The 71,857-nt window shown below is 39.9% G+C and overlaps 4 protein-coding genes and 1 long non-coding RNA gene across 13 annotated transcripts in view; 3 read left to right on the forward strand and 2 right to left on the reverse strand.

Moving 5' to 3' along the window:
* The window catches only part of LOC131309414 (uncharacterized), a 563-nt gene extending 407 nt beyond the window's left edge, over positions 1–156 (forward strand). The window contains exon 2 of the mRNA XM_058336055.1: positions 1–156. Coding sequence (XP_058192038.1) covers positions 1–156 — 156 coding nt within the window.
* A 24,150-nt stretch (positions 157–24,306) lies between these two features.
* On the forward strand, positions 24,307–27,636 carry LOC131311976 (uncharacterized). The gene is made up of 3 exons (XR_009195671.1): positions 24,307–24,449; positions 25,087–25,217; positions 27,527–27,636. It is a non-coding gene; the product is annotated as an uncharacterized LOC131311976 (long non-coding RNA).
* Positions 27,637–30,923: 3,287 nt separating this feature from the next.
* LOC131311975 (uncharacterized) lies at positions 30,924–39,311 on the forward strand. Of its 2 annotated transcripts, XM_058339648.1 has the most exons (3): positions 33,429–33,673; positions 34,929–36,017; positions 38,289–39,311. In XM_058339648.1, exons 2-3 carry the CDS (start codon positions 35,689–35,691, stop codon positions 39,130–39,132), a joined length of 1,173 nt encoding a protein of 390 aa, XP_058195631.1. In that variant the 5' UTR covers positions 33,429–33,673; positions 34,929–35,688; the 3' UTR covers positions 39,133–39,311. The 2 variants fall into 2 exon arrangements, with proteins under 2 accessions (XP_058195632.1, XP_058195631.1); XM_058339649.1 differs by lacking the exons at positions 33,429–33,673; positions 34,929–36,017 and adding an exon at positions 30,924–31,293.
* Positions 39,312–41,080: 1,769 nt separating this feature from the next.
* On the reverse strand, positions 41,081–44,034 carry LOC131309415 (FBD-associated F-box protein At4g13985-like). Its single transcript, XM_058336056.1, has 4 exons — positions 43,538–44,034; positions 43,327–43,394; positions 41,753–41,861; positions 41,081–41,197 (listed from the first exon to the last, which is right to left on the reverse strand). The coding sequence occupies exons 1-4, from the start codon at positions 43,982–43,984 to the stop codon at positions 41,081–41,083; spliced, it is 741 nt and encodes a 246-aa protein (XP_058192039.1). The 5' UTR covers positions 43,985–44,034.
* A 4,893-nt stretch (positions 44,035–48,927) lies between these two features.
* On the reverse strand, positions 48,928–53,273 carry LOC131311980 (protein SEH1-like). 8 transcript variants are annotated; one of them, XR_009195673.1, is made up of 5 exons: positions 52,943–53,267; positions 52,762–52,819; positions 49,768–49,862; positions 49,259–49,321; positions 48,928–49,066 (listed from the first exon to the last, which is right to left on the reverse strand). XR_009195673.1 is itself a non-coding variant. In XM_058339658.1 (5 exons), the coding sequence occupies exons 1-4, from the start codon at positions 52,946–52,948 to the stop codon at positions 49,266–49,268; spliced, it is 243 nt and encodes an 80-aa protein (XP_058195641.1). In that variant the 5' UTR covers positions 52,949–53,273; the 3' UTR covers positions 48,928–49,114; positions 49,259–49,265. The 8 variants fall into 8 exon arrangements, 6 of the variants coding, with proteins under 6 accessions (XP_058195641.1, XP_058195640.1, XP_058195639.1 ...); XM_058339658.1 differs by having other exon boundaries at positions 48,928–49,114; positions 49,768–49,890; positions 52,943–53,273; XM_058339657.1 differs by having other exon boundaries at positions 49,768–49,890; positions 52,943–53,264.
* Between the last annotated feature and the right edge of the window lie 18,584 nt (positions 53,274–71,857).

Raw genomic sequence — 71,857 nt, forward strand, 5'->3', positions numbered from 1 at the left:
ACTGAAGACCAGAGGGAAGTGGTTTTGGTGGGCAGGAGGAAAGCAGTGTGGGATGAGAACAGGGTTGGTCATGGGGTGGTATATTTTTTTGCTGGAGTGGAAGAAGTGAATATTGGTTTGAGTTCACTCATTGTTTATAGAATGAAGTGGGAGTAGGAGAGAGGAGGGTGGGCAATGGGGGTAATGAGGAAAGTAAGGGTGAAGAGAACATAGAAGTTTGGGGGGATTGGTGGGGTGTGGAGTAAATGCCATCTGAAAATGTTCTTGGTGAATATTTTGAATTTTCTGTTGCAAATCTCTGATAAGAAGTTTTAAAGTTGATAACTTCTTATGAACAACATTTTTCAAATTTTGCTCGGAGTTAGCAATTCTTTGAAGAATTTTGTTTTGAACTAGAGAATTTGCTGATTGCCAATTTATTGCTACTTCCGCTGCTGACACTATTTTGGTGCTACCATCAGGGAGAATGGTAGTGGCGTCTATAATTTTATGATGGTCGATCGTTTTTTCTTGAGAATTATGAAACTCTAAAGGAGAAATTTGCTTCAGTCCAGAAAGAGAATGAGGTGAACATAAAACATTCATTGGGTTGAGCAGAAGGACCATTATTAGATGGAGGTTGAGGTGGAGATTTACAAGGAATGAGAGGTAAAGGAGAACATAGTGGACATGGATCTTCAAAGTCATTGTCATCTTCTAAAAGACTGTTTTCTAGACACTCATCACAGTAACAGGTATCAGTATCAAAATAACAATGACTTATTTCTGAATTTTTGAAATAGAAGACGGAAGGCCGCTGAATTGAAAATATTTAATTAGGGGGCCAAGTCTAGAACCATTTACAAACATGTCAATTCTTGAGGGAAAAAATGCCAGGATGGGTGGAAAATGAGGCGGAGGCTTCTTTTGGAAAAGAAATCTCCACTGTACCATAAGGTTTTGGGATGAAAGTTGAATTTGATGATTGAACATGTATGGGATTTTGTTGGTTTTTCTCATAAGCTGTGATCCAAGATTCTGGAAGAAGCTTGAGAAGCTCAGAACGGAAAATTTGACGTGGAACATGGACACAGGAAGCTTGGTGAGGTGCGTTGGCAGTTAGAAAAATGGTTTCATCTGTGGAGGAAGGTAATGACATGTCTAAGGCCATCCACAGTGGTATAACCAAAAGACAATTGTTGTTAAAGTTAACAATATTTGTGCAAAAAATTGCTCACAATGGTATAGTCAAACTTAGCAACATCCTTAAAAATAATCAAATTTTGGGTTTTGGATAACTAAAATTATCAATATTTTTCAATAATCAAAATTTGTGAATCCCACACTACATAAGTTAACTAGTTTCAAAATTTATATATACACGTATTTCAACTACCATTTTATTCTTCTCTTCTTCACTTGCTCTATATCTTCTTCACTTCAACTACAAACTGTTTCTCTTTCTTTTCTTTCAAAAGTGAAGCTCATATTTTTCGATCATTTATAATTTAACTCATCGTTGCTGGATTAAGGTATTTTACTCTTCTTTTACATTTCTATTTTAGGCTGCATTCTAATGAATTTAACTTAAACTTAACTTAAATCTGAAAATTGTCTTTATTTGAATTTTTTTTCGCATTTTTTAGTTTTGCGCCAAACTTTTATAGGTTATTGATTCGTCTTAACGAGAGGAATCGGAAAAATTATTATTATTTTTTTACTTTTACCCAAGTATTTTGATAAATAATCACTTTTTAGTAAAAAAAAATTGATTTTTTCGACTAAAAAGTGGTTATTCATTTTTTTGTTCCTCCCCCTATGGTTGAGTAAACAAAGAACCTTGCAAAAAAAAAAAAAAAAAAAGAGGAAGAACCTTGCATTATTTTTCAAATTTAAGAACACATCTGTTTTTTTTTTTTTGAAAAATTATGAGAGTGGTGGATTTGTGATATAGGCTATATGAATAGGAAGAAAAAAAAATCAGTGTTGTTTTGATAGATAACTCTAGGAAGAACACCATATATTCGATATATTTTTGCAAAAAAAAAAAAACGTAATGGAGGGAAGTGAATGACAGGAAACAAAAGGGGAGAGAGATTGTGTGAAATTGTAGCAGATCTCTTATTTTGGTTATGGGTTAGAAGTGACCATTGTGAATCTCAACATTGTTAAGCTTAACAATCTCTTAAGTGAATAATCAAAAGCTGATGTGTCAACTTTTGGTTATCCATTTTTGATTATACCACTGTGGATGGCCTAAGGCATGGTTTTGAAGGCGATATGCCATTTGATAGTGGAGGGTTGTTGCAAATGTGGTAGAAATTTGAGAAGTATCACCAATTTGAACTTACACTTTCAAGACTGATAGCAAATCAGGATCTACTAGTGGCATGTTGAAATTGAGGTAAAATGTAAAGACCATAGTTCCAGCATTTAAGGTAATTTGGACTGTAGCAATACACGCATGCTGGTACTGTATAAACTTGGTGTCTACCAGATCAAGTCTGGGGTGGGCATGCGTGCCCTTAGAATTTTCGGATTCCAAAACGCAAGGGGCCCGGGTCGAGGGAGCGCGAGAGGGGAAGCAAGCGCTCGCAAAATACAGAGTCGCCACTCGGGTTTGAAGGTCCGACACCCGAGGAACCGTATTTTGAAGCACTTGCCGCGCTGTTTGATTTGAAAAAGTTAAGGAACCAGTCTGTCATAACCATATCTGGGTTCGGGAGCCAGGTTACGAGAGGGGAAGGGTTTTATGGCCCCCCCTCTCGCCCAATCCGGAGATCGGTCTCTACTTAGGCATTTGCGAAAGATGTTTGTTTGCGATTTTTTATGATTAATCAATTCTTTAGCCAATTAAGGTGGGGGAACAGTTAATCGGAGATTAAAACTGTAACATGTTTGCAGGATGTGATAGATAGCATGGATGAACAGTTAGTATAGGATAAGAACAGACTGCTGTGAGAGTTTAAACAAACTGGGAGGCCCCTGTTTTGGAGTGACGTGCGTAGGAAGAAACTAGTATGCACTGAACAAGTCACTGCATGCTGTTTATTCCTATGCGCACAACTCCAAGACACGCGCGCATCGGTGAGTTCAAACCCACAGCTCTTATTCTCAAACCATCTGGGCTCTGGAAGGACCAGTGCACACCCAGGACAAGCCACACAGTTTATAGGCAGCATAATATACAGTTTAAAGGTTGTAAAGCCCTACAAATTAATAAAACACCCCATAAACAGTGTGGAGACAAAATAATGGCCTAAAACTAAGCTACCCGTGCAAGGCCACTCACTGGTCAGAGGCATACTATCGCGCGACGGAGCCAGTCTGGCGCGCGAAGATGCGCCCTGGCGCTCTGTCGCGCGACGGAGTGAGTCTGGCGCGCGATGGTGCGCCCTGGCGCACTGTCGCGCGATGGAGCCAGTCTGGCGTGCGATGGTGCGCCCTGGCGGGGACCAGTGTTTGGTTTACACATTTCTGGGTTCTGGGACAGGTCCAGAATGATCTCAGAGGTACTCCAAAACAGAAGACATGCAAATTGAACTACGGCTAGCAATTTCTAACAAAGGAAAGCAGTAAACTGGTTATTAACATGCTCAACAGAGTGATCTATACACAAAATAAAGCACAAAACAGTAGGACACCAATCCCCACGTGGTCCATCGCGTGCAGCACTAGAGTGTCGCACGAGAGAGTGGGACCATCGCGCGCTGGTTCCTACCATGACGGTTTTTGAAACCTTGCCAGCTTTAGGACCAGGACTGGTATTGATTGCCAGCCTTGGCCCTGCCAGCCCCCCTTAGGGATCAGAACAGAAAATAGAACAAAGGTAAGCTATACCTTTGGTTTTTGAGTTTGAAAGGTGTTGAGCTTTGATGCGTTTGAGGCTTGATTGAGGTGTTTAAGTATTTTGAGGAATGTGAATTTGGAAGAAAAGCACTAGAGCTTGTGCTTAACCTTTCATTTTTTGGAACCCTTTGAATGAAAGACCCATGGGGGTATAGATAGGGGGAGAGGGTGAATCCGGTTGGAAACAGAGGAGTTCAGGCAGTCCACGAAGTCTGGCTGAAGTTGCATTGGTGGCCAACTATCCTCCTTCAGAAAGGTTGGTGGTAGGTTGGACCGTCGCGCGACAGAGTGAGTCTGTCGCGCGATGGTGCGCCCTGGCGCACAATCGTGCAATGGAGTGAGTCTGGCACGCGATGGTGTGCCCTGGCGCATAATCGCGCGATGGAGTGAGTCGGGCGCGCGATGGTGCGCCCTGGCGCGGGATGGTTGCGCCCTGGCGCGCATCAGTAGGGTTTTTGGTTTTTGAAGTGGCTTAGGCTAGGTTAGGTTCAAGGGTTTTGCAAACACTCAAAACTTAAACACGCTATCATTCCCAGGGTGTTCTTGATCCATTTCATCATCGAGGAATCAAAAACCGTAAGTAAACTAATCTGGAAGCCCAGATTGGGGTGTCTATAGTAGCCCCTCTTTGACGGCACTTGAAGCACCATCGACTTGGTACAAGTAATGTCAAAGATTTCTAGACACCCCTCAAGGCGATCCAGAGCAAAGCATACCAGCAAAGTAGACAAGTAAAGTTAAGGAACCTGATCGGTGAAATGGACTGGCCGTCCATTGCCGGGGATGGAAGTAGAAGTGGACGAGCGAATCGCCGCTTGTTGATCGAATTTGAACAGGACGGGCTGTCGTTGCAGATTTGGACGGGACATGCCGTCGTTGCTGGGGATCAAACTATCCTCGGCACAAAGTATCCCAACAAACGCGGGTAGGTCGTGTCAGGCAGGTTGAATTCCATCTGTAGGGAATCAGAGCCAAACTTCTTATCAAAGACCATCCGAGACAGAGCAATAAGCCTGCTGGAAGATGCACTTGCGGCTAGACTGAGGGTGATTATCGTTCGGGACAGGCCAAGACGGACTCTCCTGGGGAACAATCAGTTGCGGATAAACGGACCATCGAATGATGTTCTGGTCGTTGTTTGTGGATTTGATAGGACCGGCTATCGTGAATGCGGACGGAGAGATCAATGTGCCGAATGATCAAACTGTTGGGGGATTTGACAGGAAGGATCATCAGTATAAATGATCGAACCGTTGAAGTCTAGATGGGAGGATCATCAGTATAAATGATCAAACCGTTGCAGGATGGAAGGATCATCAGTATAAATGATCGAACCGTTGAAGTCTGGATGGGTGGATCATCAGTATAAATGATCGAACCGTTGCAGATAGGATGGAAGGATCATCAGTATAAATGATCGAACCGTTGAAGTCTGGATGGGAGGATCATCAGTATAAATGATCAAACCGTTGCAGACATGGCAAGAGATGGGCTGATCAGTGTGCAGAATGATCAAGCCGTTGATTTGGTGGAGATAGACGATATGGCTGACCGTAATGGATGAAATGGCTGACCATCGTTGAATGACTGATATGGCTGACCGTCATGGATGATATGGCTGACCATCGTTGAATGACTGATATGGCTGACGGTCATTGATGATATGGCTGACCATCGTTGAATGACTGATATGGCTGACGGTCATGGATGATATGGCTGACCATCGTTGAATGACTGATATGGCTGACCGTCATGGATGATATGGGTGACCATCGTTGAATGACTGATATGGCTGACCGTCATTGATGATATGGCTGACCATCAGGTTGATTGGGTTGGACGATTTGGCTGACCGTTGTTGATGATATGGCTGACCATCAGGTTGATTGGGTGGGACGATATGGCTGACCGTCGTTGATGATATGGCTGACCATCAGGTTGATTGGGTGGGACGATATGGCTGACCGTTGTTGATGATATGGCTGACCATCAGGTTGATTGGGTGGGACGATATGGCTGACCGTCGGGTAGATTGGGTTGGACGATATGGCTGACCGTCGTTGATTTGAAAGGGCAGATCAGTGTGCAGAATGATCTAGCCGTTGAGATTTTGGACAGGACCGGCTGTCGTTGATTTGAGACGGACAGATCAGTGTGCAGAATAATCAAGCCGTTGAGAAATGGACAGGACCAACTGTCATTGATTTGAGACGGGCAGATCAGTGTGCAGAATGATCATGCCGTTGTGAAATGGACAGGACCGGCTGTCGTTGATTTGAGACGGACAGATCAGTGTGCAGAATGATCAAGCCGTTGAGAATTGGTTTGATTTTTGATCCCCCAAAGTGCATTCCCAGTGCCAGCAGAGTAGGATAGCGAGGTTGTGTGCTTGACGGTTGCGATGGCAAATGAGATAAGGAAAATGGCGTGTGGCATTCCTCCATACTTGCACTATCCCACAGAAGCAATTCCAGCATAGAATTTTCCTGCTTTAAACTTTTGATACACACAATATGCGATGATATGTATACAATATGAATGCACAAATTGAAAATGCAGACACAAGCTAAGGGCGGCTCCTAGGAGGACAACAATGCCTAAGGACTACCACTGAGCTCCAGTACTTTACTGTCTTTTGCTTTTGAGATGCGCATCCAGATAGATAAACGTTGAGTGGGGTAGCGTGCCCAGTTGACATGGTAACAGCATTGGGCCTGCGTGCCCTTTCTTCGATGCTTGGGCAGATAAGCCCCAGAGATATGCTTTGCTTGGCCTTGGGCCGACATGCCCTTGATGCTTCAAGAGATTCCGCTGCTTGTGGATTACTGATACTAGGGTAGCAATGTAACAATTGCGTTTTTCAGTTTATTGACATTCTTTTACAAGTGTTGAAGAGAATGCAAAAACTAACCACTAATAGCTAATTTGCATTGACAAGTGATTTGAATCGACACACAGACGTGCGCACATAAACAGACTCGCCTAGCTCGAATGAAAAGGGAAAAAGAGCCCCAGGGTATAATACAAACCCTTAGACACACGGAACATAATGAAATTTTTGGGTATTAATGAGCCAAAAACTCACAACATTCTTTAGACAGGTGAAACTGAAACTTGTGAAAGACGCAAAAGGCACAAAGACCTGTACAAACATAACCGAGAAAAGCATCTCGAAACGACAGTTGATTGAAAAGCTGAAAAAATGTCGCAAAAACGGACATAAGACGCAGATAATGACTCGTATAGGCCCGGACTGAAACCGACACCCCCGTGCAGTCACATTAAGTCCATATGACTTGCATGGTATGACAAGACTTGGCAAAAGCCCCTGGAATGACATTCGAGGGTAGTAGCTAACTGCTACTGTCTGTTGCAAGAAGGGTGCGCAGGTTTGAGACCAACGCGCATCACTTCAAACAAACGCGCTGCAGTTGCTTATACCAGACTTCGTTGAACTTAGAATAAATTGTGAGCCGGTTAAGGCCTCTAGCATTTCGTTCTGTTTTTGATGCTTCAAATATTTTAAGACTTATGCTCAGCCTGTAAATTGAAGAAGCAGTTTGTAATAAAATTGAAAGACAAAGGTTTTCCCCCTTCTGATTCCTCCAATGCAGCTTGATCTAATCTTCGATCCTCTTCGACCTTTGATGTGTACCAAAATGTCAACCATGGATCCAATTGATAGAATGTGACCGAGTCTCAATGAGAAACTACCTACGTATCCCAAGCTAGGGAATCAGGTCAGAACGTAGTTCAGGCCAAGGGTTAACTCTCGAGTATTTACCTCTTCTTTTGCGCTCTAACTTTTGCCTAGTACCGCCCATTCGGGTCTTCGGTCTAGCGAGCTTTTGAATATTGCCTATTCATTTTTGCCTAAACCACCTTCAAAGGTTTTGGTCTAGCAGGCTGCTCTAACTTTTGCTTGGAACTGCCCACCCTTGGGGTTTTCAGCCCAACGAGCTTCTCTCAGGGAAAAGTTACTTTTGAATTGATCCAGGTTGACCAAGGTATTGAATTTGTTGCCATCGAGGTCAAAGACCTTTGGCTGCAGCCCCAGATAATATGGCTTTGATGACGTAGAGTCAAAAGTGCTTCGGTTGACATGCCTTGCTCCAGGCCATTTTGTGCACTTTCTCACTTGTACTTGGCGGAACGCCACTGTTGTTGCCTTTGATCATGATGTGAGGCCCAGAGCCTTCTAAGCTTCTGCTTTTTGGATTGGCACCCGGTAGCAGGGGATTTGATGCTTTTTTATCTCAGGACCAATGCAAGGCATGTCTTAATGAGACAACGCCAAGACATCGATGCTTGTCTGACCGAGCGCAATGCTCCTTTGGGGGCAGTGCTTGGACCAACTTTGAACCTTTCGGGAGGTTATATTTGTCTTTCAAGTTTATTTGAAACTACTTCTCCTTTTAATAGGCTGAGCACGCCTTTCGTCTTCCCTTTCGACGAGGGAACACATTTCCTTGGGGATGATCCCATCGAAATCTATCTCTTCGTCGTCAGAGTTGACACAGTTTATTCAAAAACCAGCGAAGTAGTTAGAAGCAAGATAATGCATATCATAAAAACCCTCGGGGTTTGCCAAGTACAGCAGACCCGAAACTTGAAACAAATGCTACGATGTGGAGGGCCAAGAGGCACAACCTCTGACTCAGAGCTAGACTAGACAAATGCAAAAGACTCCGTGTCAGACTCAGACAAAACGCCAATGCAAACTAGACGTGGTTTTGAAAATGCAATTGTTAAAAAGCTACCTTTAGCTTCCACAAAAAGAGGTAGGATCCAGCGGGTATCAGGCCCAAGCAACAGCACTTCGGCCTCCTCAGCTTCTTCGACCAAACCTACTCGGTGCTCCTTTGATCAATGGACCTTAGCCAGTCGGTCCTCTCATTTGCAAGCCCCTCATCACTATCAGTCCAGATGTTGGGAGAGAAGGTCCCAATTGCACAAACTACAGCCATCATGTTAATCCCCGGTTCAAACGGGATGGATACGATTGGTTTGGGTTGGCTTTCTGGGACGATATAGTGGCTAGGGTTGAATATGGTGGAGCTCAGGTTGATTTGAGTGGAGATGATAGATATCTGGCCAACTAGAGGGTCAGAGTTGTATTGAGGCAAGGAGTTGGAAATGACGTTGGGCTTTGGTGGAACTTGAACCGTGCCGTTGTCAATGAGATCTTGAATCTCATGTCGAAAACGAAAGCATGCATCAGTGGGATGGCCAGGCATTTGGTGGAAGGCACAGAAGAGGTGAGGTTTGTAACCAGAAGGTAGGACTTTTGGCGGGGAAGTTGGGGTCAAGGGTTTGAGATGCCCCGATTTAATGAGCTTTTCCATCACTGCGGATAGAGGTGCCTCGAAGACAGAGAAATTCCGAGGCTGGGTTCGGGCCCGGTAGCTTTGGGCGTTTTGAACCTGATTGACATCGACAGCGCGATTGGAGTAAAAAGCCGAAGCATCACTCCCACTTGTAGCTGTATTAGAGTAGTTGCTATCACTAAACAGTGTGCTATTGTTTCTAGAATAGGTCCGCGGCTTCGCTTTCTGTGAGGAGGACTCTCCCCTAGGCAGAATTCCACTCTGCAATGCATCCTCAATGGCTAGGCCTGACTCGAAGAAAGTCTCAAAGTTTGCAGATGCTTGGACCAACACGAGGTGCTTGGCGAAGTCAGATTGAAGATTGCGGGAGATGATACGAAGTTGATCCCCCTCGCTCGGGCGATTAGTCATCAATGCGGCTTTGGCTCTCCACCTCTTAACAAAATCCGCAAAGGACTCATTTGCTTCCATTTTTGTAGATTCCAACTCACGAGTAGTCATCTTGAGTTGAGAGTTGTAGCTGTACTGCGAGACAAAGGCAGCCCCTATTTCTTCCCAAGTTCTTCTTTTGGAGATGTCAAACGACAGAAACCAATGGAAGGCAGGCCCATAGAGAGTCTGTGGGAAAAGCTGAGACATGGCCTCACTTTCCACACCCAACAGCTTCATGGCAGCATGGTAGCCAAAGAGATAAGTCTTGGGATCACCGCTCCCATCGAACTTAACCAAGTCAGGCATCTTGAATTTGTCAGGAAGCCTAGCATTAGGGTACAGGCAGAGACGATCCAGGTCAATTCTTCCTGCGCTGATCTTCTTAGATTTTGAAATAGCTTCTTCCAACTTAGCCATCTTGGCCACAAGAGCAGCTATGTCAGGGTCTTGAACAGGCCTAACAACAGCGGGATTTGGAGCAAGCACACGAGCCTCTTTAGAAGTGGGCTGAACGAAAAACCGGCCTTCACGGTTTGGATCCTCAATAAAGACGGGTTCTGCATGAACATCCTTATCGTCCTCGCCTTCCCCTTCGGCCACTGGTGGAAGACGAGTGTTGATAAGGTCATTTAGGCGAGTGATGTTAGCATCTGTCTGAGTAGCCCTCTGTTGCATAGCAGTGATACTATTCTGGAGGTTCATGAGCATGGTTTCCAGAGTGAGCGGTTGATCTGTCATCGCAGGTTTTTCAATGGAGCTTGATGAAAAAGCCGAAGATGGGGAAGCCGGCGGTGTGGCTTTTTGCAAAATCGATGGCGAACCCGACTGTAGGGCGGCCAACAGTGAACCTGGAGAAGCCTCCGTCATGACTGACTGGGAATCTAGCCTAACAAGTCTTTTGAACCGGATGCTGAAGACGTTCCCAAGTAGGTTTGGCTCTTCCTTTCGGTACTCTCTTGTTTGGTGCAATGGTTCCAAACTAGACAGTAAAGTAATTGAAAGCTCAGTGACGTTCTTGCAGCCGCAGTTAATTGCAAAAAGAAATGCAATATACACGTCATCGTCGTCGGTGTCCTCCTAGACTCTACAACTACAGACAAGTCTGTCTCATGATGTTTGGACGCTGCCAAAATCCTCGGAAATCTTTTCAAGGGTGTATCCTTTGAATAGATCGACTAACACTAAGAGATGTCAAAACAGACTAAGCCTTTGTCTATTTCGTTCTTGAAGTTTCAACTTGGAATTCGGAACAACTCGGTATTGATGACAGGGCACCTTAACTTTGAACACCGCGGTGTATAGTGACTTCGCACTTCAACCTGGGTAGTGCCAGTGACACGGCATCCATACTTTGTGGTTCCTTATTTTCAGTTGAAACTTCAATCGGGCATGAGCCAAGGACTTAAAAATGTTTGATTTTCCAAAGTCTTGTTGATCCAAGGATTTCGAAAATTGACAACATGCACCATCAAGATGCATGACTCTTCATCGGGTCTAGCAGCGTCCTAATAGGCATGAGGCAGACTAGAAAGAGAGACAACCTAGAAGCCGCCCTAAACATGCTCCTACGCATAACGGTATGTATGTACAAAAACAGAGACGAGTTTGCTTCACGAATTTCAGACGTTGCCAGAATCCTCAGAATTCTTTTTGGCGATGTGTCCCTGAGTAGATCGACAGATCCTAAAAGATGTCAAAATAGACTAAATCTTCGACTAGTCCTATTTAAAGGTTCAACTTTGAATTTGGAACAACTCGGTAGTGATGACATGGCACCTTAACCTTGAACTCGACGGTGTATAGTGACTTCGCACTTCAACCTGGGTAGTATCAGTGACATGGCATCACTACTTTTATTGTTCCATATTTTCGGTTGAATCTTCAATCGGGCATGAGCCAAGAATGTAGTAAATTTTGATTTCTCAAAGTCTCATTGAACTAAAGACTTTGCGATTGATAACGAACATTCAACAGAATGAACGACTCCTCATCGGATCCAACAACGTCTTAGACAGCGCATGACAAACTTGAAAGACAAGACAACCTTAAGCATGCTCCTATGGATGTACAGTACATGCGATAGGGAAAGCAGTAACACGTAGACAGTATATGGGGTTAGATGCAAATAGATCTTACCCTGTAGGTACCTGTCCTATTTTGGAGAGTTCTAATGCTTTGTATATGCAAAGGCTGGTTTTGGCTTGTAACGGATTCCTCGAATTAGGGCCAAAGATATACCTCCCATTGCCCGCGTAATCGCAGAGCAACAGTCGAACGGTAGAATGACCCATCATCGTCGGAGGTTGTTGGTCATTCGGGGACCCCGGGCTCCGGTAAACCGTGCCGAATTGTCAAAACGATCCAACGGGGCTTATCCCACATCGATGCAAATGAGAATGCTAAAAATTGATTAATGGAACAGAATCACAAATTCACAAATACTTTTTCAAATTTGGCTCTCTTTATTGATCCATACTTAGAGAAAACTACACGAGAGAACAATCGGAAAAAGTCCCAGATCGGATGGCCGGACACGAGGTCCTGTTAAATCACCAATCCTTTCTTTAGCAGCGCGAAGCTCACTATTTTGATAGACTTTTGTGGGATCGTTCTCGAGCGTATTAAAATCTAAGTATAGACCAATATTGATTCGTATTCCCCAGCAGAGTCGCCACTGTGGGCATGCGTGCCTTTGGAATTTCCGGATTCCAAAACGCAAGGGGCCCGGGTCGAGGGAGCGCGAGCGGGGAAGCAAGCGCTCGCAAAATACAGAGTCGCCACTCGGGTTTGAAGGTCCGATACCCAAGGAACCATATTTCGAAGCACTTGCCGCGCTGTTTGATTTGAAAAAGTTAAGGAACCAGTCCGTCATAACCATATCTGGGTTCGGGAGCCAGGTTACGAGGGGGGAAGGGTTTTATGGCTCCCCTCTCGCCCAATCCGGAGATCGATCTCTACCTAGGCATTTGCGAAAGATGTTTGTTTGCGATTCTTTTTGATTAATCAATTCTTTAGCCAATTAGGGCGGGGGAACAGTTAATCGGGGATTAAAACTGTAACATGTTTGCAGGATGTGATAGATAGCATGGATGAGCAGTTAGTATAGGATGAGAACAGACTGTTGTGGGAGTTTAAACAAACTGGGAGGCCCCTGTTTTGGAGTGACGTGCGTAGGAAGAAACTAGTATGAACTGAACAAGTCACTGCATGTTGTTTATTCCTATGCGCACAACTCCAAGACACGCGCGCGTCGGTGAGCTCAAATCCACAGCTCTTATTCTCAAACCATCTGGGCTCTGGAAGGACCAGTGCACACCCAGGACAAACCACACAGTTTATAGGCAGCATAATATACAGTTTAAAGGTTGTAAAGCCCTACAAATTAATAAAACACCCCATAACAGTGTGGAGACAAAATAATGGCCTAAAACTAAGCTACCCGTGCAAGGCCACTCACTGGTCAGAGGCATACTATCGCGCGACGGAGCCAGTCTGGCGCGCGAAGATGAGCCCTGGCGCTCTGTCGCGCGACGGAGTGAGTCTGTCGCGCGATGGTGTGCCCTGGCGCACTGTCGCGCGATAGAGCCAGTCTGGCGCGCGATGGTGCGCCCTGGCGGGGACTAGTGTTTGGTTTACACATTTCTGGGTTCTGGGACAGATCCAGAATGATCCCAGGGGTACTCCAAAACAGAAGACATGCAAATTGTACTACGGCTAGCAATTTCTAACAAAGGAAAGCAGTAAATTGGTTATTAACATGCTCAACAGAGTGATCTATACACAAAATAAAGCACAAAACAGTAGGACACCAATCCCCACGTGGTCCATCGCGTGCAGCACTAGAGTGTCGCGCGAGAGAGTGGGACCATCGCGCGCTGGTTCCTACCATGACGGTTTTTGAAACCTTGCCAGCTTTAGGACCAGGACTGGTATTGATTACCAGCCTTGGCCCTGCCAACCCCCCTCAGGGATCAGAACAGAAAATAGAACAAAGGTAAGCTATACCTTTGGTTTTTGAGTTTGAAAGGTGTTGAGCTTTGATGCGTTTGAGGCTTGATTGAGGTGTTTAAGTATTTTGAGGAATGTGAATTTGGAAGAAAAGCACTAGAGCTTGTGCTTAACCTTTCATTTTTTGGAACCCTTTGAATGAAAGACCCATGGGGGTATAAATAGAGAGAGGGGGTGAATCCGGTTGGAAACAGAGGAGTTCAGGCAGTCCACGAGGTCTGGCTGAAGTTGCATTGGTGGCCAACTGTCCTCCTTCAGAAACGTTGGTGGTAGGTTGGACCGTCGCGCGACAGAGTGAGTCTGTCGCGCAATGGTGCGCCTTGGCGTGCAATCGCGCGATGGAGTGAGTCTGGCGCACGATGGTGCGCCAGGGCGCACAATCGCGCGATGGAGTGAGTCGGGCGCGCGATGGTGCGCCCCGGCGCGGGATGGTTGCGCCCTGGCGCGCATCAGTAGGGTTTTTGGTTTTTGAAGTGGCTTAGGCTAGGTTAAGTTCAAGGGTTTTGCAAACACTGAAAGCTCAAACACGCTATCATTCTCAGGGTGTTCTTGATCCATTTCATCATCGGGGAATCAAAAACTGTAAGTAAACTAATCTGGAAGCCCAGATTGGGGTGTCTATATCTGGAAGTAACATGTAAACATTTTCTACCATGGAAAGTGACAGTCTGTTTGATTGCTCCAAAGTAAAGATGAGTAAATCCTTATTGTTGCCAAAGGCGAGGCAAATCAACTGAAATTTTCAAGGGTAAAAGTTGCTCAACTTCTGTAGCTGGTATGAAACACTTATCTAACTTGGAGGTTTGGATATATACTCTTTTACAAAAGTTGGTCGTTTTGTAGAGAAGAGTTGGGCGACGGTCTTTTTTACAGAGGTTTATAGTCTGACAAAAACATTATAGAGATTTAGGAAAGGGAGACCAGTAAGGAAAACCTTACTATCATCAGGAAGATATTCAAATTCATACAAGTACTCAAGATTAGAAGAAGAAGCGGAGGAATTTTTGCTAGTGGATGATTTTGAAGGAACAAGAGATGAGGAGGCGGAGGAATGAGTAGAAAACAAATAATTCATTTTTAGGAAAAATCTGGCTTCTTCGTTTCCTCATACAACAAATCTTTTTCTTTTCAATGTGAGATCTTTAACTAATTTTGATTAATAAAATTCTGTATATTAGGGTAGATAAATCGAGACACACCGCTCAAAAGTCAAAGTCTCAAGGTACTTTTAACCCACTGATACAAAATTCTTTAACCAAAATAGTTAATGAAGTTTCTGATGTGGAGGATCCTTAGAAGGCAACTACGGAGTATACGTTTCAATTTTTTTTTTTTAAAGATTTGGAGTAGTTTTAGAAAAGAAGTTCCCAGAAGGGGTTTAAGCTAGAATAAACAATATTGGCTTTGATACCAAATTGAGCAGACACAAAGTGGGTACAAACATGAAATAGGTTAGGATCGAGATAGAGAGAATAGAGAACAAGTGAGATGTATTATTGAGAAACACACACACTAACTTGGATATTACAATCGGTAGAGTCCTCCTTTTATAGGCGTAAGGATGATGTACAAATATAACTGCTTGCATCACCGATTACCTCATATAAACAGTACCACATATGATTGGTTCATACCAATTATTATTATTATTATACATGCCACAACTATTATTGCGTAGACTTTCCTACTACCTTATTACAAACTAAAGTCTAAACATATCACATACTACTTTACACATCACCTAGTTACAGTACACACTAATAATAGTATCAGAAATTCCTCAGAACTCTTGAAGAACGGAGAAAACTTCTTGGCAAAGTATGTGACCGGTCAGACCTATCTATAAAGTGCAAAGACAAGAAGTGCACTTGCTGCCCTTCATATCGGAAGTCCAAACACTTTCAGAAATGAAAGTTTCAATTTCCTGGCAAATTTTCGAAGTTTTCAAAATCTGACAAGTTCTCACGCTAGAAAAAATGGAAATTTTTCAAGAAGAAAAAGTTCAGAGAGCAATGAAAGTCTGATCGTTGGTACATATGCCGAAAGAAGGGGCACTATGCCAAACAATGTCCAAATAAAACAGCAAGAGATAAAATGATGAGCTTTTTAGCTCTCATTGATGATGATCTTGAGGATACCGATGTCGAATCTCTGTTTTCTATTGATGATGAAGTAACAGCTGAAGCAGTCCTAACATTTACTTTTGATGATTCAGATGATTCATCAAAATCAGATGATTTTTCTGATGATTTTGACTCATTCTCATATGAAATTCAAACATTTGAGTTCTCAAATATAATACTGGCTCAGCCTTTATCCGAAGTTAAGATCTTGCTTGGAAAATATGAGAAACATATACTAGTTATCGCCTTCTTTGATACTGGTGTTGCAGCCTCCATCCTCAACCCAGCAATCCTCCCCAGATCCTACTGGCAGTCATGTTTCAGACCCTTTACAACAGTCAATGGAGAAACTTTTGTCATCACTCTACTCAGTAAGCCTATTATAATCCAACTTTTCCCTGGATATACCATAAAACACCAAGTCTATAGTTCTGATCTCCTAGATAAAGATTTATTGTTAGGCTTTGATATTCTCCAAAATCTCAGCATAGTCTCCTAGCTCAAAAAAGGATTGAAATACAAAAACTACATGTTACCCTGAACATCTCAATCAAATTTCTTTTCCATAGAAAATTTCTCCTCTATCAAAGAAACCATAATTCAAAGTTCCTGTGCTGAATCCCACTCCCAGTTCCTCACCAAATGCTCCAACCCACTTTGAAAAAATCTAGAATTTTTCATTTCTCTTCCCTTCAAGAAAAATGAAGACATTAATCCCATCAAAGCCACCCATCATGGAATGAACTCAGAATACTACCAATTTGCTCTCTAAGAGCTCTAGCAACTCCAGTCAAAAGGTTTGATCGAGCCCACAACCTCTCAGTGGGCATGTGAAACATTTTATATAAATAAAAGAACAGAGCAGATAAGAGAAAAATTTCGCCTAGTTATCAATTATCAGTCTCTGAATCATTTTCTACAGGATAACAAATTCCCTCTTCCTCGGAGAAGTGTTCTTTTTGCAAATTTGCCTAAAGCTCAAATTTTCTCAAAGTTTGACTTTAAAGCAGGTTTTTGGCAGCTGGACATCCATCTAGATGATCGTCCCAAAACTGGTTTTTGCATTTCAGATCATCACTTTTAGTGGTTAGTCATGCCTTTTGGATTAAAAACAGCTCCATCTTTATTTCAAAAGGCCATGATTCGGATATTTGCTCTTATTCTATCCTCAGCCCTCGTCTACATTGATGACATCCTATTTTTTTCTCCAGCTTTTGAGTCTCATACTGTCTTACTACAAACTTTCCATTCCTTAGTCCAAACCCATGGTATTATGCTCTCAGAGAATTTTTTTTTCTTGCTCAACCAGAAATTGATTTTTTAGGGATGCATATCTCTAAAGATCAATATACCCTCCAGCCTCATATAGTCTCACAACTTGATCACTTTCCAGATGAAAATCTCACAATCAAACAAGTTCAACAGTTTCTTGGAATTGTTGACTATATGGCTGATTTTATTCCCAATGTTGCCAAATATCGTACTCTTCTCTTAGCCTTACTGAAGAAAATCCCTCCTCTTTGGTCAGCCCATTGTACCAAAATTGTTAAAGACTTCAAAACCATAGCCAAAACCCTTCCTCCATTAACCATACATTTAGATGGGAAAAGAGTTCTTCAGACAGATGCCTCTGATCTATATTGGGGAGCAGTTCTTTTGCAAGAAAATTTAGAACAAAAACGCAAAATTTGTGGATACAAAAGTGATGCTTTCTCTCCAGCAGAATTTCATTATCACTCTACTTACAAAGAGATTCTGGAAATCAAAAGGAGAATTGAGAAGTTTGAATTTCATCTAATCGGTCATCATTTCTTGATTGTGACTGATATGATGAGTTTTCTCAGGATGCTCAAATTCAAACAGAAGCATCTTCCAAAGGTGCAGTTACTCAGATGAGTAAATTAGTTTTCCAATTGGAGTTTTGATGCTGTTCACATAAAAGGAAAAACAAATATCCTCCTTGATTTTCTATCAAGACTCAAAAAAGAAATCAATCAGTTTTCAAAAGCAAAATCACATTCATTTGTTTCTGGTTGTTTTCCAATGATTTCCTGTTTCCACCCAGTTAATCTTCCTGTCCACCTTCAGTGTCGCATTTTGGAGTTAATCCTTTTTTCTAGATGTGTCTAAATGTGTCAAAATTTTTAATATCTCTACATTTTCAACTTTGGTCTTGATGAAGGTCCCATAGGAGGTTTACCTTTCCATCCTGTCTATCATTTTCTCACCTAATTTGAAATATATGACCACAATGTCTTTTATTTCAAAAGAAAAGCCTACCTACTCTTATGGTATTTAGTCGATATTTATATTATAAGTGTCTGTTTTAATAAATCAAAAGTATTGGTTTATCTGGCGCATGCGGCATTCAATCAGGTCCATCCTCCAGAAGATTTCTTTTTGAAATTTCTCTTGCTCTTCGGAAGTAATATCCTTCTGGTAACAGAAGATCCGAGAAATCCCTAACAGTGCAGACAGAAATCTCCAATTTATTTTTTGGACAAGTCGCAACAATAGATATCTTCTTAATCCAGATGGTTCTATCACTTGGCGGAAAGAATATCACACTATATTCCTTTCTGCATATCCAGAGTCTCAAAGGATCCAAATCAATAGTGGAAATTATCTTGTCATGATTCAAACACTGTGTTCACTCAATGGATTAATACCTGAAGAAGTTCCCTCATCTCTCCTCTATTATGAATCTACTAACTGAAAATTCAATGATACTTATCCGAAAGAGTGACGCCAAAATATCCGCTATCTTTTGGATCGGTATTACTTAACTGACAGAATTGAAGACTATTTTAGAGAAAGTGGTTCAGATAATTCAGAGTGACAACCATGTGCTTATGAAAGATGTCTCTTACGTGGTGTATGAATAAGTGAAGTGAAATAAAGTAAAATAAGGCTGCAAGATTCTTACTTCTTTGTTTTGCTCCTTTCATTTCTGGGAGGTGGTGAAAATAATTGGTTTGTACTGTTAATGGTGTATACTATTATTGGCGTGTACTGTAACTAGGTGATGTGTAAAGTAGTATGTGATAGGTGTGGACTTTAGTTTGTTAGGTGATGTGTAAAGTAGTATGTGATAGGTGTGGACTTTAGTTTGTAATAAGGTAGTAGAAAAATCTACGTAATAATAGTTGTGGCAGGTATAATAATAATAATAATAATAATAATAATAATAATAATAATAATTGGTATGAACCAATTATGTGTGGTACTGTTTATAAGAGGTAATCAGTGATGCAAACAATTATGTTTGTACCTCTTCCTTATGCCTATAAAAGGAGGACTCTACCGATTGTAATATCCAAGTTAGTGTGTGTGTTTCTCAATAATACATCTCTCTTGTTCTCTATTCTCTCTATCTCGATCCTAACATACTTTGTATTTGTACCTACTTCGTGTCTGCTCAATTTGGTATCAGAGCTAATGTTGTTCATTCTAGCTTAAACCCCTTCTGGAAACTTCTTTTCCAAAACTACTCTAAATCTTTTTAAACAAAAAAAAATTGAAGCGTATGCTTTGTAATTGCCTTCTAAGGATCATCTACATCAAAAACTTCATTAACTATTTTTGGTTAAATTTTTTTATATCAGTGGGTTACAATACCTTGAGATTTTGGCTTTTGAGCGGTGTGTCTTGGTTTATGTACCGTAGTATACAGAATTTTATTAATCAAAATTAATTAAAGATCTCACATTAAAAAGAAAAAGATTTGTTGTATGAGGAAACGAAGAGCCCAGATTTTTCCTAAAAATGAATTATTTGTTTTCTACTTATTCCTCTGCCACCTCTTCTCTTGTTCCTTCAAGATCGTCCACCAGCAGAAATTCATCCGCTTCTTCTTCTAATCTTTAGTACTTGTATGAATTTGAATATCTTCATGATGATAGTAAGGTTCCCCTTATTGTTCTCCATTTCCTAAATCCCTATAATATTTTTGTCAGACCACAAACCTTTGTAAAAAAGATCGTCACTCAACTCTTCTCTACAAAACGACCAACTTCTGTAAAAGAGTATGTCCAAGCCTCCAAGTTTGATCAATGTTTCATATCAGCAACATAAGCTGAGTAACTTTTACCTTTGAAAATTCCAGTTGATTTGACTCGCCTTTGGCGACAAGGATTACTCATCTTTACTTTGGAGCAATCAGACTGGCTGTCACTTTCCATGATAGAAAAGGTTTACCTGTTACTTTTAGACTTATTATGGTCGACACCAGGTTTATACAGTACCAGCATGCGTGTATTGCTACAGTCCAAATCACCTTAAATGCTGGAACTGTGGTCTTTACCTTTTACCTCCATTTCAACATGCCACTAGCAGATTCTCATTTGCTATCAGTCTTGAAAGTGCAAGTTCAAATTGGTGATGCTTCTTAAATTTCTATCACATATGCAACAACTCTCCACTATCAAATGACCTAGTGCCTTCAAAACCATGCCTTAGAGATGTCATTACCTTCCTTCACAGATGAAACCCTTTTTCTAACTGCCAACGCACCTCACCAAGTTTCATGTGTCTATGTTCTACGTCAGATTTCCCGTTCTGAGCTTCTCAAGCTTCTTTCAGAATCTTAGGTCACAGCTTATGAGAAAAATCAACAAAAGCCCATGCCTGTTCAATCCTCAAATCTAACTTTCATCCCAAAATCTGATGGTACAGTGGAGATTTCTTTCTCAAAAGAAGCCTCTGCCTCATTTTCCACCCATCCTATCATTTTTCCCCTCAAGAATTGACATGTTTGTAGATGGTTCTATACTTGGCCCCCCAATTAAATATTTTCAATCCAGCGGCCTTCCGTCTTCTATTTCAAAAATTAAAAAACAGGTTATTGTTATTTTGATGCCTGTGACTGTTACGAGTGTCTAGAAGACAGTCTTTTAGAAGATGACGAGGACTTTGAAGATCCATGTCCACTATGTTCTCCTTTACCTCCCACTCCTTGTAAATCTCGACCTCCTCCTCAACCTCCATCTAATAATGGTTCTTCTGCTCAACCCAGTGGGTGTTTTATGTTCACCTCATCCTCTTCCTGGACTGAAGCATATTTTCCGCCTTTGGAATTTCATAATTCTCAAGAAATAACGACCTACCGTCATAAAATTCTAGACTCCAATACCATTCTCCCTGAAAGTAGCACCAAAATAGTGTCAGCAACGGAAGCAGTAATAAATTGGCAGTCAGCAAATTCTCTAGCTCAAAACAAAATTCTTCAAAGAATTGCTAACCCCTAGCAAAATTTGGAGAATATTGTTAATAAGAAGTTATCAACTTTGGAACTTCTTATCAGAGATTCGTAGCAGAAAATTCAAAATGTTTACCAAGAACTTCTTCAGATGCCAACCAAGTATTTTCATCAGCTTTTTACCAAAAGGATGCTGAAATGAAGCATATAAAGAATCAGCTTCATTCACTTCAAGCTCAGCAGTATTCTCACCAAAAAAGTCCATTTGACATGTTCCTCTCTTCCTCTCAAGAATGTTTTTCTGGGTATCCTTAAATGTCTCAGCACTTACCTATAAACTCTACCTCAGGATTTGGTGAGTCTAATATCTTTGGGAGCTCATCAGCTTTTCTTCCACCACCAAAAAGACCATATCCACCAAAACTTCCTTTCCCAAAGCCCCAGATAAAGCCTATCCAACCTACAACAGTTCCGTCTCCATCATCAACCTTTACCTCTGCTCCAACTACCTCCACTCCTTCTAAACCATCTGATCCAAATCCAAAATCACCTCAGTTAATGGTTCAGTTAACCTCTAGCCCTTCTAAAAACCCAATCTCCACTCTCCTACATACCTTAGCCACTATACCTAAAACCTCATCTCCTGAATCAACCATTGAGTTTAATTCAAATACTGAATCCACTGATTCTGTGCCAATTTCTCATGTTTTCATGATGAACCCAGAAAAATCTTCAGAGGAACATGTCGAAGATCCTATTATTGAAGAAGGTCCTGAGTTTGACACACCTCCAGATATTTCATCCTTTAATTCCTTCTCATATTCCAACATCCATACCCAAGGTTTATCCTTTGATAACATTCCCCCATCAAAATGATTGGATAAACTTTATGAGATTCATGCTTGGTGCACTGCTATTATGCTTTCCCCAAATGCTACACTAAGTATTGTCATTACTAAGTGTACAACAAAATTCCTTGGCCGTCTTACGTCAATGGTACTTGGCTCTTGATGAGTACCGATAGCTACAGCTTAAACAACTGTCAACCTTTGATCAATTCATCTCAATCTTGCATACTGAGTTTTTTGGAGATCATGACAACACAAAAGAGTTTGTTTGAGAAAAATATCTCAGCATGAAGTACTGTTCATTTAAAAGAAAAGATTTGGAGATTCATTATGACCGTATGTCTCAAAGATTTTATCTTCTTAACGGCATGGATGATGTCAACCTCAAGCAAGCTTTTCTCAATTCCCCTCCTGAACCATTGGAAAATGAGACAACAAGGTTACTTCAAACAAAAGGATTGACACTGAATACAACATAGTTTGGTTGTTATGTGTTGGTTGAGAGATTTGTGTTGAAAAGAATGGATGGGAGTGTAGTGTTAACCTACGACTTTAAGCACATTCATGTGATTAGGTGCAAATGGGAATGAAAAAGATCCATTAATTATTCTGCCCCTTGTGTGGATAAGTGTGATTTTATATTGTTTGGGCAATGAAAGAAGGATGCATACTAGACCAAGATTTAAATGAGATTGTTTTCTATTCAGTTTTGACTTTGAGTTTTTTTGGGTTTGTGTTCATGTTTTGATCCAATTTTCAATATTACTTATGCGTCTTGTGATCTTTACATGAAGAATTTGGAGAAAGGGAGAGAGTGCTTCGTGGTACCTTGTTGTTCCTCCTCTTTTGGTTCGAGTGGGATGCTTCGATTTGGTCGTCGTCTTCGAAGCTCGTCATCTCTCTTCTTCTTCTCTCTCTTCGTCTGCGTTGAATGGGTGAAAATGAGGGGATTGGGGGTTTTGTTAGGATCCCATTGAGAAGCCCGGATAACCCGTGGACGTTTTTTTTACCCGACCCATGACTCCTTTTAACCTGTGCGTCTCTCCCTTTTATCTGAGCCGTTGGATTAGATCTAGCGGTAAGGAGCAAAGTTCGCATTTTGGCAAGCTGCAGACGTCCGTAGCTGAAGTGTGTGTGTGTGTGTATTATGATTCGATTTGTTTATATTGTTTTTTTTCCTCTTTCATTTGTAAATTATATACCATAAGTATAGGGATGGATCTAGGATTTGTCGAGGAAGTTATGGTGGTGGTGGTGGTGGAGATGGTGATTGTTGTGGTTGATTGTGGAGGGTAACTCCATAAAAGATACCCTGGAAATATAAAAAGCTCCTCCAAAAACTTACAAAAAAAATAAAAAATTCTTCGAAGGACTTTCTTAATCATAGAAATGAATTGAAGAATATGTGTTGGAGAATTCATTCTTATAATCTAGGCTTTCGCCATACCTTTAAATGTTTCTTGAGGCTTTCATCTATTCTATTTGAGGCTTTTAGCAATTCTATTTGTTTACTTCAATCAACCCTGCTCTGTCCTATTTTGTGAGAAATTGGAGCGATGGGAAATATGTGATCATTTATGAAGGTGTTATCGCAGATTGGGGAACGAGTATTGGGTTGGCAATGTCAACGGATGGGTCGAAAAACTGGCAGAGAGTTCAAGGTGAGGCGGTTTTAAAGCATAGCAAAGAAGATGGGTGAGGATATCGGTATGGGATCGCTGTGTCTTGTTTAGATGGATGGGGATGGGGATGACGATGAATGGAGCTTGTATTACAAAGGAATTGGCAATGGAAAATAGGTGGGGATTCGGATGGCAGTGTCTGAAGGCAACTATAATAGAAGTTTCAAAAGGTGGATTGGATTTCATCTATCGATCGGCCATATTTTGCGCAACTTCTTGTTTTCAATGGTTAATTGGTTGCTACATGCTTAAAGTGTTTCATGCTTGATGCCTTGCGATTGTTTGATAGTAGGGGCCCTAGGGGGGTTGGGACTTGGCTTTATAGGCTAGCCAATGTGTGCAAGAAAAGTACTACACTGCAACATTGGCTTTATGTGCTATATCAATATATGTTATTTATATCACAGTCCGGATCTGGTCAGGATGTCCTAACCGGAGTTTAGGTCCGAACTTTTCCCACAGCAGTCGGATTGTGTTTTCGATGGTCCGGATGCACGGATAGTTTGTTCGCACGAACAAACTATCCGTGCATCCGGACCATTGAAAACACAATCCAACGGCTGAGATCGTGGTCTGGACCTAAGCTCTGTTCAAAACGTCCTGACTAGATTCGGAACCAAGGGCGGACTGGGAATAGGGCACTTGGGGTCACATGCCCCCACCCCTCTTTAAAATTTTTATTTTTTTTTATTTTAGACGAAATAATGCCTCTTCTCTTGTTCCTCTTACCCCAAATCAGAAAAACCCAAGTGTCGGCCCTTGCCCACTCTCGCTGGTCGGCACTCGTTCCCCCCTTTCGCTCACGAGTCACAAACGATGGAGAACTCGCCTTGCTGTCGCCGGTCTCCGGTGTATCTCGCCTTGCTGTCGCCGGTCTCCGGTGTATCTCGCCTTGCTGGTTCCCTCACCAATCGGTAATCACCAACCGAACCAACAACCAATCTGCCGTAACCAGCAAGTTGCCGAGATTTGTCAAAGAAACTAGAATCAGTGATTAAATCAAGGTCTCTCTCTCTCTCTCTCTCTCTCTCTCTCTCTGTGCAGTGTAAAAAAATTAGGGTTCGTTTGAGTACCGAATCAAATTTAGAACGCATGCATATGATACACTGATTACTAATACACATGTTTGAAAATCTTGAGATAATAGTATTGAGGGGGAATTGGCCCAATTGGGAGACTTACGGATTTTGATGGCTCGAGGATGGATGCCATCCTGATAGGCTCTTCGAGAAGTGGTTCGAATGCATTTTTTTACTGTTAATTAAACACAGTGGAACAGAGCAGAAATATATACAAATATACAACATATATGTTAACAATTCTCAGATTCTCTTGTTGTCGGTTCGGTTGTGTTTGTCATCCAATAAAAGAAAAAACTTTCGTTTCTCAATCGAATATACTATGTTTGTTGTTGTAGCTTGAGCCTTGAAAGCTTTCTTGTATATAATACTGATTACTGAGTATGTAAAAAACTGTGTATGTGTATATATATATATATATATAATATTCCATAGACTATAGTTCTCAATTTTCATAAATCATAATCTATGTTGGGCTTTGACTGTTGAATAAACTGTGTAAATGAACACATTGTGGTTATCGAAAGGAAAAATTTGATTGTTTATTACATTTTTTTTGTAGTATGAAGAGATACTTCAAACCAATAGTACCATTACAAATATCCCAGTCTGAGAAAGGAGAAGATAACTCTTCGTCATAAAAAAAAAGCCGTGTAGAAATTAATGTAGCTGACATTCATTCTGGTCCTCCTCGTGTGGAAATCAATGTGGGAGACATTCCTTCTAGTCCTCCTCGTGTGGAAATCAATTTGGAAGATATTCCTTCTAGTCCTCCTCGTGTGGAAATTAATGTGGAAGACATTTCTTCTGGTCCTAGTCTTGTGGAAATCAATTTGGCAGACCTTCCTTCAAATCTTGGACTACGACCTCGCATTATGGGTTACAATCCTAATCTCTGAGACCAAGTTCGTAGACTATATTTGCAAAAAGGTCCTTGTCAGCCTCGTGGCCACACTTTTCCACAAAAACAATTTGGAAGAAAGCGACGACGCTTTCTTGGGGATTGGTTTGATGATTTTCCTACATGGTTGGAGTATAGCATAGAAAAAGATGCTTCTTATTGCCTATGTTGTTATCTTTTCAAGCCACCGATTGGAGATCTATCGGGTGGTGACTTTGTTTGTGAGGGATTCTCTAATTGGAAGAAGAAAAAGAGCCTTCGAGTTCATGTGGGAGGCCCAAATAGTAGTCATAATCAAGCTTGGGGTATATGTCAAGACTTGTTAAACCAATGTCAGCATATTCAAACAGTTTTTGACAACCAATCAAGCCAAGCTTGAATTGAATATCGAATCCGCTTGAATGCAACGATTGATTGTATACGGTTTCTACTAAAACAAAGACTTGCATTCCGTGGTCATGATGAATCTGAAGATTCAGAAAATCAAGGAAATTTCCTCGCACTCTTAAGGTTTCTTGCAGATCATAATGAAGAAGTCAAAGGAGTCACATTTGACAATGCTCCACAAAATCTTAAGTTAACATCTCCCAAAATACAAAAGGACATTGTCAGTGCGGCGGCGACTGAAACTATCAAAGCGATTGTGGGAGATCTTGATGGTGCACTTTTCTCCGTTTTAGTTGATGAAGCTCGTGACATATCATCAAGGAGCACATGGCCATTGCAATACGCTATGTGGACAAAAGGGGAAATGTCATTGAGCGGATTTTGGGAATTGAACATGTTGCCAATACCAATGCTCTCACACTCAAGGAAGCTATGGAGAGTTTGTTTTCTAGACATGGGTTGAGTTCATCTAGATTGAGGGGACAAGGTTACGATGGAGCTAGCAATATGCAAGGTGAGTTCAATGGTCTCAAATCACTAATACTAAGAGATAGTCTTTGTGCATTTTATGTTCATTGCTTTGCCCATCAATTACAATTAGCTCTCGTGGCCATGGCAAAAAATCATGAGCAAATCAACACGCTTTTCTATTTCGTTAATAGAGTGGTGGTGATTGTTAGTGCATCATGTAAACGTCGTGATAATCTTAGGGATAACTGAATACTAGAAGTTATGAAGTCACTTTACATTGGAGAGCTTTCTAGTGGGAAAGGCTTAAATCAAGAAACCAATCTAATACATGCGGGTCATACATGTTGGGGTTCTCACTATGGCACTTTAGTGAGATTGGTCAATATGTTTTCATTAGTGATTGAAGTGCTTGAATTTGTCTCCGAGGATTGTTCAAACACAGATCAAAAAGCAGAATCAAATGTGTTGTTGGAGAATTTGCAATCTTTTGAATTTGTTTTCAATCTTCATTTGATGAGAGTGATATTGGCCATAACATCAGAGTTATCACTAGCACTTCAAAGAAAAGATCAAGATATTGTGAATGCGATGGCTTTGGTAAACATGTCAAATAATAGGCTCCGAATGATAAGGAACCCTGGGTGGGAATCCTTACTTGATGATGTTAATTCTTTTTGCGAAAAAAAGGAAATTCATATACCTAATATGGATGACAAGTTTGTAGCTCGAGGGCGAGGAAGGCGCAATGCTTCACATATCACAAACTTACATCATTATAGCGTGTCGAGTTATTCAACACTGTTCTTGACATGCAACTTTCAGAACTAAATTCACGTTTTAGTGAGGCAGCCACTGAGTTGTTGCTTTGTGTGGCATGTTTGAATCCTTGCAACTCCTTTTTGTTGCTTTGTGTGGCATGTTTGAATCCTTGCAACTCCTTTTCTAGCTTTAACAAGAAGAAGTTGATTCGTCTGGCCGAATTATATCCCAATGAATTCTCTCCGGTGGAACTTATGGTACTTCCTGATCAGCTTGACACGTATATTTTTGACATGCGCACCAGTAATGAGTTCTCAAGCTTAAATGGAATTGCTGATCTTTCTAGAAAATGGTGGAAACTGGAAGAGATAAAGTATATCCGTTTGTTTACTTGCTCTTGACTTTGGCATTAATTTTACTGGTTGCCACCGCAACAGTTGAAATGGTATTTTCAGCCATGAACATTGTGAAAGACCAGTTGCAGAATAGAATGAGTGATCAATGGTTGAATGACAGTTTAGTGGTCTATGTAGATAGAGATTTTTTTTGGAGTTACGAATGAGACCATCATGCAACACTTTCAAAACATGAAAACTCGGCGGGGTCTACTATGAGAGGACACATACATGTTTGATAACTTTTTGGAAGCATACATGTTTATGAACTTTTGAAAGCTTATATATATATCATATTTATAAACTTTTGGAAGCCTATGTGTTATAGATCTTTTTGCATAACGATCAATGTTTGAGCTTAGTGTTAATTATGTTTGGATTGCCTTTTTATTATTATTTAACATTATGAATAATAGCCAATAGGTGCCCCCAGTATAGTGAAATCCTGGGTCCGCCACTGTCCGGAACTGATATATATATATCAATGCAACATTGTATTTACATGATTTGAATCGTTGTTGGTAGTGCCGTGGGCACGGATAATTTGCAGGGGTTCGGATTCCCCCTCGCACCCCTAGAACCGCCCCTAGCTACGATGGTACGTGATAACTGACTTTGAATCTTTTTATTGGGAAAATGGCTTATTTGTACGGATGGTCCCCAAAGTATTTTCGAAACGTCAATTTGGTTCTCAATATACAAATCGTGTCTATTGCGTCCCCAATGTTAACAATGTGTATTTAAACGGTCCCTAAGACTAACTCTGTCAGCATTAACCATCAAATGCAGGGGCATTTTCCAAATTTCATTAACATATTTACATGTGAGGAAGAGAATTTGGTGGAGTATTACCCAATTTCTCATACCCATCTCTCTCTCTCTCTCCACCAAAACTACAACTCTTACCACAAGCAAAACCAGATCCACCGAAAAACTCCACGAATATATCACAGGCTTCACAAGTTCTAAACCGAAATCTACCAGCGGTGATTGGTGACTTGGTGGAGGGAATTAGCCGCATTAATTTGATGGCTTCGTCACCGTTGAGATCGTAGATGTAACACCTCTCGGGGTCACTGGAACGTCGTAAGCCTCCGAGATCTCCCAATTGCAGTTGCAGAGGTGTTGAGGAGACTGGCGAGTTGCGTCGATGGAGCTTCCCGTGGAGGCTCTGCGATGGTGAGGAGTTTGCGATGGAACAACCCCTGCCGCCGGCCTGCCGTTCATGTTTGCATTTGCAGTCGAGGAGATTGGATGGAGGGAGGTTAGGCCGAGGACAAGGGTTTACTCACAGGTGGTGCCGGCGGTGTTGGATGCTGCGATGAGGGAGTACTTTTTGCGGTTAGAGGGTATGATTTGGGTTGGGTAGAGTTTGTTTAAGGGCTATGAGTGGGAGATGGTGTTTAGGCACATTTATTCTGTAATTTTTTTTTATTTTTTATTTTTGGGTGGGGGGTGTTTAAGTTTCATGCATGACTAATATATGCAAGAAATGCCCATATAGCATTACCGTGTATACTGCATTGGGACGGAGGGGATCAATTTTTTGATTTTGAGAGAGAGAGCAAGCGCACCAGTGGCAAGAAGATGAGGTTGAAGATGAAGTTGTGGGGTGATGTCTGTTTAGAGATGAAGTTCCGAAAATACCCTGCACTTGGCTGTGAGAGCTGACAGAGTTAGACTAAGGGACCATTTAAATACACATTGTTAACATTGGGGACTCAATAGACACGATTTGTATATTGAGGACCAAATTGACATTTCGAATATACTTTGGGGACCATCCGTACAAATAAGCCTTGGGAAAATTATCCCCTGCCTTGTAACTTGCAAGAGGAAAATACGCGTGGGAGTCGTATAGGATCTGTTTCTGAATAGATTTCCCTTGAATGCTTCTTCTCACGAGAATAAATTAAATCAGTTGAGACTGGGCTTCTTTGAAAAGGATAATTCAATTGAGGACAAAGGAGAAATCCTTATGACGGAGGAAATCTGTATCTTTATTTTATTTTTGGATTGCTTGAACAAATTTTTAATTTCAATTTTGACAATATCCTGTTGGTTTATCGGGAGGTGGAATTGTATATGTTTACTAGTGCTAGCCCGTGCCTACGGCACTACGCATCCCGGTTGGAAGGGGATGGCAGTTGTGTGATTTAGGTGAAAACCCTGGGCACTTAACCTGGAAGTGGGAGGATGCACTACAGCTTTTGGATCAAATGAATCTAAACCGTTCCAACAACCTGTCCCCACACATTTGTGTTTTATAATAGAGATTGTTTAGTGCTATTCATATCCATATACCTTTTAAGATTTCATTTAAATTTTTTTTAAAAACCACTAAACTAATGCCCACGTGTATTTTCCTCAGAAATGTTGAGAGTACAAATGAAAGAGTGTACATACTGTGTACATTTGCCGTGTGGGGCCTACTATGGATCCCATACGAATGATCCGGTCCGTTGATAAATTTTACAATATTTTTTTGAGTGCCCTTGCAAAAAATTAGCTTAATTAAATATGTGAGAGTACTTGATCCGATCTTATAACTTTTTATTCAGAAGTTAGACAATGAAAAGTTAAAAGATTGGATTAAATACTTACACATATTCAATTTAGTTGATTTTTTGCAAGGGCACTCAAAAAAATATTTTAAAATTTATCAACGGACCGGATCATTCATGTGGGACCCGTAGTGGGCTCCACACGGCGATGTACACCGTATGTACACCCTTTCGTTTGTACCAATAGCATGACTCTATTTTCCTCTTGCAGTGCAGGGGATAATTCTCCCAATCAAAAGATCCGAAGTCAATTATCACTTTCATAATTTGTAGCTTTTTAATGTTAACTGTGGTCCAATTTGATAGGAATAAATCAATAAAAAGAAGAGTAATATTCACCTTCGTTTGATAAAGGTGAACAAAATCGTACCCGGAAAGAAGATAGGTATTGCGTGTCGATATACTAACTGATATAATTACTAAAGAAATACTTAGGTATTATCAGAGAAGTTATTACAACTTTACCAAACAACGTCACCTACTAACCTTGGTGCTCCTAATCCTAGATGAAGGGGGAAAAAAATGTAGGTGCGTATAACCGATGACTGACCCAAAGCTATAGCTCAAGTGATCGTGAGTGGGCACTTTAATTGCTACGAGTGTGTGAGGTCTCAGGTTCAAATCGACAGAACGACGTTTGCCTACTATTGTAATCTAACTCTACTAACGTTGTCCCTGGCCCCTATCAAAGTCAAGGCAAAAGTCTAGTACCCAACACAAGAATTTGATTGAACATTACCGGGTCAAACTCCAAATCAAAAGGCTTTTCGAAATTAATCGTTGTTACATATAAAAATAGACAGCGATCATAATGCACATTTTAGTTGTCAACACGTAAGAGAGAAGATGTTGCCCAAATTACAAGGCTTTTATTTATTCATTTACGTAAGCACCAAAAAGTCGAGTCCTTTGTGTTCAAATATTCCATTGACAAAACACATGTATCTCATTTATCGAGTTGTATTTCTTTTTTCATCTTGAGAGAGAGAGAGAGAGAGAATGTATGTGACAAGGCGTCTATCCCACTGCCAGAGGTCCCCTGGATTACTTTCGCTACCACCAGAGGGTCCAAACTCTGGTTATCTAGTGATACAGGACGAAGAATCAGAGACTACTAATTTTCTGGGGTTCAAAAAACGGCATCTGAAAGACCTCCCTTTCCCTCAGAACAAGAAGTTAATCGTTCAGTACTCGGATGACAATGACGCGCCCTTAACCTTGATTCCAGTTCTTAATCAGCCGCTTTCTTCTAATCGGTATTATGCAATCAAGGCCAGCGGATCGCGTAAAGGGTATGTGTTAAACAAAATTTTCCAGCTTCATTTTCGTGTAACCAGTAGTTTCGTTCTTTTCACTTTCTTGAATAACAGTTGTTTGATGGATGCTAGCTAGTTAATAAAACTGTTGAATGAGATGATAAGCGTTTCCTACAGTGAATAAGTAGTTTTAAGAATAAATTTGTTGCAATCAAGTTATTAAGTGTTTCTGATAGTGAATAAATTATTGAGGAATGTTAAGTTGTTTTCGGTAGTAAATAAATTGTAGATGAATTTATAAGTAGGATTACTGTAGCAAATATATGTAGTATATTTTTTGTTGACGAGTTGTTAGTTACCGGAAACAAATCGTCAACAATAACTTGAGAGATCAAGTTCAATGTTATAAGATACTAATATTGCCTTCTTATAAATTTTGAGGTTAATTTGTGTTCAAAATTTTTTCATCAAATCTTGCACAAAGTTCTCATCTTATCCCCTGCGTTTTTAAAATTTTCATATCTCCACTTGGATGCTCAATTAGAGCATCCGTGAACTTGTCTTATCCCACCATGTTCATTTTTCGACTGTGAACATCTCTTGTTTTCTCTCTGCTGGAACGATACGCAGAGACGGAACCAGAATTTCGCAAACGCGGGGACCGAATTATAAACAACAAAATTTTGAAATTTTGAAGGTTTAGAAATCTAATAGCTTGTTTGGTTGAGGTTTTGGGGAAAGTTTTTTCGGCAGTAAGTGGAGAGATAAAAAGAAGAATGAGATTAATAATTGAATGAAAAACTTATGGGAGACCGTAACGTAGAGATAGAAATTGGGTTTTGGGACCCAAAACGAGTACATTTTTAAAGGATTTAAATATCTAAATAACACCCAACATAAAATACAATATCTAGATGTTCTTAACAAAAAAAAAACTACTATTAATATATATTTTAAAAAAAATCCAAAAAACAACGCGGGAGCTGTGACCCCCATACGCCCGAAACTATTAATATTTCTTCTGATGATATAACGATGCGTCGAGTGGTTTCGAACAAGGATTTGCACGGCTCAGTGGCACGGAGTTAAAATTTTCAAATTCAAAATTAATAAAGTTTCGATAAATTAATGAAACTCATAAAATCTTGTCCTACATCACTCTGTATTTGCAAGCATTTATTTTTCTATACGCACGTTCATCTCAAATTAGCATCTAATCCACAATGGCATAATCAAAACTACTAGGCTTCTAAAGTTAAAAAAATTGGTGCAAAATATGGCTTACAATACTATTATCAAACTTAGCAACCTACTTAGAAATAATCAAATTTTGGATTTCGGATAATCAAAATATGGCTTAAAGTTTTTTGGGTTTTTTATTCATGTTTTGATTGGGTTGTTCGCATTCCCCATACTTGTGTATTTTGTTCTCATCCTTTTCTGTTTTGTTTGATTTTGCTTCCAGTACAAATTCTCCTTAGAAAACAAAAAAGATTAATGATGGATCTAGTTTACGTTGAGCAAATTAAGTTAAGGAGAATTGATTCTTAATATTATAAAGCCAATTTTTACAGATCCATATTGCGCATGCTTTCCGCTAATATTCAGTTTGTCTAGTTGAATCAACCCTGATCAAGCCATGTCAAATAGCCATTTATTCTAGTATCTATCATTTGGAAACTATATCAAGTTACACACAATTGCTAAATATCTTACTATCAAAAAGGACACAATACCTAAATAATGCATATAGATGCTCAAAAAGTAGCTACAAATAATGTATATACGAAGTTTGGAATTGATCGAGTGTCACAAGAGATTCTCGAAGAAAGGTAATGGAGAGTTGCTTAATATTCTCTCTCACACACACACAAACATAGTTTCGTATTGAATGGAAAAGAAAATGAAGCAAAAAGGCTTATTCACCTTTTTGGTCTCCCAAAAATTAGTAAGTGGTCAATTTCGTCCCCAATCTAAATATTTGTCCAATCCCGTCTCCAATGTTTAAAATGTATGTCAATTTGGTCCCCATCCCGTAATCCCTCTCCTGTCCATTAAATTGGAGGGCATCAGTGTGGTATTTCTCTTAGAATTATTCATTAAGCGACCCACGTGAAAATTGTCCCCCATGACAATGTGTATATATACTAATAATGCATGAGAAAGTGGTTGTGCATTATATGGATGTGTATTGACCAGATCATCATCCATATCCTCATCATCAATATGATGGGTAGATGAGGTTGATGTTATATGAGGAGGAGGTCCTCTTCCCACCCATGATAGAAAAATTCTAGACTTACCCCATCTAAGTAAATTGGTCTGATATCTAAAGATTGAGAGTCATGGTAGTGAAATCTCTTGCTCCCTTCTATTATGCTCGGATCTATTATCTTGCTTATCGGCATGGATCCAGGTTAGTAAATTCATATGTATGTAATTTTTGCATTATGATTTGCAAAATGAAAAAGCATGATATTCTAGATTCTTGGATTTTAATTTACAATTTCACCACCAAACACTACAACAAATGAAAAAAAAAAATTACTCCCATTTCCCTCCTATGTGCTCTCCTCCTCTCCTCTACCTGCCCCTTGCCACCCTCTTACCGTCACCTCCACATCATCACCACCACCACCACAACCGGCAGCACACCGTACCTCTACCCCCTCCATTACTTCCCACGGCGGCGCCACCCTTTTCCAATCTACCCATAGAATCGCAATCAAATCCACTGCCAAAACCCAACTACCATCAACGGCACAGCCACCACCACTCTGCCGCCGCCGTCCACGGCCGAACTCGACTAGAAGTAGGAGAGAAGATATATCCATTCTACTACAAGTCTTTTTTCTTTTTTTTTTTTTCCTTTTTGACACTGACCTTGATTTGATTTCCTCCAGAATACTTGAGTATCCTGCCGTGTAATTTATTGGAGGTATATCTGAATCAAAACTTATTGCACAAGAAGTCAAGTATTCTGAAAACGTTGGCAAGTATAATAAAACCTTACTATTATTCTTGACCCAAGTACAATGATGTGGACACCTAAACTATAAGGAAAATCACACAATCCGGATCGTTCAATTGAACAATATAATAAGTGTAGCCTCGATGACTATTACCACAATGAGGTTTCTTCCACGTCTTGCAAACCATTTTTTTGTGGAAGGTCATTCTAGGACACTTAAACTATAAGGAAAATCATAAAATGTTGGGGCCGGTTCGTTCAATTGAACAATATAATAAGTGTAGCCTCGACTATCACCACAATGAGGTTTCTTCCACGTCTTGTAAACCATTTTTTCGTGGAAAGTCATTCTTGGAAGCAGTTAGCTAGTATTTCTTTATTTTGTACATATGGGGATATTCTTAAAATTTTTCTGAGATTCTACGATTGTGTGGAGTTCTGTTATTTTTAATTTTCCCGAAACAAAATTGCAGCAATTTGTTCTAAATATCCACCTGCATTATTTGGCCTCAATAGCACAGATTTTTATTCCAGGAAATATTAAAATAAAAAAATAATAAGACATGGTGGGATCGTGAACCAACATGTGGAAAATCTTATATTACTTCCACTTCGTTGTTTGTACAGGGAGAACAAGAGAATCAATCATTTTATTCATCTAAAATCATTTAGCATAAGTAGGTGTATTTTGTTCATGCAGGCACTTTTATGGTCAATTTTTCATTCACCATTGATTGATTTTAGCCATCCAAGCGTTCGATGTAAATCTCTTAACGAAGACGAACACAATGAACAGGGCAACGAGCAATGACACGAAATGCTCGTCGTGATGGAAAAATATAGGTACGTATATTTTTCCGATAAACCAGTTACAATAAGAACCACAAAAACACGTATGGGTTCGGGTAAAGGAAGCTTTTTTTTTTCTCGTTTTCTTTTTTTCGGCTAAGAATCAATTTTCTCCAACAATTCTTTGAAGCAGTTAATATTCCTTCGTTTTGTTCTGTAATCCACCTGCATCCTTTGAACTGATAGCGTGTAGTTTTTGTGCAGTGAATATTTAATAGAACCCTAACAAAGCGTGACGATAAATCAACATGTGAAAAATCTTGGTACCGAATTGATTTTTGCATTCCCTTTTTTGATAATCACGCTCCCTTTTTTGAGTTTTAGTGTGGAAATTGTATGTGTTTTTTCTGCTAAAAGACAAAAATAAAGGAGTGTAGATATCAAAAAATTGGAGTGCAACAATCAATTCCCAAAATCTTATATACTAGGTATTAGGTTGTTGGCTACTCTCCATCAATTTGAAGATAGGATGTCACCATCTTACGGCATTTGTTGTAGCTATGGACATGTCAAACGAATCACAAGTAGAATAAATTGATACCAGCTGGGATTTGTCAATTCAAAACAAAAAATCTCACTAGGACAAAACAAGCTACCCTACAAACAAGAAAATGTATGTGACAAGGCCTCTATCCCACTACCTGAGGTCCCCCAAATCACTTTCACTACCACCAGAGGGTCCAAACTCCGGTTATTTAGTGATACAAGATGAGGAATCAGAGACTACTACTTGTTTCGGATCGTGCAAAAACCCGTATCTGATGGATCTCCCTTTCCCTCAGAACAAGAACTTAACTGTTATGTACAGGTCGAGCGGGGGAGGGCACCGGCATGCTTACCGGCATATTTCTATTCATGATGAAACCTTCATTCCAGTTCTCAATCAGCCCCTTTCTTCGAACCAATATTATGCAATTAAGCCCCACGGATCGCGTGAAGGGTATGTTTACTATTTTTTCCAGCTTCATTTTGACGTCACTAGTATTCTTTGCTTGATCATTGATGGATGCTAGTTTAGAGAATTGCCGATTTGGGTGATAAGTGTATATATCAGGATGTTGTTGCCAAGAAAAGCTCTGCCCAGGATCTATATATGCACCTAGAATTACTCATCTGTTATGTGTTTATTGGGCAAGTTATGCGTTTATTGGGCAAGTTTGTCATCAATTATACGAGTGAACAAGAATCCTTATTTATTGACTTAAATGACTCAAAAAGATTAAAATTCTCATCTTATCCCTCAATTTATGTAGTAATTGTCACGTCACCAATTATACTTGGAGGCCTCCAACTTCTGTGAGGGAGCTTGGAGGCCTCTACCATGAACTTGTTTTAGACAACAGTGTTCTTTTTTCATCTGCAAACATCTCTCTCTTGAAAAATCTTAGATCGCCTAGGTTTATAAAAACTTGCTATGTATGAATTCTTTAATAAATCAACTTGCCAAACGATAAATATACCAATCACAAAAATGAAAAACAATCAAACAATGAACTCAAGGATATATGTGGGGAAAACCCTAAATGGAGAAATGGGAAGGAATCTAAACATTATACTCAATGTGTACTTACAATCAATCTTACCCTACGATTTGAATCCTCATAATCGAGCCTAAGATATTCACGTTCACCACACCCAGTGCTTCATTCAGAAATCCACTGAAGACCAACTAATCAAGTAGTTGAATGAAAGTTATAAGAACTTCTTGGAGTTATGCTTGTTGCTCAATGACCCATCAATCTTCTTTTTACTCCAAGATTCAAGCCAAAGACCACCTTCAATATTTTTTGAGGTTCGGAGGAGTTTTGGGGCAGCTATATCATATGTGGTTAACACAAAACCCTAATAAACTACATATTTATAAGTTGTAGACTCTGTCTGAGTTGCTATATGTTGAACCCCTTGATTTACTCGATTGTCTTCCACGCTTACCTAAAAATTCATCCTCTCAAATACAAAAGATTTGATTTACTTCCACTTCTTAAACAGACACTTTAGAAATTAAAAAAAAAAAACTTACAACTCACTTGCATCACGGTCTATTTGCAAACATGCATTTCTTTTTCTGCATTCATCTTAAAGCATCTAGCATGGAAGATGCTTAGATGCGTACTAAATTAAGTTGTAAATTAAATATCCTTAATTTAATCTCATTTCACCTAGGCTCTGTTCAATTGCACAGGAAGAATGGGAAAATCAATTTTCCTGTAATTTTTTATATGTTCATTTACCAGGAAAGTTGTAGGACCCGCAGCTTCAACTTTTCCTCTGGGAAATACTTTCCTGCAAAATAGATTTTGCCAAAAGGAAGGAATTCTTGCTTTTTCTATAAGATATCTTGTCAACAAAACACATGTAGGAAAATAAATTTCATTTTCCTTTACTTCACCTCGCTTCACTTTTCCTGTGAATCAATTTCCCACGCAACTTTCTTGAAAACTGAACGGCGCGAATGTTTCACGTTTCCTGCAATCCTTTTGGACCACATTTCAAGCTTCCTTTTCGAGATTGAGTTTCCTGCTTCCGTTCCCTTTATTGGTTACTATACCCCAAAATCCTTAGATGGGTTTTGCCATTGCTCTCATTTTGCAGACACTGTTTATTGTAGAATGCTAGATGGGTTCTGTTGTTGTTGTTGTTGTTGTTGTTTATTGTAGAATGCTACAACAATGGTCCATGTATGCACGCTAATCGTTTGCATCTTTGCACCGATGGAATATAGTGTTGGAGCATAAACTTGATTTGGTATTTTGGCCCAAGAAAATAAGTCCAAGACAAGCCCAATAAAGAAGCCCAAATAAAAGATATTTTTTGGAGGAGTATAAATATCTTGTTTCTAGAAGACCTAGTTTCTAGAAGAGTTCTAGAATATCCCTAGAAAATATCTAGATATTTGTTGGACCTAGTTTCTAGAAGAGTTCTAGAATATCTCAAGAAAATATCTAGATATTTGTTGTAAGGAAAATGTCCCATGTTTAAATCTAGAAAGATCCTAGATATTATCTTATAAGAATATATCTAGAACCTTCCATTGGGTACTATAAATATGGAGAGGTTCTAGTCATTTTGTACCATGTCAAAAAAGTTCAAGTTCTAAAGTGCAATACAAGTACTCTTCTCCTCCAAAAATCTTGTCCAAATTTATATTAGATACCCTCCCCTTCCAACATGTAGTACTAAGTTTGCTGACTACTAGTATTTTTTGTCACAGGGAAGCATATGCGTGTTCAAGGGAGGAAGACATGACCCCTTCTTGTTTTTGCAACTGCATAAAGGATGTCTACCCAAGACCCCTTAACCCCAATGACATATACCAACAATTTGAGATATTCCCCTGTAATAGAGGCTGCGGAAGTGGTGGTACATTTTCTGCAAAATCAGTTGCACCAGATGGAATCCCTCCCCACTTCCTCAGAAGAAGTGGGTGGAAAATTTTCACCAAAACCCCCAAAACCTATGAACTTGGTGAAGCCCTAGGCATCAATACTACCCTCCGTGCCTGCTTCCCGAATTTTGATTCTCCCGTTGTTGTAGGGAAATGGTATTGTCCTTTCATGTTTGTAAAGGATGGAAATTTGAAGGATCAAATGAAGCGATCGTTGTTTTATGAGATGACACTTGAGCGAAGGTGGGAAAAGATTTTCGCATGTGAAAACAATTTCAGTAGTCAAGGGAATTCTATTTCTGTGGAAGCTGAAGTCCAGAGGGAAGTGGTTTTTGTGGATGGGAGGGAAGCAGTGTGGGATGAGAATAGGGTGGGTGATGGGGTGGTTTGGTTTAGGGGTTTTGGTGGTGTGGAACAAGTAAATATTGGGCTGAGTTCATTGATTGTTGATAGAATGAAGTGGGAGGAGGAGAGAGGAGGGTGGGTGAGGGAGGAAAATAGACAAGTGAAGGTGAAAAGAACAGAGGAGTTTAGGGGGACTGGTGGGGTGTGGAGTAAGTTTGGTTGCTATGTGTTGGTTGAGAGATTTGTGTTGAAAAGAATGGATGGGAGTGTTGTGTTAACCTATGACTTCAATCACACTCATGTGATTAGGAGCAAATGGGAATGAAGTTTATTTGATTCAACACTCAAAAAGTTTCTTTGATTAGTTTGCTTTGATTTTGTTTATATTTTGAACTTTTCTGGATTTTTATTTATGTTTTGATCGGGTTGTTCCCATCCCCCATATTTGTGTATCCAGTGATTTTTATAGGAAGACTTTTCAAGTAGTGTATATTTTGTTCTCGTTTTTTTCTGTTGTTTGTTTTTCCTTCCATTAAGAATTCCGAAAAAAGAAAAAGAAAATAAGATTATTGATGGATCTAGATTATTTATGCCCGTCTTCCTTGGGGTTGGCCTGGTTGATATGGGACTTAGCAATTTGCTTCGGCTCCTCGTAAGGTCTCAGATTCCAAACCTCTCATATATAGGTTCTATCAATTCCTATGGGGCTAGTTCATGTGAAGCAATTGCTCCAAATATAATTGGCCTTGGACTTAGTGTGACGGGACGATAAACCAACATGTGATCAAAAACCTTATACTGATCGATCTGTGGGGGAGAAGGTTGTGAGTCTCCGTCGGTCCTACTTCTGGGTTGATCAGTCTTTGGCCTAACGGCTTGCGATCGTCGGTGGTTTTCGTTGGGACTGCTAGCTGCTGCTTTGTGGTGGTTCTCGGTGGCATCACGGCGGTGGGCTTGCAACCATGGGGATTTGGTGGAGTTTTGTGGGCGGCAGTAATGTTGCAGCTAGGGTTTGGTGTTTAGGTGTTGGGCTTTATTATGCTGGGCTTATCCCATGTTTTTCTGGGATTTGGGACTTATAGGTGTCTGTGCTTATTTGTATGGGCTTTGTCCCTTTTATCTGGGCTTTAAGGCCATCAAGAATGGGCTTTGTCCCAATGGGTGCACCCTTGTTTGGATTTTTGCTAAACTTGGTTTTTGGTCTTAGAAGATCATAGGATTATTCTTAGCGTTATTGCTCAGATGGGTCTCGGGTTAGGAATATGATATCATCACTCCTCATTTCTATTAATCTTTGTAATAATTTCAGAGATTAATGAAATTTTTGCCTTTCAAAAAAAACCTTATACTGAGATACTAGGTATTAAACTGTTGGCTAGTCTCCATCTAAGTCCTATATGTCTTCTATTAGCTGCTGATATTATGAAGATTTGTGAATTCCTATCTTCAAACTGATCTTAAAAAGTTACCAGTGTTTTAAAAAAAAACGAATAAAAATAAATAAGTTAAGCCAAAACTGCTACAAGTAGGCTTGTCAATTGATTTTTACTAGATTTTTTTTAATCTCACGAAGGCTACAATTCACCAATTCTTCTCTTTCTTCTTTTTTTAATTATCACGAATAATGTTTAGTGTGCTTGGTTGGTTTTGTAGTGTTGTTTACACAATTTCACTACTTGGTTTTCTCCTAAAAATATTTGATCTTCTGCATGTTATTCGCTTTTTCTTCCATCAGCCAGCCTAATTTCATCTGCCCTCGTAATATATACGTGGTTTGTCAGCCCAGCATTTTTTGAAGTGGATTAAGAGGGCAAACATGGTAAATGTCGGTACCACGACGGTGATAGGTACCGACTGGATTTGTATTTTTTATTGGTGATACTACTAACAGAACCAAGGACATTGAGTTAATTTAACACAAAGGACCTGCAAATTTACTCCTGTTGAATCTGAGTAGATCAACAAAACGTAATGTTCCACTATTTTACAGAACCAAGGATCGATATATTACTAGCGGTGGAGTCAAGATTTCAATTCGAGGGGCCCCCTCTACATCTCCGCCACTGATTGATACTACACTCCTCGGGGTGGAGGATCTAAGCAGATAGTCTTCACTTTGTTTTCAACACAAAGATCTATACTTTGAGTGGGAATTTTAGACACAAAGATCTAATGGTTTCCACTACAACAATCTTAAATTCATCAGCAATGTCTGACATAAAATTGGTAGTAATTTGTTTCACCAAGCAGTCTGCACTTGACTCATTGCCAGTTTACAGCAGATCTAGAGTGGTGATGGCTAGAGTAGCTATGCTTCTATTTTGATCCAAAATCAAGCTCTCCACATCTATATTGCAATTTGATACAGCCATTGGATGCGTCATTGCCACCTGCAGAAAATTGAGATTCACAAATAATTTAAAATGCAAAATTCTCATTCACCTCACAGGCAGAGAAATAAATTGCCATGGCTAGATTCGAAGCCACAGAACTTTCCATCAGGAAAGATAGATGAAAGACATGAAGATTGTTGAGAACTTGAGATAGATTTCAAGCTATATATCCTTATATGACAAGAAAAATGACTATAATCTCTACTTTATCGCACTCAAGAGGCGCAAGCTTGTTCCTTCCCACCCAAATGATTATGCGTATTTTGGACGATTTTTTGTAAACTTGGCCCTAATTTGCTATATCCATAATCAACAACCAATGCGGCGATCACATGCATGCGATGAAAATTAGGGCGATTACGCTTGGTTCCTTTCCCTTCTCTCTTTATTCTGAAATGGAGTATAAATTTTTCATGCATAATTTTGCTCGGAATTTATTTTTCCTACATATTTATCAACTGATTTTTGAATCTTGAAGCTTTTTGCGTATGTTCTGTGTGGATGTTTTCCAAACTCTACTTTCTCACCTCTCTCAAAGCAACAATGTCTAACAGCAACCAGCCTGTTCTCTACGCCGAACAACGACAAGTATTTGCTAGCTGAAAGCAAGAAACGATATGTTTCTAGTATCTTATAATCAAGATAGTATTCCGGTAATCTTCTAAGGCACACATCGTGACCAAAATATCAGGACTATGCATCCGCACCAATCATCATATAAACATCCTAAAGTTGAAGCCTCAAAAGTGCAAAATATTAGTGGTTATATGCTTACGCTAAACTACAAACTTTGCCGTCAATGGTACCACATAAACACGTTTCTGCGCGATTTTTAGAACTAGTTCTTTAAGGTAGGAAGAACAAAGACATTTTCAACCTGTAATTCCATTTCAAGAGGTAAACATGAGGAGGTCTTACTATGTATCGCTGAACACCGACAATACAAAAAGGACCGAAAAAGAAAGGACAAGATGAAAACCTAAACTAAAAAGCCATTCCACAGCTTAACTTAATAACTCCTCTGCCATAACACAAGTATTTCACTTCTTGTTACTTTAACTGCAGAACAAATCAAAATGGAAGAAGAGTCATTACTACGGTTACTTCAGGTTTAGTCACTACACTTCAATCTTCATTTCTGCATATACCCTCAGAACAGAAACCACAGCAGCAAAATGACAAAAGGATATGTATTACAATATATCCAGAATTGAATGGATTGCTCCGCTCCTAGCCTCGATCAGGGATAAAAATAGGAGTTAGATTCAGGAACTCCGCTCTGATGTCAGAGGCAGAGCGGAGGCCAACAACAACCAAACCACCCTCACTGCTAAGCCATTGCCACAAGAGTGGCTTCTCAGGCTGTCCAAGCCCTTAGGGGCGTTATTCAAGCTCTCCAATCTAAGGTAGAGGGTATGGCTGACACGGTGGAGGATGTGGAGGAAGTATGCCGCCTGATTGTCATTGCCAACTGGGACACATTAGTACATGGTCCAGCACCTGCTACTCTTCCTTCTCCTTCTTGTGAAATCAACTGTCCACATGGGGATGGGCCTAAGTAAAATTGCCTGTCCTTTTGGACTGCGAAGCCTACCATTTTGTTCCAAGGTAGGCAGCCTTAATATATATTTTTTTGAACTAGAAAATTTTCAATGCAACGGTTATTTGTAACGCCTCTCTTATATAGTGTGGGACCTACACATACACGGGGCCTACATCATGTGAGAGGGCGTTACAAATAACCATTGCATTGAAGAATTTTTTTCCAACGGACAGGCCTTTGTAACTTTCATTTTGCTTTGAGTATTGAAAGGTTCAAGTAATCTTTTTAATCCTCTTCAAAGTATTCTAATCAAGGGTTGTTACATAAATTCAAGCAACAAGAAAAACCTAACAATTGGAAAAGCAAATCAAGAAAGAGGACGAAGCAAATTAGTTTTTGGTTGTAGGTATAGTTTGATCATTTTTGTATATGAGTAGTACTTTTTTTTTGGGTAAGTATGAGCAGTACTATTTTGCTCATTCATCTTTAGGGAAAATGACGGCCAATGACGTGTTTTGATAATAAATACCCGCCAAAGACATATTGAAAATATTTGTTAATGCTGAAAATGTCTTTAGACAACTGCTTTTGGATTAGACCAATTTTCTGATGAAACATTGATTGCAGGCGGTAATTACACTTGTCAAGAACCTCCGTAAAAAAACACCCTTACTAAGTCAAACACCATTAACAAAAAGACAAATTGAATGACCAAACTAAAAATGTCAGACATGATCAAAAAAAAAAAAAAAACACCTAGATGTCAGATGCGGATATCATTTAATAAAACATACCTCAATGAATCTCCACTGAAGGACTAGATGTTGGACTCTGGATATCCCCACGAGAAGGTCAGTAACAGCCTTAGAAATAATTTCATGGGATTCCATACCAAAGGGACCTCCAACGTTAATCTCGACTTTGATGAGACCAGATAGGTTCTTCACTAAATAACCTTGTACTGATTTTACATCATCATCAAGTTCTAGGTAGAGCAGGCCTGGGGTATCCAAAACAATCTCATAAGTGTCGTGATCATAATGTTTTATGGACAACTTTGTAAATACTGGTGCAAAAATGCGAATAACACGTGCTTCTTTTCCAATGCATCCCGCCATACTCAATTCATTCAACAAAGGGCAGCCACGAATGAGCCTATAGATAGAGTTGTCGTCTTTAAGTTTGACAGAATGAAAGATGGAGAATTTTGAGACTCTGCGTACGAATTGAAGTAGGTACATTCATAACAAAGCAAGTACCAAGTTTCAATACAACTAATGTTCCACAAGCGAATAGGTCCCAAGGCAATATCAGTACCCTCTTTACACTACTACAATAATAGATATGCGTCACACTAAGAAGATTCAAAAAGATCACGGTTTTCAGTGAAAGCGTGATAAAAAGTAGTGCTTAAATTTTTTATCTCAGTTCAAGTCCAAAACTGAGATAAAAAGTGAGTTTTAGCGCGAAATAAAAGATCTCGCTCTTGTGGCGAGATAAAAGAAATACAACCTCACCCTTGAGGCGTGATAAAAGATTTTAGGGCAGAAAAAAATGAGATAAAAGATCTCGCTCTTGTGGCGAGATAAAAGAGAAAAGATCTCACTCTTGTGGCGTGATAAAAAAGAGAAAAGATCTCAACCATGTAGCGTGATAAAAGATTTTAGGGCGGAAAAGAATGAGATAAATGATCACACTCTTGCGGCGAGATAAAAGAGAAATGACCTCACCCTTGTAGCGTGATAAAAAATTTTAGCTCGGAAAAAAGTGAGATAAATGATCACACTCTTACGGTGAGATAAAAAGCCTACCTATTTAGGCTCGCAATCTGAATTTTCACGTAGGCGGGCTGATACGCATTTAGGCAGACTTTGAAAAGTTATGTGAGAAAAACGATGTCGTTTAAGAACTTTGAAAAGTTCATTTTTTCTTTTTTACAAAAGGTAAGAAGATAAGCCCTAATTGCACTCATCCCAAAAAATCTTTACGTTTCATCTTTATCTTCACGTCCAAAAAGATATAGAGAGAGAAGGCAAATTCCACAACTGGGTTCCACCAGTGCCCAGTTGTTTCTTCGATGACGGGCGAACTGTTCCACTAGTGCCCGATTTTTACGTGGGCGAGCCGTGATCTTTATGATTTATTGTAATAGTGAAATTTAGTTATTTCAGATGTCTTCCAAGTATACGTTTGACACATTAGGTAAAAAGCAATTATATTATTATGGCTTAGCCTTATTTGAAAAGGATTAAAATCCAATTGAGAAGCCACCATTGAAATTGAAATTCAATATAAACACAAAATCTATGTGAAATGGTTAGTTTATAAAATAAAAAAAATTTAAAGTTTGTCTATAATGTTACAATCTGCAGGTTTTGATAATTTTCATAAAAATACAAAGCTTACGCTATAACAAAAAACAATATTGTCTACTATTTATTAGCTAAAACTAAAATTTTCGCCCCAAGAAAATCTTTTGGTGACCAATAACTAATTTTGATTAGCAAAAGATTTGTTGTCATATTTTTAAATTTTTTTAAATAATGTTTATATATGTATTTTTATATATTTTAATATCATGTTAATTGCATTTCAAAAAATTCAGCAAATTTTAAGGGGAAAAAAAAGTTTTCTCAATTTAGGAAGTAAGTATAAATATTTTTGTTTTCCTAATGTAACAGAAGTTCTTGGCTAGCTTAGTGGTAAGGGCTTAGGATATCAACTAAGGGTGCGTGGGTTCGAAACTTGGCAATGACAAGAAAAGATGGTCTAGTAGATACAAAGAACAGATCACACGCAATGGTTTTCCATCTCAGTTTATGGTGGTGTGATCATTTTGAACTTTCAATCACGGTTATAGACCGTGATCTAAAGTGACATATAATCACACCCAGAAAGAGAAATGATCTCGCCTAAAAGAAACAATCACGGCTTATAACCGTGATAAAAGAGAAACGATCACGCCTTTTGGCCGTGATTGTTTCTCTCTTTCAATCACGGTTTATAACTGTGATAAAAGAGAGTGACTTACAATCACACCCAAATCCATCACGGTAGCAAGAGTGTGATAGAAAACTTACAATCACGGCCAATAGCTGTGATCTTTATAGTTTATTGTAGTAGTGTTAGTTCGAATGAATAGCTCAAGCTCTTGAACACGACAGACCAAGCTAGCAGCAAGCCACGTATTAACATGTGAAACATCGTAATTTTGATGGCACTTGAGGCGAAAACCGTGAAACATACGGAGACATGACAAGGTGTGGAATAACAACACTCGGTAAACAAAATTTGTAAAACTTGTTTGGATGGAAATGTTAGCACTCTTTTTAGGATGTGCCAATAACTTATCATCAAATCTAGACTTGTGATCAACGTCCATAATGGCTTCCATTGAGTTGACAAGACACTGGTTGCCACGACGTCTCTTGTCGGAAGCAAAGAGAGGATGTGGCTAATAAGGCTGCTTGGTAAGTGACTGATTCTATCTTCGCATTGCTTGTTAGTTTGTTCCTTATCAAGCTTTCGACGTTTTGAGATTGAACCTATTATTTTGCTCAGGGAATCAACCAACAAAATACCTACACACACTACAATCATTCAATTTGGTTCAAAAATGAATTTCCCCCTTTGGAGCATTATCCCATGGGCCAAGGTCCATGACCAGATTTATATTTCTTGGGGTTAGTGTGTTCCTACTGGCTACTTCCAAAGAATAGAGTAACTGAAAGTTTGGGTCATGAGGAGAATATGCAGACATCTGCATATACGTTCATGCATCATGTCTGCAGCAATGTCATATTGAATGCACAAAAAGTATTTGCATAAATTAAGGACTAATAAAAAGGAAAGGAAAAGGAATAGATAATTTATTGATTGTGAGTAGTAATCCATAATTTAATGATTCTGAGTATCTCAATTCATAATCTTCGATGTGAACAAAACATATTGGTCAAAAGTAGGTGTAGGCACCCCAATCTGAGCTTCCCAATTGATTTACTTTGTTTTTCGGTTTCTTGTTTTCCCGATGATGAATCGGATCAAAAAACAGTTTTGAGAATGGAAAGAATTGAACTTGGAGTAATTGGAGCCCCTCTTGAACCTTTGGAACCTCGAAACCCTGAGTCAAAACCCTAACCCTAGGTTTGATTGCATTTGAGGCGAAACATATGGAGACATGACACGCTGTGGAATAGCAACACTCGGTAAACAAAATTTGTAAAACTTGTTTGGATGGAAATGTTGGCACTATTTTCAGGATGTGACAAACTTATCATCAAAATCTAGACTTGTGATCAACGTCCAGAATGGATTCCATTGGGTTGACAAGACACTGGTTGCCACAACGTCTTTGTTGGAAGCGAAGAGAGGATGTGGCTGATAAGGCTGCTTGGTAAGTGACTGATCCTATCTTCGCATTGCTTGTCAGTTTGTTCCTTATCGAGCTTCCGACATTCACTACAACACGAAAGGGCTATAGCGAGGAAATATGGCGAGGAAAACGGATTACATCACTGAAAGTATATTATCTGCGAGGAAACAGATTTCCTCGCCAAAAGACCATTTCTAGCAAGGAAAACAGATTTCCTCGTCAAAAGCTTACATTTGGCGAGGAAATCTCCTCGCCTTTTTTACGACTTATTAATTTTGTATGTGTGTGTGTGTGTGTGTTTATATATATATATATATATATATATATATATATATATATATATATATATATATATATATATCATTATTAATTATGTTCATATGTATTTGTAATATCACAATGATAAGACATAATCAACTACATAGTTCAATACCATTATCAAATTTATTAAAATAAAAAAGTAATAAACGGAAAAAAAATAGTTTTCTCGCCAATCGCATTGAATTGGTGAAAAATCTCATATTTATCACCTTTCTTATTCTAATTAGCAATGAAAGATGGGACCGGTTCCCCTCGCACAATGTTTAACTCAAATTTTGACACAAGATCTCAGCCGTTGAAAGCAAGGGCTGAGATTAGAACACATTATCCTCTCACCCTCCATCTCTTCATAGGATCCTCCCTCTCTCCTTCCCCACAACGCTTTCCCAAAAGGGCCAGAACCTTGGCGACCACTTCTCCCTTCTCCGGCCACTGCTAGACCCATCTCTGGCCATCCCCTACTCCGGTGACTCTCTCTCTCTCCGATAGGGCCTCAATTCCTAAATGAGGATCCACAACCCATACTGCAGAAAAATTACTTCGAATGCCTCCACCGTAATCAAACTAATCTTATCCACAGTTACAAAAAAAATTACTTAGCTACTTGGTTTCTATTGGGACGGTTTGTTGTACCTTGTGGTCAGAATCGTCGCCTGAGTCGGGCTACGAATCGGACTCGGAAGGATTTTTATTTGGGATTTGAACATCGTTCATCACTTCGTCGGTGGGTTGAGGGTCCGAAGGAACTCTGTATTTAAATGTCGAATTTTGGGAAAGAGAAATATGGGGCGGGTACAAGAGACAGTGTGTGTTTTTCCGGAGAAGGGGAGCTGGAAATTGCGAGCCGGAGGTGGCTCTGGCCGGAAAAATTAGGTGCCGGCCGAAGTGGTTCTGGTTCTGGGAAAGAGGGGGAGAGAATCGAGAGATACTTTGTGGGGAAGGAGAGAGGAAGGGATCCTGTGAGGAGATGGAGGGTGAGAGGATAATGTGTTCTAATCTCAGCTCTTGCTTTCAACGGCTGAGATCTTGTGTCAAAATTTATGTTAAATATTGTGTGAGGGGAACCGGTCCCAAGAAGGATATCTTAAAGTAAAGGTATTGAGGATTTATTCCATAGTAATGAAAAACTCAACAAAAGATTATAAAATTAAAAACATCTTGAAGTGATGCCGTATTGAAAATATCTCGAAGTTAAATAGATCATCACAAATCTATTTTTAAAACATCTACATAAAATACACTATTTCATATCTATTGTGCATTCATGCTATAAAGAATTTTTTGTGTGAACCGTTATTGATTTTTATTTAAACCAACGTAGGTGATTCTAATGGCATTCCTTTACAAACAGATAAATATGTTAAACATTAATTTCAAATGCAATTTTGTAAGTATTATGCATATTTATATATATACTAGGTGTTGGCTGTGCAGATTCGTCTTCTTCCATGTCGCTGTAGCATGTTGGTGAGCTAACTCTGGAGCTGTTTGGTGTTTTTGGAGGTTAGGGTTGAGCCGGTTGTGGTTGGGGTGCTTCTAGCTGCAGTGGTTCTTCGATGTTGATTGGGTCAGAGATTGAGTTGACAGTGAAAACACAACGTTCGATCCCTCCGTAATCATCCATGCAAGCCTTCAAGTTAAAAGGGTGGTTGTGCCAGGGAAGAAGAAGAAACGTGGGCTGGTGGGTTCAGAAACAATAAGCTAGAATACAACAGTAAGCTATGGCAAAAGAAAGAAGAAAAGTGGGCTAAATGGTGGGTTCAAAAACTTCAAAAACTGCTAGTAGATGAACGCCTTTTAAGTTAGACTGCCACAAACTCACCACGCCATCACCTCCAGTGGTTGCTAGTGTCATTCCACTGATGTTCCACTCCATCTCCCAAACCTGATCACGGAAATATAATATTTGTAAGGGAAGATTCAAGAAGCACATCCTCCCCTATATTATAGGGGACCCTTTTTTAAACAAGTAAATAAATAAAAAAGAAATTAAGAAAAGAGGGCTCTTCAAGACCAGAGAGCAATGTAACCTTTTCCGTTGAGAGCTTTCCATCAATATTGGGGTTCAATCCAAGGTGCCATAATGCAATTTGCTTGTGAGTCCCAATTGTTATTAACGTCATGGCCTAAAAAAGAAATATCTACCCAAGATAAGAGTCATCTCAAATAATGATGCTCCTAGCAGTAACCTCAGAATCATGGTATGCTGAAGCAAAACATTGCCCCTGAAAATATTTAGCATTTCAAAATGCCGGAATCGTGGGCTTAAGGTTATATTTACATGTGCCGCGCACGAAATAAACTTGTATCAGAAGATGGACACAATGTTACCTGCCAATATTTGGTGCCCAAGCAACCACATAAATTGGATCGCCCTTTTCCTCAGGTAAAGCCAACTCAGCAACCGGAAGCCATCTTTGGTGATCCTGATCAAATTCCCAAACCTGCAGACATCTATCAGTCATTAATATTTTTCTGTATCAGTCTGAAGATGATTTTCACCAATATATCCTATATGTCTATTTGATCATGAGCCCAATAAGGAAGTTTAATATTTGCATTCAAAATATAACAATGCCCAAGCATCTGATGCGCGATACTTAACAAACATTTGTATTAAAGACTAAGAATATCTACCCTGTTGTGTTGTTTGACAAGGAATTAGAAAAATAAGACACTTAGAAATAGATACGGTGACGACACTCAATACCAATACATGTGTCAGGCAAGCCGGCCCGAATACTTGAGTTATCAAAAAAAAAAGAAGAAGAGCCAATACATGCGTCCGTGTGACATGATACGCAAGTGACGTCAATACATCACGTGCACTTCAATACTATGATACTTCATATGTTGTAACCAATTGGGGCTAACCAACAACAAATACTTAACAAAATTGCTTTTTAGAAAACCAATCAATGAATCCACATGTTTTCCCATTTTACAATTTTATCGGAAAAAGATATCGAGAATATGTCAAACAAGTTTAAGGGTAAATGTTCTGCTATACTGACGCTGAAAACAGCAACCAAACGGGGACTATTCAGCTTAGGACGAAGAGGATTGAAGATTTGACTTTCTTTTCCTTGTATAGGTTTCTCCCAATGAATGCATAGGACTGTTGCAGTGAATAGCCAAAGGAAACTTAGTAGAACTAACAATTAAGAATATCTCTAATGGTAAGCCATCTCTGAAGCCAAAGGCATTATTTGATGTGAGATCCCCAAAATGAGCTAGGTCATGGCGTGTGATAAGCGATTTCTCAAGCCAAAGGCATTATTTGACGCGAGATCCCCAAAATGAGCTAGGCCATTTCTCACGCCAGGATTGGCACCAAAAAAAATGGCAAAGCCACTTATAGAAAGTACACCCTTGTGCCAAATCCCATGCCAGAGCAAAAATTTGGCATCAAGAATGGCAGCAAAATCATCTCCACCCTCGTGCCAAACCTGCACACTATCTAAGCCATTCGATTTGCATCGGAAAATGGAATGAATTTAAATCAACTGTGTGCATTTGACAGTGTCAAAATGGCGCCGTACCAGTGAAACCACATCGCTAATTTTTGGGTATTTGACAATATAGGAAGCCAAAAAAATGACACCGTCAATATCAATTTAGCATCAACCACTGACTTGTGTGTACCGTTGCTTCAGCATTGTCAGACGCAAGCTTTTTGCATCAAACCCCTATTCAAGTGATCCAACCGGCAACCGCTGTCATGGATTAATGCACAAAATAAATTTGAGACCACTGCATGACCCGCATCAACTTTGCCAAATTTCGACCAAAAACTACCATAGCAAGTCAAAAAATAGCTTTGGCTCGAAAAAAAACAGCTCAAATCATTAGAGATGATGTAAGATGGGATTAAGAAGTTACCAACCATAATCTCTGACTTCCCGACCTTCGCCGTCGTGACGTTCAACGCTGGCGTGCAAAGCATTGCTGTTTATATCTACCAAATTTCCGATAGATTTTTTTTGATAAGTAAATAATTATATTAGAAAGAAGGCATAAAGGGCATGCCACCGGTATACAATTCCCGATGAATTAGATACAATTATTAATAAAATCTCTCTCTCTCTCTCTCTCTCTCTCTCTCTCTCTCTCTCTCATCAAATAATTTAAACCCACGATTTAAACAACCTAGAAACACTTTTGAGTTTATAAATCTAACGAACACAACCAAATCAGCAAATTTCATCACCTCGCATTTGATTTCTATTTCATTCATGCAATTTGGAATTAACTATGGCGGTATGATGTCTCTTCCCCTTACTTTAATCTTGAATCAAATTCAGAATTCAGCTAAAAAAACTCATCAAATCCCTTTCCACACTTATAGTCAAACTCCAACCACAATTTTTAAGGCATAAATAGTTATGAATCAAGTCTATGATCTTATGGCTGTAATGTTGAATTGAGTAGATGAATGCATTAACCAAGGAGGAATTCTCCCGCGGTACATGGTTGCCAATGCATACAAGCAGAGAGAACTCATCAAATTCTACCTCTTGCTTCTTAGCTTCTAGTTTCCAATTTGACCTTCCAGCTTGTTGGAGTAACTCTATAGTTTTCATTATCTACTTCCTGTTTATATTTAACATGGCAGCTGGATTTTAGGTTTTCCCCTGATCCATTTTTCTTTATTTACCATATATGATGGTGGAAAAAAATGCAGAATGGAAGATATTGTAGGCAGAATTTGGGAGGTAGATAATTTCTTTGTTAAACTAACAAAAACCTCTCCCTAAGCCAATGGTTTTAAGTGCACATGGCCAGACACGTGTTCAAAACTTTTCGATGTGCTTGACGCGTGTGAGTTTCATGTGTTTCGTGTGATTGCTCAAGTGAGTCTAACAATTCCAGAATCCAAACACATTTATTTTTTAATCTGCATCCATCCGGATATCTGTGGCCATATCAATGCAATTGTTTAAAAAACACACATAAGCATACAGAATCACCCGTCTTAGAATCCAAACACATTTATTTTTTAATCTGTATCCATCCAGATATCTTTAGCCATAGCAATGCAATTGTTAAAATAACACACATAAGCATACAGAATCATCTGTCTTAGCAGTTTTCTGCGCTGAATTAAACCGTCTATAACTCCCATCTACTTCTCTCCGTCTGCAAAATAGTCAATAATACTATTATATTATATACTGGATATTGCATGTACGTATACATATATCCTTCATGTCTGAGTATATAAGGGACAGATGACTGAAAAAAAGACGACCCCTCGAATACTCCAAATAAGGGATAGGAGCTGTAACTTAAATTATACAACCGAAATAAATAAAGAAAACTCACCCGAAATCGTAGACCAAAAGGTGCAGATCTCAAACGACATCAATTCTATGCTCCATATCTGCCAAAAAATTGCCAAACAAAGACAGAGAGGGGGACAATGCTGATGAGAGAGAAAACGGCAGGAGGAAGACGACGAGAAAGAGTGAGAGAACCTGTGGAACAGAGAGTACGAGTTACATACAGGCATGATGATGGCTGTGATTGTGGCCGGAGATTTGGACTGCGCTGAAACGGGCTCGCCGTGCACCGATCGATCTGGCGATTGTTAGAGAGAGGTTTGCGTTGGTTGAGACCCAGATGAATAGAGACGAAAACGGTAGAAGAAATATGGCAAGACCTAGATCCTTCCGATCTTAAAGATGCAAGGCACGTGGCCCCATCTGGCCTAGAGGAAAAAATATACGGCTCAGATCCAAACAGCCTTCATCCGTGCCATTTGACATAAACACCCCTGAACACAAAACTGCAGCCCCTCCAATCCAGGGACTTAATTGGAAAAATCGGACCAAATTTCCCAACCCTTTTAACGTTCTTTTATTAACAGGTTAGAAAATTGGACCAAATTTCCCAACCCTTTTAACGTTCTTTTATTAACAGGTTAGATATATATATATATATATATACACATATTGTGTGTGTGTGTGTGTGTGTGAGAGAGAGAGAGAGAGAGAGAGAGAGAGAGAGAGAGAGAGAGATTGGGTAATTTAAAATTTTAAAAAATTCGTTAAAGATGAAAAAATTTAAAAAGTATTGTCTTTAGTGCTTTTAGGATGATCTAATCTGAATATTTACAAATTTTGTTTATATTATTATAGCAATAGTGAAAAAATCTTTAAAAAATAAATACAAATCTATAATATCCTTTGTATTTAGCAAAAAGAAGAAGGTCAAACTCACTCTTAAAATTAAGAAATAATAGTGATTGTAACGCTCCGAATTTTGGGTACGTTAAAAGGACAATTTCATTGAAAACCTCAAAATAGAGTCTGGCTCTTATTACAACATAACTATCACAAGAGTTCAATAATTACACAAATGAAAAGGGTTCTAGGGTTCCTAACTACAGCTCCACCTGCTCCTCTATCCTAGCCAGCTCCGAAAGCCTCCAATGTGTACTGTTCATCTTGATCATCTACAAAGTCTGACACATTATACCGGCGTCGCCACCAATATAATATGCCAGGGTCACCAAAAGGTAACACCGTGAGCTACAACAGCTCAGCAGAACAATCTCATACCCGCTAACCCATAACTTAAAAACAACAGGAAATAATAACACATCGATTTCCATATGATACATATATACGCAGCTAACAATGACACATCCATATTCGTTAATCAACTATCGTTGGTGTCCAAGATTTCAGAGTTTCTCCTACGCGACTCATCGTAAACCGTGTCAACATTTTCATATACAAATCAACCTTTCAAAATCATTTGTTTAACTCACACAATTTGCATTGGCTCCGTACCGCAGATAACCAAGCTACACACCCAACCTCGGTTCCGCCGCGCCGGTCTCCCGAGTATCCTCACAATGGTTCCGCCGCGCCGGGTTCCCATTGGCACAGAAAAAAAATTGCATTGGCTCCGTACCGCGGATAATCAAGCCATACCTCACCATGGTTCCGCCGCTCTGGGTTCCCATGGGAATGCACACATTTCATAATCCTCGGTTCCGCCGCTCCGGGTTCCCGAGTATCCCAAAATGATTCCGCCGCTCCGAGTTCTCATTGGGTTTTTCACAAAAACACTAAACCCTCGGTTCCGCAGCTCCGGGTTCCCGAGTATTCCCACAATGATTCCGCCGCTCCGGGTTCTCATTGGGTTTTTCGCAAATCTTACTTTTACACACACACACAACTCACATAACGCCACCCAAAACTGGTCATTTTGTAGTTTCAAAATATTTCCTTCCTCGGAAAACATTTCCTTTCATTAACCACACTCTAGGTGTCATGTTTCTACTTTTTCGGTTCTCGTGTCTCGTTACATGCAAAGACTCCGCGGTAGGACAAAAATAAGCATGAATCATTCTAACAAGATCATCCAATTCTATATTACTTATCACGCTCAATCACCACTTATAGCATAACACCACATGTACGGACGCCTTTGAAGTGTATCACTTATGCTTTATTCAAAGCACAACGCCACATGTACGGACGTCTTTGGAGTGAAATCACTTATGCTTAATCACACCACACGTAATACAAGCAATTCATATATGTGTAGGGAGGTATTCCCGAACAGGTGCAAAATGAGCCCGAGCATGGTCAACTTAGGGTCAACGCACTGTGGACCACTGATATGAGAAGTCAATAGTCCAGAGAGGTTGTACGATTCTCGGTACAATAACATGAGATGTTATTAGGACCAAATACAAGAAAAGTGACATGAGATGCCACTGTTCATAGAAACTTGTTCGGCAAGAGAGAGCCGAACAGGAGGAAAGCTCCTTACAAAGGATATGGTTCAAATTGTTTCCTCAGGACCAGTAACACGTGAGGTAATTGGTCCAGGCCATCTGTTCGGCCATGAGATGGCCGAACAGAGAGAGAAGTACTATTTGAGGGAACATTCTGGAAGGTTCCAGAGTAGTCATATCCCATAAAGGGATAAAGATCCCAAGAATATAGGATCTGAGAAAGATACCCAACGAATATGGGATGTTCGGCTCTTAAAGGAAAAGATTCCTAAAAGGACTCTTTTCCATAAACTGATAAAGGAAACGAGACTCCTTGATATCCTGGGTTTCCTATACGAGTTAGGAATCCTATGGCAACATGGATGCTTGGACAGCAAGCATCCATAAATCTATAAATATGAGGTAAACCTAGAGGTGAAAGGTACGCAATACACTGCATTCTTATTGCTTTCCTACTGATAATTAGGGTTTGATCATTAGTACGAAATACTAACAAAGGCATCGGAGGGCCTTTGCCACGAGAGGCAAAGGTGCGCTCACTCCTTGTCTGTTTTGCAGGATAAGGGTTTCTCTGACGAATTAGGGTTACGTTCAAGAGGCACGTGAAGCCGCTGCATTCCAGTGCTGTTCAGAGCACTACTTGAATTTATCCACCTACAATTGGCGCCGTCTGTGGGAAACGAAAGAGTTCCCTTTGAAATACGACCATGGTGGAAGTAGAGCCAGCAACGCCACACGACCCGAAGGATGTGCTAATTGGAGGAGGGGATAAGTCTCCACCCGGGGCTCCGAGAAAGCCCGAAGGAGGACACAAAAAGACCACGAGTAAGGGCCACCCCCTTACTATCCATGGCAACTCCAGAAATAGAGATGGAGAGACGGCATCGAAGTCCACGAGAAGGACTAAATCCCATCGAGGGGATGAATCGATTGCACACTCCAGGAGTATATACCGTAGCGAAGACGTTCTTGATAAGAAGAGACAAGAAATCGAGGAATATGCTCGTTTGATCAAAAAACGAGAACATGAGATCAGAGAATTAGAGAGAATCAGAGAACATCCGGAAGACTCTGGACTATCTCGAAGAAATTTTAAAGACAGTGAATACGCTTTGGTACAGTACCAAAAGGCTCCTTCACGAGGAAGGAGGAGCAGAAGCAGAAGTCTGACCCCGAGGCGACGTAAAACTTCTCCACGAAAAGGGAGGAGCAGGATCCGAACACCCGAGCGAAGGAGGATATCTCCAAGAAAGAGGAGAAGCAGAGGTCGGAGTTCTACCCCCGAAGAAGAAGGGAGTAGAAAACATCATAGGGACAGGTACGAGAGGCCTGATTCCGATTGGGAACGAACTAGATCCAAGAAAGGACCAGAGGATGAAGCCATGACTGCACGGGAAGCAGCACGGAAAGCACTGCAGAATATAGCATCCTCCCCTTTTGCAAGAAAGTTACAGGAGGCTAGATTGCCGACCAGGGTAAAGCACGGGACATTCATCCTCTACGAGACAGACGCTGATCCCGTGGCCCATATACAGCATTACCAGCAAGCGATGTTTATGCATGAAGGGGATGATGCAATCATGTGCAAAATGTTCCCGTCGAGTTTGGGGAAGGTTGCTCTGTCCTGGTTCCACAAACTGGGCTCGCGCTCCATCCGGACATGGGTGCAATTGGCCGAGGAATTCACTGCACGGTTCTTGACGAGCAGGAAAGCTCCCAAAACCTTTGAGAGTCTTTCTTTTATGAAACAAGGAGAGGACGAGCCGATCAGAACTTATGCAAAGAAGTACTGGGAAACCTTCAACGAAATTGAAGGATGTAGTGAAGAATACGCTATAGCCACGTTCAAAACGGGCTTACCTGTTCGGGGGGAACTGCGTAAATCTCTAAACATGAGTCCCGTGCAGACATTGGCAAAATTAATGGAAAGGATTGAGCAGCACGCCAGGAACGAGGATGACATCCTACGAGAGGATGGAAAGTTGGCCGCCGAGCAAGCGAAGGGGCCTATAAAGAAAGTTGACAAGCCAGAGCCCAAAACTTATCGTGAAAGGAAAGACTATGGGCAGGCGAAGAAAGAGCAGTACAAGGATAAACAAGCTCCGGATCCCAAGTCATTCTTTTCAATAAACACGGTTTGGAAAGAACCCATTTACAGGATTCTTTATCGAATAAAGAATCAACCATACTTCAAATGGCCCCCAACTCTTGGTGGGAATAAAGATGCAAAACGTGCTACGAATCAGCACTGCAGTTACCATAAGGATTGGGGTCACATGACAGAGGACTGTGAGATGTTTAAACGACATCTTGATGATTTGGTCTCACGAGGTTACCTCAAAGAATTTATCCAAGAGGATTCCAAGGATAAAGACAAAGCAATGGAATTGGATTACGAACAAAATCCAAAAGGGGTAATCCATATGATACATGGATTAGCCGAACCTTATACGAGAAATGAGGTGAGATTGCTTCAGAGGCAAGTAAAACATAACCAACATGTGATGCAGTTGGGGAAGAAAAGAGGTCGCAACGAAGGGGCAAGCAACGAAGGCATAGTTTTTACTGATGAAGATCTGGGAGGAGTCCAGGTACCTCACAATGATGCTTTGGTCATAACCCTACGAGTTGGGGAATATGATATGGAGAGAATCCTGGTGGATTCAGGAAGTTGCACCGAAGTGCTATACTACGATGCGTTCAAGAAACTGGGGCTCACACAAGAAGATTTGGTACAATCAGTAACTCCATTGGTCGGATTTGGAGCAGGAGCAGTTTGGCCGTTAGGCAAAGTAACTCTGCCTGTTCGGGCTGGGACGGTGGTGCTGCGAACCGACTTCTTAGTGGTGGATGTACCGTCTTCCTATAACGTGATTATAGGAAGGACATGGTTGCACAAGATGAGGGCAGTCTCTTCAACTTTCCATCAGATGGTAAAGTTCCCAGGGTCTAATGGGATTGAGCACATCAAAGGTAACCAAAAGATAGCTCAACAATGTTTGGTTTCCATCATTAAAAGAGTCCATAATGCCCACCATGTTAATACCGTGGAAATTCCGGATCTGCCGACCATTGAGGATATTGGAAAAGACCCAACCGAGAGGGTAGTTGAGGATTTGAAGAAAACACTGATCAACGAGACTGATCCAGATAAGTATTTTCTAATTGGGGAATCGTTGCCAGAAAGGGAAGAAAATGAATTAATAAGTTTCTTGAAAACTTATGTCGATGTATTTGCTTGGACACCAGAGGAGATGCCTGGGGTAAATGCAGATGTTATTTGCCATCACTTGAATATAGATCCACAGCACAAACCGGTCATTCAAAAGAAACGAAGGGCAGCCGTACAGCACGTTGACGCTGTAATCGAAGAAGTGGATCACTTGTTGGAAGCCAAGGCAATAAGGGAAGTTTATTATCCAGAATGGCTATCGAATACTGTTGTCGTCAAGAAAAAGAACGGAAAATGGCGCGTATGTGTCGACTTCACAGATTTAAACAAGGCGTGTCCTAAAGACAGTTTTCCTCTTCCAAGGATTGACCAGTTGGTTGATGCAACGGCGGGATATGGACGGATGAGTTTTCTCGATGCATATCGAGGATACCATCAAATTGCAATGTTTGGGCCAGATCAGGAGAAGACGTCTTTCATTACACCACGAGGGTTGTACTGTTATAATGTCATGCCTTTTGGATTGAAGAATGCAGGGGCAACGTATCAGAGACTGGCGACCATCATGTTTAGAAAATTGCTCGGCAAAACTATGGAGGTTTACATAGATGACATGGTGGTAAAGAGTAAATCTGGGCAAGGCCATATAGCAGATTTGAGAGAAGCTTTCGAGATTTTGAGGAAATACAAGTTGAAACTCAACGCCTCGAAGTGTGCGTTTGGAGTCGGCTCTGGAAAGTTTTTGGGCCATCTTGTAACTCTAAGGGGAATAGAGGCAAATCCCGACCAGATAAAAGCCTTACAGAATTTGGAAAGCCCTCGGACAACGAAAGAAGTCCAACGATTAACAGGGATGGCAGCAGCTCTTAATCGATTTATTAGCCGATCAAGTGACAAGTGCAGACCTTTCTTTCAGTTATTGAAGAAAAGGGAAGGGTTCGAATGGGGAGCAGAATGTGAACAAGCCTTTCAGGATCTAAAGGGATATTTGGCCTCTCCTCCCCTTCTTTCGACTCCAGAAACAGGTGAGTCTCTGATTTTATACTTAGCTGTTTCTGAGCATGCTGTAAGTGCAGTACTTTTAAGAGATAAGGGATCCGAGCAAATCCCAGTTTATTATGTAAGCAAAACTTTGTTAGATGCCGAAACAAGGTATTTGCCCCTCGAGAAACTGGTCCTAGCACTAAAGACAGCAACTAGAAAATTGCCACATTATTTCCAGAGCCATAAAGTTGTGGTCTACACTGAGTTCCCATTAAAATCACTGCTCCGAAAGGCAGATTTCTCGGGAAGGATCTCAACTTGGTCCGTTGAGTTGAGCCAGTATGACATCGACTATCAGCCGCGCACAGCAATCAAAGGCCAGGTGTTGGCAGATTTTGTGGCAGAGTTCTCACCTGCGGTTGCACCTCTGCCTCCTACGAGAAAGGAGTGTGAAGCAAAGTCTCCTGTAACGAAGAAACAGGCATTAGCTGAACAAGATCCCCTGGAATGGAAGCTGTTTGTTGATGGATCAGCTTGCAACACCGGTTCAGGAATTGGAGTTGTGCTTTTGCCCCCTGAAGGGTCAATGTTAGAATTATCTGTTCGGCTAGGGTTCAGTGCGTCAAATAATGTGGCAGAGTATGAGGCACTCTTAGCTGGTTTGAGAAGTGCAAAAATCCTAAAAGCTAAACGAGTTAGGGTGTATTCTGACTCACAGCTCGTGGTCCATCAACTGTCCGGGCAATATGAAACCCGGAGCGAGAAGATGGCGGCATATGTACAGGTGACCAGAGATCTGCTCGATACCTTCGAAAGAGTGTATATTGAACAGATAAGTTCTGGAAAGAATGCTCATGCAGATTCATTGGCATGGTTAGCTGCAGCTGTGCCATCTGAGTTTAGAAGAAAAATAGCCGTAGAATATTTGGCTGAGCCGAGCATTGGCAGAAGTGTAGAGATGGTCTTGGACGTGAGCCAAGGACCAAGTTGGATGGACCCAATAGTGGAGTTTTTACGAGATGAAGTACTTCCTTTGGACAAAAAGGAGGCACATAAAATCAGGACCAAATCTGCTCGGTTCTGGTTATCCCCAGAGGGAAAACTATATAGGAAGTCTTTTACAGGACCCTACTTGCTTTGTGTGCATCCTGAGATGGTGCAAAAGTTCCTCCACGAAATTCACGAGGGGACTTGTGGAAGCCATGCTGGTGGTCGGTCCATAGCCCACCGAGCAATCACCCAAGGGTATTGGTGGCCGTACATGCAAGAAGATGCTAAGGTGTACGTAAAAATTTGTGAGAAGTGTCAGAAATTTTCACCAATGATTCGAACACCAGCCGAGGACCTGGTGCCACTGACAAGTCCTTGGCCGTTTGCTCAATGGGGAATGGACATAGTGGGTCCACTACACAAAGCAACTGGGAATCGAAAATTCCTATTAGTTGCAACAGATTACTTCACTAAATGGATTGAGGCTGAGCCGTTGGCCAAGATTACTGAACCTATGATAGAAAGGTTTGTGTGGAAAAGCATCATAACTCGCTTTGGGGTACCCTATTCGTTGATTACAGACAATGGATCGCAATTTCAGAGGAAATTCAAAACTTTCTGTGCCCAGTATGGGATAAGAAATTATTATTCAACTCCAGCTTACCCTCAGAGCAACGGACAAGCAGAGGCTTCGAACAAAACAATCCTTGATGGGATTAAGAAACGTTTGGATAAAGCAAAGGGGAAATGGCCCGATGAATTGCCATTGGTCCTATGGGCATACCGAACAACGCCTAGGCGGTCTACGGGAGAGACCCCCTATTCATTAGCATATGGAACAGAGGCTGTTATTCCATTAGAAATAGGTCTGCCGACCAACAGGACCACTTTGGTTGAAAGTGGAGGAAATGACAAAGCCTTGGAGATTGAGCTAGACTTTGCCGAGGAACGACGAGAACGGGCCTTGGTGCACTTGGCCTCATACCAAGAGCAGCTCATCAAAGGTTATAACAAGAATGTACACCCACGAGAGTTTGGTGTTGGAGACCTTGTGCTACGAAAAGTGCTCGGCAATACTAAAGTGGCTAATGAGGGAAAGCTGGGGGCAAATTGGGAAGGCCCATATCGAGTTACAGAAATCGCAGGCATTGGGGCTTATCGATTGGCAGACTTGGATGGGAACCCAGTGCCAAGACCTTGGAATGTCCATAATCTAAGAAAGTTTTTTATATAATTTTTCTTTATGCACATCGTGATTGTGTGGGAGTTACGAATAAAACTCTCTTGTGTTCTAGTTTTGTTATTTTTACAAGGGATACGAGTAACGCCCTCTTGGGTTTTACAGTTTATAAATGAAGTTACGTTTTTTTTGTCTAGACTGCTGTTTTCTTGGTATTTGTTTTGAATACGAAATCACGACATTGGTTTCCCTCATTCGTATTGGGGAGCAGGGTATAGGATATCCTTTTAAGTACGTGATACTTGAACACAAGTTCGAAACACTTGTGTGAACTTCAAACAAGTACGAAATACTTGAGAGATTGTTCTAAGTACGTGATACTTTAAAGTACGTGACACTTGAAAGAACGCAAGTACGAACAAGTACGAAATACTTGAGAGATTGTTCTAAGTACGTGACACTTAAAAGTTGCAACACAAGTTCGAAATACTTGTGTAAATTTCAAACATATAAGTACGTGAAACTTAAACGTTTAAAGTACGTGAAACTTAAACTCTACGAGAAGTACGTAAAACTTGGAAGCATACGCATATATGCATAAAAGTACGTGAAAATTTTAAATACGTGAAACGAATTAAGTTCGAAATACTTAAAACATCTTAAAACATCCATATCAGCAACATGTGGACAAGGTATCTTGACAGGAATAATTCAAAAACAGATGTGAAGAAAGGCAGAGCTCATTCATCTTCTGTGAGATCTTGGACAGCTGCAGGAGTAATTATAGGAGCTACTGGAGCAGCCAGCTCTTCTATGGGATTTTCATCTCCAAGTTGACCATCACTGACTTCCTTTTGGCCAGGATTGGTCATATTAACTTGAGGCTCCACTTCAGACACAGGTTGCTCAGCAGACACGGTCACCTCCTGCTCATCATTTGTCTCCTCAGCAACATCCTCCTCTTGACTAGCAGCACTGGGTAGTTCAATGTTGGTCCATAGAGGAGATGATTCAGGAATCTCAGCCTTGGCAAGGCAAGCTGTCCAAGAGGCCACCCAGACTTGGTCTTGTATCCCAGGCATTTGGCTAGTATAGCTCTCCGTGGCAATCTTGATTCCTTCATTATATCCTTTCTCAAAAGCAGCTTTGGCTTCAGTCTGGGTCGTCTCAAGCTCCTTCAAAGTTTGAGCAAGACTGTCCTCCGCCCCCTTCAGTTGTCCCTTTAGCCCATCTGCCACTGCCAAGGCTTGGTTCCTTTCTTTCTCGAGCCTAATGATGGTACGTTGAAGCTTGGTATTCTCACTTGCAAGCTTGACACGTTGAGGCTCAGACTGGCTAAGCTTTTGAGCCATAGCCACCATTTTTTGCATCACCTGGAACGATCAAAATAGTTAAACATGGAAACCAAATGCTATGGTATGCTATGATTTACAAAAGCGAACTTTTTACCTTGGCATTGTGAGACATGAATGAGCTTAGAAGGTTGTCAGGCGAGCTTGCCACCTCCTTCTGCATATCTCCTGGCAGCAGAAAAGCTTGAGACAAGGCAAGGGCAGTGCCTTCTGACTCAACACTGTCCCGAACAGTGATAGCTCGGCTCCCGTGTGAGAATGGAGGAGCCCAGAGGGGAGCAGGAGATGAGGAGGATGTAGGGGGTCTTTCTTGAGTTTCCTCCACTCGTTGACGTTTTTCACGGTGAAGGGTTTCAATCTCTTCAAGGGAAAATCCAGGGGGAGCATCTGTTTGAGTTTGGAGGCGACGACCACGACCTTGAACATTTTGGCCCCGACCACGACCTCTACCAGGAATGGTGAGGAGGCTGCCCAAGTCAATTGGCCGGTTCATCTCTGAAGTTGAGAAGGTACGGCCGCTGGAAGACGAGTTGGATGTGGAACTGGAAACTTCCTCAGCAAGGGGGATAGGCTCGTCAGAGATTGGAGGAGTCTGGGAACGCCTCTCTTCTTGTTCGGGAACTGGTCTTGAAGGACCAGCTACTGCAGGATTATCAGCTGCTCGGGTTCGCCGATCAATAAACCCACCATATGAAGCTTTGTAGCTGAGAAGTACTTGGGCTGCTCTTGCTCGGCCTGCAAGGTATGTCCCTTCGCCGTTGAATGCAAGTGCTCGTCTGATATCAGCTACGTGAACTTGAGGGGTTATAATGTTATAACCACGGTTGATATTTGATGCTGAAAACAAAAGGCACAACGAAATTAGAAGCACGAAAAAGCTCTTCCTATGAAAAAGGACAACACATATGAAATTAGGGAAAAGCACTAACGTGGGCTCCCGAATATGTGAGGGGCATGAAAACCAATCACTTGGCCGTCCTCATCTCTGGGTTCGAAGTTGCCCGTGACAATCAGGAAGTCGTCGTCATCCCCTCGAGCAGAGTCAGGGAGTTCAAGGACTAGCTTTTTTCTAGAATCCCTACTTTTTAGATAATAAGTAAGGGCATCCCCAGTTCTGGAAATACTGTATAGATGGTGAATATCATACAGGCCTAGCGAAGTCCCTAACATTTGGTTTAAGGTATTTATGCCCATAACTACCCTGAAGAAATTAGCAGAAACCTGCATTGGCGAAAGCCTGTAATACGCTAAGACTTGGCGGAGCAGAGGGGCTAGGGGAAACCTAACTCCGCCTTCAACGACGGCTACTACTGGAATATGAAGGGTGTCAAAATCGAAGCTTTCACGAATGGCATCCTCAGGAGCCAAAACAGTAGCTACGTTGTCAGGAATCCCATATCGAGATCTGAAACTAGCCATGGCTTGAGGAGTACTACAGTGCCTACGAAATCTACCCATTACCAGATAGGATTTTGGAATTCTACGAAGTGTAAAACAATGGGGACAATGAAACCCTAAACTGCGGTTGAAAACAATCCACTAGAGAAATGGAGTTGTAAGAAGAAGAAATGATGACTTACGAGAATAGTCGATGGAATCCTTAAAAGGAGAGGTCTTGAGACGATGAACAGAGCTTCAATGGCGGGCGAACGCTTGAACAGTTTTTTCTTCTGCAGAGGGAGTCTAAGGGGAAGATTGGGGTGTTTTGAAAAATGGGACGAAAACCCAAAAATACCCCAAAAGTGGGTGGCGTACGTGAAACGTCATACCAGACGCCGTTTGAGCGTTCCGTTTTCCCATAAACACGTCAGCTCGTATTTAATGGAACGCAATACGATGATCGACGCGTGTAAAGGTTAGGGCTAAAAGCCTGTGACGGCCACAAGAAAAGATGATTTTTTCTTAAGCAAAGTGGTGAAATATTGCACCAATATGTGAAATAAGGTGCAGAAACAAAGTGAATTTGTTCGCTTAAAAGCTTTACTCGTCATCTGAGTAAAATATAAACGAGCAAAGCTGGGGAGCAATTGTAGGGAGGTATTCCCGAACAGGTGCAAAATGAGCCCGAGCATGGTCAACTGAGGGTCAACGCACTGTGGACCACTGATATGAGAAGTCAATAGTCCAGAGAGGTTGTACGATTCTCGGTACAATAACATGAGATGTTATTAGGACCAAATACAAGAAAAGTGACATGAGATGCCACTGTTCATAGAAACTTGTTCGGCAAGAGAGAGCCGAACAGGAGGAAAGCTCCTTACAAAGGATATGGTTCAAATTGTTTCCTCAGGACCAGTAACACGTGAGGTAATTGGTCCAGGCCATCTGTTCGGCCATGAGATGGCCGAACAGAGAGAGAAGTACTATTTGAGGGAACATTCTGGAAGGTTCCAGAGTAGTCATATCCCATAAAGGGATAAAGATCCCAAGAATATAGGATCTGAGAAAGATACCCAACGAATATGGGATGTTCGGCTCTTAAAGGAAAAGATTCCTAAAAGGACTCTTTTCCATAAACTGATAAAGGAAACGAGACTCCTTGATATCCTGGGTTTCCTATACGAGTTAGGAATCCTATGGCAACATGGATGCTTGGACAGCAAGCATCCATAAATCTATAAATATGAGGTAAACCTAGAGGTGAAAGGTACGCAATACACTGCATTCTTATTGCTTTCCTACTGATAATTAGGGTTTGATCATTAGTACGAAATACTAACAAAGGCATCGGAGGGCCTTTGCCACGAGAGGCAAAGGTGCGCTCACTCCTTGTCTGTTTTGCAGGATAAGGGTTTCTCTGACGAATTAGGGTTACGTTCAAGAGGCACGTGAAGCCGCTGCATTCCAGTGCTGTTCAGAGCACTACTTGAATTTATCCACCTACAATATGCATTAATCATCTTAAAGATCAAAATACAAATACTTATAAACAAACGATAAGTTCTATCTTAGTAATTCAAAACAACAACGTTATACTTGAGTAAGTAAGTAAGTAGGAAGTAAGTAAGGATTTCCTTACCGTACTTCTAGGCGGTAGTAACGGCTTACGGACGGTAATCGGTGATCGGACGGAGTAACTTTCTACGGTATGCCTTCGGGAGCTTCGAAAGAGAATGGTTTCTCTCGAAACTTCTTCTTGACTAACACTACTCTACTTTATGGATCGAAGGGTGGTCGAGTGGCGGTTTAGTGGCGGTCTTGGATGAGTTTCTTGAAGAACTCAAGAACATGAAGAACAAAAGAAAGAACAAGATTTTTCTAGAGAGAGAAGTTACTAGGTGAAGGTGTGAGTTGAATGCTTGGAATGGCTTGCTATTTATAGGCAAAACTCTTGGGCTCTCCCTCTCTCTCTAAGGCCGGCCCTCTCTCTCTCCAAATCCTCCATGGATTTGCTCCATAACTCAATCTTTCACTTGTCAAACTTGATTGAAAGCTTGATGGGTTAGGGTATTAGGCTTGCATGGCTAAGATTTGTACCAAAGATTAGATTTAGGAAGATTTATTGGAAACAAGGAGACAATGGTACAAGATTTGGTCTTAAACAATTGGTAATGGTACAAAGGAGGTTAGATTCTTGGCTAGGAAGAATATTTCCCAAAGATTTTGAAAGATGTAGGAAGATCATGGGAATCAAGAGTGGTACAATCAAATCTTCCTCTTTCTTCCTTCTCTCTCTCTCCCTCTCTCCCTCTCTCTCGGCTACTCTCTCTCTCTCCCTCTCGGCATTCTCTCTCTCTCTCTCTCTCTCTCTCTCAAGTACACTATATGTATATATACATACTACTAAGAACACAAATAAAATAATAGGTACCTAGTACTTTGACTCAAGGAAACTTAAAGACTAAGATTTCTCCTACTAACAAATAAATAAGCACATGTTGGATTAAACAAATAGACTAGTGTACTAATGTACTCTAGGAAGATCAACTCCACAATAAATTAATCCATTTGGGTACAAAACTCCAATATAAAATAATATAAGAGTACTTAGGAGAATCTTAGGCCTTAAAGGCTACTAAGTACTTTAATAATAAAATATTGTGTACTTTATCACATGGAGTTTAAGAAAAAATATTAGTTTAATGAACCCATGTACTTGGTGAAAGAATAATTCTATTACCCAATAGATAATAAATTCCTTAACTTTTATTATCCAATGGACAATAGTAACTAGGGAACTTTTATAATAAAATAATCAAAATGTACTTTAAAGCATGTGAACAAAAGCCTTATATCTAAAATATAGGTGTGGTACCAAGTACCCCAATTAAATAAAAAGGCTAGGATTCCCCCCATTAGTTTATAATAGAGTACAAGTACTAGTTTAATAAATAAAGTACCTTGGAAATCTAGGGTTTAGATATACCCCAATATTTTAATGCATAAAATCACATGGAAAATCCATACTTGATTATTTTAAACAAACTTTGTACTTTGTTGGAAGATTTGGGCTATTACCCAATAAATAATAATTTTCCTAGCATGTAAAGACCAATGGATAAAAGAAGTACAAGTACTTTTTATCTTAAAATAAAATTTTGAAAGACTACATGTATTTTTAGTCAAATATAATAATGAAAAGCTTATTGTCCAATGGACAAAGATTACCCTAACCATTATGGACCAATGGGTAAAGGCAAAGGTTCAAAAGGTTCATTGAGCAACTAGGTGAGTTGGATGCTCAGTTCCTCCAAGTAGTCAGTTAGAAACTAATTCGATTGGTCAAGTAGGGTTTCTAGTCGAGACCAAAATCTAACTACGACGAAAATTAACAAGAAATCATATAGTCACTCAAGAGAAAATAAGTAATTCAAATAAAATTCAAATATTTAACGAAATTTTTATTGACAAAAATTCAGGGGCGTTACAGTGATGAAACTTGTCGTTCATAATCTGATATTAAAATATATCTCGAACTAACTTATGATGACAAAAATCTTATTCCATAAAAGCTAAGGATAATTCCATCAAAAAATTAGAATAATGACACATATTATTAGTCCTTCAAAAGTTGTTGGATACCAATATAACATGTTTCAACCAAAAAAATTGTTGTGCTAGCAAAAAATTAAATTTGTTCAAATAAATTTTAGACACTATAAGAGTACAAAAAGTTGAATGGCCATACTTCTTGAAGAAACTAATTTGAAAAGGTGAAAGAGATGCAAAAACATACTCCTTCCGTCCCTTTTTAAGTGTCCTGCTTCGTAATTCCAACTTATTAAAAAGACATCATCATTATACATTTCACATCAACTTTTTTCTCCACTTTCCTTACTTACCCATCATCATTACACTTTTACTCACTTACTTTTTAAAATGGAATCTACTTTTAGAGCAAAAATAGACTATTCACAAATTTTTACCTACTAACTTTACAAAATGGACACTTATTAAGGGACAGCCCAAAATAAAATACTGAATTATAAATAAGGGATGGAGGGAGTAATATATAAAAAAAAGTTCATAATTTCACTTGAAAGTGCAAAATGGTGCGGTGGATATGTGTTATGTGTCTTATACAAGAGAACCAAGGTTCAAGTGCTCGGAGCAGCAAAAAACGTGGAGAGATTGTTTACTTTTTGGATTTATTTTAGCGAGGAAAACTTTCTTTGCCAATTACTGTTGGTAATAGTAAATTCACAGCCTTTAGCAACGAAAAATTTCCTTGCAATTGTGTCAGAATAGGCGAGGAATTTTTTTTTCCTCGCTAAAACCTTTTGCCACAATGTTTAGGTGAGGAAAACTAGCGAGGAAATTTTTCCTCGCTAATATGTTTTGCGAGGAAATCAGGTGTTTTGGCGAGGAAACTAAATCCTCGCTATAGCCTTTTCGTGTTATAGTGGTTTTAATATTGAACCCATTATTTTTCTCAGGGAATCAACCGACGAAATACCTACACACAATACGTACAATCATTAAAAAATGAATTTCCCCCTTTGGAGCACTATCCCAAGGGTCAAGGTCCATGATCAAATTCATATTTCTTGGGACCAGTGTAATCCTACTGGCTACTTCCAAAAAATAGAGTAACTGAAAGTTTGGGTCATGAAGGACAATATGCAGAAATCCGCACATATGTTCATGCATCGTGTCTGCAGCAATGCCATACTGAATGTACAATTTTTTTTTTTTTGCATAAATTAAGGACTAATAAAAAGGAAAGGAAAAAGGGATAGATAATTTAATGATTGTGAATAGTATGGGTGGCAAATTGAATCTAGATCTATTAACAAATCCATACCTATCAACTAAAAAATAGACCCAACCCAACCCATTTATTAGTTGGGTAAAAATGGGTCCAAACCCAGCTAACCCATTATTAGTTGGGTCTTAATGGAGCATTAACTGGGTCAACTTAAATGACTCAATGGGTCATAAAAGTAACCCACCAAATTTCTCGTCTCTTTACCAAGTTTCACTGGGAATGAAGGTTGCACAAAGGCTCGGTAAGCTACAGAAAAAATGGTGGAAGCCTCGACGTACAATAGTCTTTGCAATTGGGACGCCGAAGATTATGACCTGCTCTCTCTCTCTCTTGCAATTGGGACGCTGAAGATTATGACCTGCTCTTTCTCTCTCTCTCTCCCTCTCTCTTATTCAATTCTTTTGTGCTAAATCTCACGCGTCCAAAAATATTTTGGACGGTTCGGATTAAAAATCAATTGTAACCTGTAACAATCATTTTGACTAGTCAAAATTGAAAACACATCTCATCCATTGATTGCGCAAATAAACTGGTGAAATTGGGCTCCGTCGTGAATAAGTTTCTCTCGTGATAGTTCCACATAGGGTTTGGATTAAAAAGTTGAGTGACTTATTTTTTTGTCTTTATTTAAATTTTTTGCATTTTTTTGTTTTGCGCCAAACTTTTATAACTTATTGATTTGTTTCGACGAGAGGAATCGGAAAAGTAAAAAAATTTGATCAAAACTTATAATTTTTTGAATAAAGACAAAAATAAGTCAATAAGACAAAAAAAATTTACTTATTCTTGTCTTTTTGAAAAAATTTATGAGTTTCGACCATAATTTTTTACTTTTTCAATTTTTGTCGACGAGACGAATTACTAAGTCACAAAAATTTGACGCAAAACTATCAAATACGAAAAAAAATTGAATAAAGACAAAAAAAAAGTTACTGTTTTGTAGTTAGTGGATGTGGGAGGAAAGGATCTCGTGAAGAGGGTCCTTAGATTTCATGTAAGATGATGGATAGTAAAGAAAAAGACGATGTGCTATTATTCTGTACCTCTCGTGTATTATCAATTGTGATCTTATTGTTAGGAAAATGTTATTGGCACTCCAAAAATTGATGCAGGCACTCCAAAATCAGTGTAACTCCAAAGCCATTTTCCTTTGTTTTTTAGAGTGTCTTCATCAATTTTCGGAGTGCCAATATCATTTCCCTTATTGTTATTATTGAATGCTAATTGTAGAGTAAGGAATTGATAGGATTGAGATTATTCTACTGGGTGAATTATCACTCATGGATACGTTTGTATCCTGGTAAATCGATTGTTTCGGCGATCAATTTGCTAGACGATGCATGGTTCAATGGTAGAGTTGTTTGACACAGGAGGAATAACAAGGGCGGAGACCAAGTATGCTTGAGATTTGTATCAAGACTAGAGTCGCTATGAATATATTTAAATAAATGTTAGATTTATTTTTGTATTTTTTTATGTAAATTTTGTTTAACGACAAATAGGTCAAAAGTAGGAGTGTCAAATGAGCGGGTTTGGGTCAAATTGGGTAAGTTGTAAGTGTGTTATGTCTTTAATGGGTCATGGACCCATTTAAAACACATTAATTATGAGCTCAATTACCCATACCCAACCCGACTCATTTATTTAAAATCAAATCCGACCCGCCCATTAACCCAATTACATATATATATTTTTAAAATGAATAAAATACTTACGTACACTGAAATGACCATATTAACCTTGCACATTTAATTTAATTTAGAAGTTCAACTCTCTTCCACGATACAGACAGATCGAAGAATCCAGACCCACAAAAAATTTGTTTGATTAGAGACAATTTAGGAAACTTAAAAAGTCCATACAGCAAAATGGTGGCACCGAATGATGCTCTTCTCCTTTGTAAATAGAATAGATAGATTGGTTGATTGTCGGGTTTACGTGTAATTGTAGGGATCATAATTTGCTTCAAAATCGGGTGTTCATGCCGGATAATTATCCTGTATTTGCAAATATGAATAAAACTAAAATCTCAACGCACGAGAATATTTTTAATTCATAGAGCTTAATTTCCAAATTTTTAGCCAAACTGTTGGTATATTTCAAATTTGCAAACAAAAATCGTATGGTAATTAAAATAATAATTGATATTCAGAATTTAATGCTACGTGTCAATGATGATTTTACCACTAGAATTTTGACTCTGGTTTTTGGAATTCCTCTGGGAAGAGGAAGGGGTCAGATTCATGTCTATATGATATGATGCACAAGAAACATACTAAATGTAAGAGACGAAATAATGGGTTATGTCGGGGAGAGGAGGAGATGCTGAGCTTCAGCCGGAGTTCTTTTTTTTTTTTTTGTTTTTAAGGAGAGCACTAATGGGTCATGTTCATGATTTATTGGGTCATTTAAGTTGACCCTATTAATAATAGGTTAGATGTGTTTGACTCATTCTAATCCAACTGATAAATGCATGAGATGGGTTGGGTCTATTTTTTAGTAGATGAATTTGAGTTGATTAATGAGTGGGTCAATTTGCCACCCCTAGTCAAAAGAGAAATGAACGAAACGTCCACTGCAATCCCCAGTTCAGAACAGGTAATTCGAAATTATCACAAACCCTAGTTCAGAACAAGAAATTCACCAAAAAAAAAAACCTACAGCAAAATCGTAGGAGATAATAGTAAATACGTACCCGTAAGTAGAAGTATAACATAGCATCAGCTGGTAAAATCGACCATCGTAGGCAGGGACAGATCCAGAAATGCAGACTAGTGGGGGC

Source organism: Rhododendron vialii, chromosome 12a (assembly GCF_030253575.1).
Source record: "Rhododendron vialii isolate Sample 1 chromosome 12a, ASM3025357v1".
Lineage (NCBI taxonomy): Eukaryota > Viridiplantae > Streptophyta > Magnoliopsida > Ericales > Ericaceae > Rhododendron > Rhododendron vialii.

Excerpts from the sequence above, each read along its gene's own strand:
- LOC131309415 (XM_058336056.1), bottom strand. The coding sequence starts at position 43,984 with ATGTACCTACTTCAATTCGTACGCAGAGTCTCAAAATTCTCCATCTTT. Across the intron at positions 41,862-43,326 it reads ATTGGTCTAATCCAAAAGCA|AAGATTACCGGAATACTATC; the intron begins GTTGTCTAAAGA and ends TGTGTGCCTTAG. Across the intron at positions 41,198-41,752 it reads TAGAGAACAGGCTGGTTGCT|GTGGCAATGACGCATCCAAT; the intron begins GTTAGACATTGT and ends AATTTTCTGCAG.
- LOC131311980 (XM_058339653.1), bottom strand. The coding sequence starts at position 49,559 with ATGACGTTAATAACAATTGGGACTCACAAGCAAATTGCATTATGGCAC. Across the intron at positions 49,376-49,466 it reads GAAAGCTCTCAACGGAAAAG|GGGAGGATGTGCTTCTTGAA; the intron begins GTTACATTGCTC and ends CCTATAATATAG. Across the intron at positions 49,115-49,258 it reads CCACTGGAGGTGATGGCGTG|CCCACGTTTCTTCTTCTTCC; the intron begins GTGAGTTTGTGG and ends TGAACCCACCAG.
- LOC131311975 (XM_058339648.1), top strand. The coding sequence starts at position 35,689 with ATGTATGTGACAAGGCCTCTATCCCACTACCTGAGGTCCCCCAAATCA. Across the intron at positions 36,018-38,288 it reads CCCCACGGATCGCGTGAAGG|GGAAGCATATGCGTGTTCAA; the intron begins GTATGTTTACTA and ends TTTTTGTCACAG.